Source organism: Quercus robur, chromosome 6 (genome assembly GCF_932294415.1).
Source record: "Quercus robur chromosome 6, dhQueRobu3.1, whole genome shotgun sequence".
Lineage (NCBI taxonomy): Eukaryota > Viridiplantae > Streptophyta > Magnoliopsida > Fagales > Fagaceae > Quercus > Quercus robur.
Window position 1 is genome coordinate 51,423,569 of NC_065539.1, and position 71,921 is coordinate 51,495,489.

Sequence of the window (71,921 nt, forward strand, 5' to 3'; positions counted from 1 at the left end):
TCTTCGCATTTCATACACACTCTACTATAAATACTCTTATACCCACGAAATGTAGAGAGCTTCTAGAGAGAATTTTGAGAAAGAAATCCTAAATAAAAACAAGATTAACTTATCCACAATTTTCATTCTTTGATTCTCCAAATTCCTCTACTCTCACCCTCTCCATTGATACATCATTGAGAGGTACATTAGCCAAATCCTTATCTCATCATACCCATATCTGTGAGGAGGCATTTTGGTACTTAGGAAGCAATTTGGAAGGGACCAATTCATTTTGGTTGATGCAACGGGCAATTGCGGGATTCAGTAAGCTAGAGAAGACAAAGTTCGGCATAATCCTGTTGGAGCAAGAAGCTTAGAGGGCTTAAGTGCACTTGGTAGATTAAGCTTGGAGAGTCTTTTGCTATTCATGTATCCCAACTATATTCTATAGTGGATTATTGACCACTTGGAGGGCAACAGAGAGGTTTTTCGTTGAGGACTTCGGTTTCCTCTTCGATAACACATCGTTGTGTTGTTTTTTTGTTTGCATCTCTCTTTCATTAATCTTTGCCTTTTAATTACTGCTATGCTTGTGATTAATTTCGGTTTAGATTGTTTTATCAATTCTGTTTTAACTTATTTTCATATTCCACACATATATTGGAGATCTAAACGTTCATAGGTGTTTTACACACTAATTGAACATTCAAAATTAAAACATGAGTCATGCTATTACAGATTAATAAACGTTTTTGGCCCTCCACTGCAAAGTGGGGAGGTACAGCTTTAATGGAAAGTGCTATTAGGAGAGGCTATTGAATGGGCAGCATGACTTAGTTTCTCTCAAATCAAGGGCAAAGTCTAGATTTCTATTGAGAGGCCAAAGTCTGAACTATTATTTTTTTCTAAGGGGGAATTATAGATTACCTACCTGTAATTTAGTCTGAATTTAACTTGCCCACCCGTGGTTTCATTTTTGATACTTTACCCAACTATGCTTCACTCCATTACTCCTTTGTAACCTATCTCCCTTTCAGACGTTACTCTAACACATTTTTTTTTTTTTTTTTTTATCAAAAACAAAACCTAAAACAAATCAAACACTCCTTTCTCCCAAAACACACTTCCATCTATGTGTGTTCACCAAACTAAGATCCTAGATGCTACAAGGTAGAGAGCTTCAGATAATAGACCAAGAACCATCTGTGGCCATCACAACCACCATCGGAACTTATATATTTGTCTATTTCATATAAATTTCATTTAGTTTTGTACTTATATTATTGAGGAGGAGGACAATGTGTTTGAGGTTGAGTCTAAGGTGTGCCATGGTCGAGCAGGACATCCACCATCGACGGTGCCACCACTGAAGGTGGTTGCTGTTTCTCTTACTGTTTTCTTTTTCTATTTTCTGCTATTTTTTTTCTTCTTTGTTTATTTGATTTAGGGATTGGGTTTCTTTTGGTTGTTGGGCTTTGAAAAATGGGATTTGAGGCATGGTTACTGATGGATCTGTGGGTTTGGATGTGTATGGGTGTGTTGATGTTTGTATTTTGACTTGGGTTTTGGGGTTGTATTTTGATAAATTTGTGGTTTGTACTTTGATGGTGTGGGTGTGCGACAGTGCCACCACTGAAGGTGGCTGCCGTTTCTCTTTCTGTTTCTCTTACTGTTTTCTTTTTCTATTTTCTGCTATATTTTTTTTCTTCTTTGTTTATTTGATTTAGGCATTGGGTTTCTTTTGGTTGTTGGGGTTTGAAAAATGGGATTTGAGGCATGGTTACTGATGGATCCGTGGGTTTGGATGTGTGTGGATGTGTTGATGTTTGTATTTTGACTTGGGTTTTGGGGTTGTATTTTGATAGATCTGTGGTTTGTTCTTTGATGGTGTGGGTGTGTTAGTGTTGGTGTCTATGTAAAATCAGGTTGTATGGGGATTGATTGCTAGGTTCTTATGTAGATTATAGTGGTGGGTTTGAAGCTTAAGATGTTTGAATATTGGTTGTTGGTTCGAGGTCGGGTTTATTAATTCTGTTGTTTTTTTTTTTTTTAAATATTTTTTCTGGGTTTTTGATTGCATTGTACTCCAAAGCAAGACTGGATTTTTATTTTTTATACGGTGAGAGAGAGGAGTGTTTGATTTGTTTTGGGTTTTGTTTTTGATAAAAAAATGTGTTAGAGTATCGTCTGAAATGGAGGTGAGTTACAAAGTAAAGCACATGTGGGTACAGTGTCAAAAATGAAACCACGGATGGGTAAGTTAAATTTGAGGCAAACCACAAGTGGGTAATCTGTAATTCCCCTTTTTTTTAATGACGATCCAAATTAGTAATCGTTTATTAACAAAATATCAGCAAATGAAAAAAAATACAAACTAACTATTTCTTAGTATATTGTAATAAAATTATCTATCAAAATAGAATTTTATGTCCTTTTAAATCTTGAAGATCATAGATGATTGATTTCATACTAAATGCCACAACAATTTCCACTTCAATGTTCAAAAAATCAAAAATTCGAATATCATCTTCAATTTTGTTGTGAAACCGAATTTTGATAATATTAATTCATGGTTGAAAACATCCATTTTCATAGTAGTAGTGGATATTGGAAGATTAAGTATAAGTATAATTGTACAACTACTCTATAAATAGATAGATAGGCTACTAATTTTCTAATCCTTAACTAGCCATTAACACAACTGAAAATAAATTAACAATTTTTGGGAAGTTCATATTTCAAACTACATTATGCACATAGTGGTGAAATTTTATTTTCAATAATAGTTTATCATGTTTTATGAATCTTGCTGCTATAGCTTGTTTATTAATAAACAAAATATCATCTATTTAAAAAAAAAAATTCATGTGTCTCTTGACTCTTAAGGATCATCACTGAGTTAAGAATAAGTAACTCTACAATATATTTACTAAACTAATAATTTAATTCTTGTAGTTAAGAATTTGCTACAACATACAAAAAATATCTAATTGATAATAGTGCTCAAATGGAAAGTCAATTTACTAATTATGAGAAAAGGTTGAACTACCCAATTGAATAACACCTAAATCTTAAAGACCCAAACTTTTAATATTGAGTCCCACATAAGTAAACAACCAAAGTGTCATACTAATATATTTTTCAACAAAGATTTTTTTTAAGGGGTTTGTTTTTGTTTTGTTAGAAAAAAGTAATGTTTTTATTTATTTATATATTTTTGTTAGGACATATGTGGAACTTGTTAGAGACATATGATATGTAAATTAGCTAATTCTTTGACAAAATGCATTTTACTTGTAATTGGGTAAATCTAGAATGAGTTTAGTACTTCAAGGAACAAGAGTTCAAGTTTAGTATTAAAGTCATGCAAATCTGTCCAAGAAACAAGTGAAGAAGTGTTATTCATTAAAACTCGACAAATAGCTTGACAGATAATATCTATCGAGGTTTAATGAAGAAAGCTCGACAGAAACAGTATCTATCGAGATCTATGAAATCAAAATTTCTAGATTTGATTTTCAGCCCAAGACATATATAAAGCTTATTTTAAAGGCCGTCACATATGAGAATACAATGAGAACACATGCAAAAGTGACCGAGTGCCTTATTCTCTTCGAAAGAAGCTACCATGTCTTTGCGCCTTAAGGTTTTGTAACCAAGTGCTTCTTGATCTTCATTGTTATGAAGTGAAGAACTTTACAGCCAACAATATCTTCAAGTTGCTGGAGTTAGTCACGTATTGGGAGTCATGCATTATTAGTTAGTCAGGTACTGAGATCTGTGCAAAATGGTGGCATTCATATATTGAAGAGTTCAGAGATTCTGAAGTAGAAGGTTTCTGCTGTAAGTTCATCTATGGGGATTGTAGAGTCTAGGGACAAAAGTTTTGTATTGGATCTAAAATTTCTCTTTATTATAATGGATTGCTTTTCAGAAAGGTTTCACCCCAGGTTTTTTTACTGTGAAATTAGTTTGTTTCATTGATTTTTCTAGGTCATCATATCTTGTCTTATTTACTTTTTCACTGTGCATAATATTGACATGATATTGATGTTTGTTTTAACAAGGTTTATTCATAATAAATCTAATTAACAACTTTGGTTTAAAACTTATTAATTCTATCAACCAGGGTCTAAATTTCCTAACAATTTTTAAAGGGATCACCAAATAAAAATACTGGTTAGATGAACATTTCAATTAATTTTGAATTTTTTTGGTTTAATGACTATTTTAGTTTCAATTTTGGAGGGGACCATATGAATTTTTTAACCAAAGATTTCAATAATATTTATAAAAACCATATACTAATAGTTTTTTTTTTTTTTTCAAAAATTCAGAGGGCCATGCCAAAGAATAGACCCGTCCCTATCTCGAATCATTACATTAATGGCTAGCAAAAAAGAAAAAAGAAAAAGGAAGAAGACATCTTCACTAGAAAGAAGGATCCAACCCACCCGGGCAACTAACAGTTATGGTGAAAGACCTACAAAAATTTCAGGAGAAAGAGATACAAAATTTGTTTTTTGCTGGTCACGAATGGATTATCTTAGAAGTTAGAGGCCATGACCTTAGCTAGATTGGCGTCCCAATCATTTATGAATGTATTTTGGTCATGTTCTGCTCCTAATTAGTGAAAGACAATCTACCTGAACTAGCATTAATGTGGATTCTATGCTCTAGCATTACAATCAGGCAAGCCAAATATAGTAAATTGCAGTTGGTAAAGCCAATGTACAAGTAGTTTTCTCAAAACACTTGCCTACTTTCCTTAAAAACATCTGTTAAGAATCTTCATTAGCAATCGAAGTACAAATGATCCATGGCCTAACATGGGTATGCATATAAAATGTAAAAATTATTTTCAAACTTTGAAGAACTAACATTTGGGTTTACATATAAAAGATACCAAATAACAAGACCACCAGAGAAGGATCATTTTACTTGAGGAGAAAAGAAGCCAAGCGTTTGATCAAATTATTACCATTCTCAGTCCCACAGTCCAAAATCTGAAAAGCATGGCCCTCTCCTTCAACTTCAATCAACTCTACTTCTCCTTTCCATTCACTTTCTTTCACTGTATTGTAGTACATAATACCCCTATCCCTCAGCCTATCCTTTTCAGACACAGTCACAAGCAACCGAGAACAACCAAGTCCAGCCAAGCTTGGTGCTCCTGGACTGAACGGATTGATCATTGGATTGTCTATACCACCAGGTGCCGATGGATATACAAGGTACCAAATCGAATAAGCCAGTCCCTTTTCACGTTCAGCAGTGTATTCTGATCCAACTGGCTTTAAGCCCCAGAAGAAAGGGTGTGTAAGAAAAGCTCCTGTAATTCTAACACCACCATGCAACCCTTCAACCCCAGCTCGAAGGGCTATATTGTGTACAATATTAGCTCCTGCACTATCACCGCCAAGAAAAACTCGGTTAAAGTCACCATGATTGATCAACCATGGCTCTTTGTTGACAACATTATCATCTATGAAGTGTGATGCAACCCATTGGAGAGCAGCCCAACTATCTTCATAAGCAATGGGTAGAAGGTGCTCAGGAGCTAGTCTATACTCAACTGATACAGCCACTACTTGAGCTTGAGAGACCAAACTGTTGAGGTACCGCTGGTGATCAGAGGAGAAGGCGGATTCGATGCAGAAGCCTCCGCCATGGAAGTAGATCAAGATGGTGAGCTTTTGGTGGAGGGGTTGGTTGAGTTTTGGGAGGTAGACACGAGCAGAGACGGAGGGGTCTTGTGAAATGGTGATGTCTTTTGATGAGACTCCAGTTTCTGTGTCTTGTGGCGATGGAGGCACATAGGGAGAGTTCCCTAATCTCTCAACTGAGCCGTCCTTGTAGAGACGGACGAATGGGATAAGCTCTTTCTCTACCTCTTTGGTAATGGAAGCCATATGTGAGAGAGAGAGAGAGAGAGAGAGAGAGAGAGAGGACCACTGACTTGGTTCTACTTTGTCCAAATATATATGCTGAATACTTGAAATGGACAGCTTTTATTTCCTTGATAATGTGACATTTTTCTAGTACTATATATACTTTTAAATTTTTAATTGATTGGTAAAGTTTAATATAAACTATAAAATATATTTGAAATAAAGTTGATCTTACTACTTTATAGTGTGTTTTCTTTTTGCCATGACTATTTAAATAATTGTTGTTACTGAAAACTGGAGAGAGACTTGTATGAGACATACTTGACCATTGGAGGATTATTTCATGGAAAAGCAGTTGGGTCCATTCACAGCAAGTGAGATATAGTTGAAATTCACAGCAATGGCTCATGCTCACTAGCTTCCTCACTATATATGATATTATGGAAATTCTTCACAGCAAGTGAGATGAAGTCTAATGGTCAAGTATGTCTAGCAAGTGAGAAATAGCAAGGAAGATAGAGTGGAAAAGCAGTTGGGTCCATTCACAGCAATAATTCATGGAAAAGACATTAGAGGTGCGAAGCTATGTATTATTTTCGATAGAGTAACCCCACAACATTGATTAGCTTCCCACTATGAACGAGGAAGCTCATTCCGAGAGAGTTGAGTCATGATAATCAGTCAATCACCAAGAATTCAACTCAAAATATCATTAGCTAGAGTTGGATTATTGATAATGTATAACTGACAACTTCAACATCTAACACATGCATATGTATAAAAGGATGGTTTAGATCGGCTTAATTTCTATTCATGAAGGGTTGGTACACGGTAGAAGTATATTAATTGTGGAGGTTGATTCCTTAATTTTTATTCATGAAGGGTTGGCACTAGGTAGTAGTATCTTAATTGTGTAGGTTGATTGAGTTTAATGTCTTTTACCACTCTTATTCTATGAACTCACTTTTTTTTTTATAGGTTATAGATAGTCAAATTAGTTAGTGTCCATGAGGTGCTATTATAATGCTCACAAATTAGAGTTAAAAAGAGAAGTTAACCGGGAGGACAGAGAATATGAATTGTGAATTTCTAATGAAAATCCTTTTGGAATTGTATTTCCGGGAGGGGGGAAGAGAGAGATTAGACTAGACTTAAGGGGATAGCAAGAGGCAAAGTGGTGGAGCATCCTCTTCTTTTTTATTTTGTTATTTCTGATAATCAAATCCTATGTGATGGATAGTGAAGGGCGGTCCCTTCTATATACGTGAAGGATGTTGTCGTGCATAAAGTATGTGTTATGTTATAGAAGGGAAAAAAGAGAGTAATTCACTAATTCTATTGCCATATTAAAACTTAAAAGTCACTGATTTTCACAATTACTATATACAAATGATTGTGATTGATTGTTTGTCACTTTCACATAGACTACCACTTTTCTCAATTACTTACAATATGTCACGTGAACAATTATGATAAAAATATTGTTTTTTTTTTTTTAAAAAAAATTTTGTGGTACCAAATTTTTTTTTTTAAATAAGGCAAATGTTAACAAATATGGTGCGGTGCTTGTTAAGTAGGGGTGTCCACGGGTCGGGTCGGGTCGGTTTTGGACCCAACCCGGACCCGACCCGCCGGCGTCGGGTGGAAGGCGGAGGGACCCGAAACCGACCGCCGGCGTCACTCGGTCGGGTCGGTTTTGGGTTCGGGTAGTGTTCGGGTGGGTCGGTCGGTGTTGAGAGTCGCCGGATCCTGCAAACGTCGCCGGAATCTCCTCGAATGTCGCCGGAATCTCTTCGAATGTCGTCGGAATCTGCAAAAATCCAGTAGATCTGCACCAAAAATCGCCGAAATCAGCCTGGATCTCCTCGAATCTCGCCGGATCTCACCAAATATGGTCCAAATCTCGCTTGGATCTCCTCAAATGTCGCCGGATCTCACCAAATCTCGCTCGAATTCGCCGGATCTCAACCAATCTCGCTTGAATGTCGCCGGATATTGCCAGATTTATATATAACGTCGGTCGGGTCGGGTGGCTCGGGTTTTGGAGAAGAAAACCCGCCACTCGACCCGCCGGCGTCGGGTCTTGAGGTCAGAAACCCGTCACCGACCGTCGGAGTGGTCGGTTCGGACGGTTGCCGGTTCGGGTTCGGGCGGGTTGGTCGGGTTTCGGGTTGGGTTGGACACCCCTATTGTTAAGGTTGGACTAATGTGGGTCCCACTTAAAAAATTGGATAAATGGAAGAAAAAGACAAAAAATTGGTTTTACAGCCTATGTTAATCTTTATTTCTTCTTATGAAGCTGGCACCACAACCTATAAATCTATTAAAAAAATGACATAAAACTGGCTGTTAACGGGTACTGTGTTAACATAACCCAAAAAATAATAGTAGAAGTGATTGAGGACAAAATGGGGATACACCCTTTTCGGCAAAAAGTTTTAGTAAAATGCCCAATTTCTGAAACTATTTAGGGATATGCCATTGTTTTAAAACTCGATTTTACCAAAATCGAGTTTTAGTGTGGAACTCGAGTTCCTTGAAAATTTTCAAGTGGAACCTGAGTTCCACAATTTTGTTTTTAATTTTTTTTTTTAAGTTTAGTTTGGCTAAAACTTGATTTTCTAAAAATCAAGTTTTACATTGAAACTTGATTTTTAGAAAATCGAGTTTTAAAACAGGGGTATATCTCTAAATAGTTTCAGAAATGAGATATTTTTCTGGAACTTTTCGTCGAAAGGGGTACATCCCCATTTGAAACTTTTCGCTGAAAGGGGTATATCCTTATTTTGGGCAGTGATTGATGAATCATAGAAAACAGTCAATCCCTTTCAAAACAAAATTAAAACAACCACTTTTAAAGTTAACGAAAATTTTTAGCATATTGATCTTGATGGATAGAACTTCATGTTGACTGGTTGGTGATTGTTGAAATTATTCCCGTTTCTTCGGACGTTAACCAAATGAGATAATTTCTGTGTTAGCGAGAGAGATATTTGTTGTGATCCAAGAACAGAGTGTTCCTGATGTTTTGTCAGCTTCTATACTGTTTGTTTGGTTTAAGTTTTCTAACTTCTTCTTCTTCTTTTTCTTTTTTTTAAATGTTTTTGTCGTAGTTATTTTTTTTTTTAATATAAAAAGTAGTTTTTTATTTTATTTTATTTAAAAAATTAGCTAATTTTTTAAGTTTTGTTACATATTTAACATAAAAGTTACAAAAAAAAAACTATATATTTTGTATTACACTACGCAAATAAGCCACCAAAATTTAGAAGATGCCTAAGTAAATGAACATTTTGCATGTATATTTCAGGCACAAACTATGTCGGCTGGGTATCAAACTAGCAATGTTGAGAAAACAATTGGGCTCAGAAGAGTAGTATACACTTTTATGGTCCATTTGGATTGAGAGAGAGGGAGGGAGAGTAGAGTAGAGTAGAGTGAAATTGATCCAAAATTAACCTATTTTCGGCCAACTTTACTCTATTTTATTCCTCTCCACTCCCCCTTCCTCCCCTCTCAATCCAAACAGACCCTTAGTGTTAAGTGTCTGAAGAGTCTAAAGATTTTCAGGAGCCCAAAAGTTACCATTGCCAAGCTAGGACGACCCACTTGTTTTTGGTTTGACGTAATGTGTGTGAATTATTAATAAATAACCCGTGAACGAGCTTTCAGATTAGTCAGTGATGGGGGCCAACAAAAAAAGACTAATTGCAAATCAAAACTTCAAAATTTGGGGTGATTTTGATTTTTTTTTTTCCTTTAAAGTTTAAATTTTTTAGATAGTCCCTAACATTATCTATAGTTTTGATTAGGAGCTATTCCATCCATGCCTTTGCTGATGTGTCAATTAAATGACATTTAAGCCTATCACATAGGTTTAGTCACACAAAAATCGTACGTATCTAATTTTAGCTTAAAACAAAAGAAATATCAGTTATGAATATCCTATTAAAAGATTCTCAATGTCATCAAAGAATTTGGATATATTCACTAATTTCAATTAAAACATAAGCAACATTAGGCTTCAATATTGGCAAAACAAAATAGAGAGCAATTAAGGAGGTCAAAAAAAGGCCAAGAACAAGACATTGGAGATTGGAGAATATAGTTTGTTAAAGAACATTCCTTACTGGCTGAAATAATCTTTTCAATGAATTGAAGTAGAGTAGCCCAAATCAATTATATATAAACCAGTTTTGGAACTTCACAATTCATCCTACTTTGGCAGCATGTAGTGTTGGACTTTACTTCTTACCAAATTAATTTCCCATAGAATAAATAGAAAATCTCACGTTAAACGTCCAACTATCAAATTAAGAAGATATCTCTTTTACTCCATGAAATTTCGAGTTATAAATAAATAAACACGTCTATTTAAAAGATCTCTTCTTCTTAATTTTTTTTTAATGATTAAATTCATAAAAATTGGATATTTTTGAAAAAAAAAAAAAAAAAAAAGACCTTGAGGATTGCTACAAGGAGCAATATAGTCCTGAGTTAAGACCATCCAATGGTCATTGTTGCTTTCAAAATTCTTAACTCCAGAAGGCATGCTCCATCTTTTCTCCAACCAGCTGAAAGTGAAATAAAATAATGCCAGTGATAATCTTTATGTCTCTCTCTTTTGTGTGTGTGATTTTGCTAATCCTATTCGGTCCAAATTGGTCTTATTAGGTCCTATTTCAATTCGGTCCATTTTGTCCACTTCAGTCCAATTTGGTCATATGTGGTCCACTTTGGTTCTATTCGGTCTATTCTGTCCACTTTGTTTCTATTTGGTCCACTTAGGTCTACTTTGGTCCTATTCAGTCCATATTGGTTCTACTCGGTTTATTCTATCCACTTCGGTCCTATTAGGTCCAATTTAGTCATATTCAATCCATTTGGTCTTATACGGTCCACTTTGATATTCCCGTGATACAAAATACCACCTTCGACTAAAGAGAGTGGTCCGCTTTGGTTATCAAATCAAGCATCAATACATTATAATAAAAATTAATGCTATATCCATAACATTTTTACAATAATTTCATATCAAATTCAAGGTAGCAAGTTGATATTAGTGGGTAAAAATGTAATATTAGTGGTAGTTTAGATTAGAACTAGTAACTATATGCCGTCTAGGATTTATTATGAAATTCTTATAAAAATGTTGTATACATAGCATTACTCTAAGATAATAAATAACCACAAGCTGTCTTTTAACCCAAGGACTTTGCCTCTTGATCTCAACCAAACAACATAAGTTAAATCAAAAAAAGAAAAAAGAAAAAGGAAGCAAGTGGAGCTCAACAAGATTTATTAGGAAACATATGCTACCACTATGATTATTAGGAAACTAATAGTCGATGAAAATACTTTTTTTTTTTTTTTACCAAGAAAATTCACGCACACAAAAAAGAAAAAAAAGCATTTATGGACTATAACAAACTGAAATCGCTCTCTCTGTCTCTCTCCAACAACAACCAAAAGCAAAATTAAAATAAAAAAACTAAAAAAATCAGTCAAACCTTTTAGTTACTTTGTCTTTATTTACTAGAAACTTTGTCATTCTCTTCGTGTATTTAATGAAAAATATGAATTTTTTTATCCCTTCTTGTACCTTTGTTGTCGGAATGGACCCTTATCCTTGGTTTGGCTATAAAAGACTGTCCTTCGTATTTGTTTAAACTTTAAAGCCTTCTTGTTTGTTTTTAACTTGTCCATGTAATTAAGCTATATAATGAGATTGTTTAATTCGTTTTTTTTTATTTTATCTGTGTAAATAAAAGCCATGGGGTTTGTTTTTGTTTGAGTGATGAAAGGGTGCGTGGACCACGCACCTCTTTACACGGCCGGGCATTGACAATTCAATGGTTGTAATGGTTGCGTAGCCAGTGAAGTATGAAACTTTTGATTTCTTCAGTTCTTTGGGTTTTGTTTCATTCAATAAAATATTATTTTCTTTATTTCTTTATTTATATATTAGGCTTTTAAATCAAGCCCCTACACAAGTGATTTCAGATTGTTTCAAGTATGATATTTTCTTATTGTATTGTATACTACCATAGATTATAGTTAACTGTGTATCATTCAGCGGGTAAAAAAACTTTGTAGTATAAGACACTTATCAATACTACACAAATTTTTTTTTTTTTGGTTAAATAGGCTAAATATATAAGACTACGCAACAACCAGTCTATTACAAAATAGTTCAGTTTTATCAAAAGTTAGTAGATTATCCATCACAGACGATGGTTCATACAAAATAAGAAAGTCAATTAGCTGAATCGCTTTCATTTTAACAAGTCTATCAGCACATCTATTAACCTCCCTAAAAATGTGAGTCACTGATCCGAGCGTAATGCCTTCCAGTACTACACAATTAAGTATTTTGTACCATTTCTATCAACAAAAAAAAAAAAAAAAAAAAGAGTATTTTGTACCATGCAATGCGTAATGCCTAGAGTAATAGTTTTGCCTCGTTTGAGGCTTTATTGGAAATAAATTTTGGATATCTTCATGATCCAAAAATACCAATTTTGACAAAAGAGAATGACCTGCTTCGGCTCTAAAATAATGACAATAGCCCAACAAGTGTACGCAAGAATTATTAAGAGAAAATAAAGATGTATACGCAAAGATACAAAAGGACATATATGGATCAGGCTCGAAAAACATGATCAACAAATTAAGCATCAACACAATAAAATAACTAAATAACCAACTTCACCCAAGTCTATCTTTTAACTAATATAAATTTTCTCTCGCTTTTAATATTCTACTTTATACTTCAATTAAACCTACCACATGTCCATTTTAATTTTGTTATAAAGTATTCAAAGTTCTTAAAAAAAAAAAAAAAATTCAGACATTTGACATAATATAGTTGGTGAAGTGAAGTATGAAACACTAATAATGAGACACATGATTTTTATTCGTCTTTGACATAAGGAATCCTCAATCAAACAACATAAGTTAAACTTAAACAGTGGTAGGAAGCAAGTGGGACTCGTCAAGATTCATCAGGAAGCATCTACTACCGCTATAATTATTATCCCTTGCTGTCAAGCTGCAGTCCTAGAATAATGTGCCAGAAAATAGTTTTACTCGAAGATAAAAGAAGCCAAATGTTTGACCATAGCCTTAGCATTCTGTGTCTCAATATTGCGGATATGGAAAATATGATCTTCTTCCTCCACTTCAAACAATTCTACTTCCCCTTTCCACCCACTCTTCCTTACCATTTCAAAATACCAAACACCTCTATCCTTCATCAAATCCTTCCCAGCCACACACACAAGCCCAGCCAAGCTCGGTGCACCTGGCCCTTCTGGATTAACCATTGGATTGTCAACACCACTAGTTACTGAGGGATACACAAAGTTCCAAAATAAATACGGCAAGCTTTTCTTGTGTCCTTCCTTAGGCTCTGCCCTAATTGGCTTAGAACTCCAAAAATAAGAGTCGGCAAGATAAGTGTAGGGAATTACAACAAATTCCCAACCTATGAGAAACAAAAAAAAAAATAGAGAAAACACACACCAAAGAAAAACAATCACACGCACAAGATAATATTTATGTGGTTCGGCAATTTGCCTACGTCCACGGAGTTGTAGGGATTTCACTATTATCAGGGAAGAATACAGAGTACAAAAAATTGTGGCTACAATACTTTTTCTCTCACCCTCAAGAATGCGGCAACAGCAACCTACAATCTTAAAAAACCCTAATCATGGCAAAGTCGGCTTGTCCATGAGTGCTCCGGCTTGGGCCTATCAGCCCAAGCCTCTGCTCCATGGACTAAGTCTTAGTAAATCTCCCATTAAAAACCACGCAATATTATTCGTGTTGGGTCAAGTCGTCAAACCAGATCAAACAAAACTAAGCTCCACAAAGCCCAACAAATCTCCCACTTGGAGACTAGTTCAATCACCAACATCAAACCGCTATCCTCCAAGAAACAATCCCTCATCCCTGCAACTCATCCTCCTATCCTCAAGCTAGAAGACCAATTGAAGCTGCACACAACTTCAACTTCTCAATAGTGACACCCTTAGTCAACATGTCTGCCGGGTTCTTAGATCCACAAATCTTCTCAAGTATTACCAGCTTATCTTCAACAAGGTAACGAATAGAGTGGTATTTTGTCTGTATATGCTTCGACTTTGAATGAAAAGCAGAATTTTTGGCAAGAAAGATTGCACTCTGACTGTTACTGTGTAGAATGTCCATCTTCTGCTTCTTACCCAATTCATCTAAGAAACTATGTAGCTAAATCATCTCCTTTCCAGCTTCAATTGCTGCAACATACTCAGCTTCTGTAGTAGACAAAATAACAATCTTCTGTAGATTTGAAACCCATGATATAGCTGTACCACCCAGAGTAAAAAACAAACCCAGTAGTACTCTTTCTACTATCAATATCACCAGCAAAATCAGCATCTACATAACCCTGCAGTTTCAAACTTGCACTTGTGAACCAAAGACATGTATCTGATGAACCCTTCAGATATCTCTGAATCCACTTGACTGCCTCCCAATGCTGCTTTCCAAGCCTATTCATGAATCTGCTTACAACTCCCACTGCATGTGCAATGTCTGGCCTTGTAAACACCATAACATACATCAAGCTGTCAATAGCTGAGGCATAAGGCACCTTGCTTATATGGTCCCTTTCTTCTTCTGCCTTCGGTGACTGTTCTTTGCTTAATTTGAAATGACTACCCAAGGGTGTGCTCACTGGTTTAGCTTCATTCATGTTGAACCTGCTGAGAACTTTCTTCACATACTCTGACTGTAAAAGTTTCAATGTACCATTAGCCTTGTCTCTAATGATTCTCATACTAAGGATTTGCTTTGCAGCTCCCAAATCCTTCATTGCAAACTGTTTGGACAATTGCTTTTTCAGATTATTAATCTCCTCAATGCTAGACTCTGCAATAAGCATACCATCCATATACAACAGTAATATAATGTAAGAATTGTCAAAAGACTTAACATAGTAACAGTGATCAGTTTCATATCTCTTGAACTCAATTCTATGCATAAAACTGTCAAATTTCTTGTACCACTGTCTAGGAGCTTGTTTTAGGCCATACAAGCTCTTTCTTAGTTTGCAGACTAGATTTTCTTGTCCTTGAGCAATGAAACCTTCTGGCTGAATCATGTAAAGGTCTTCCTCCAAGTCACCATGAAGGAATGCTGTCTTCACATCTAACTGCTCAAGATGTAAATTTTCTGCAGCTACTATTCCCAGTACCAGTCTGATTGTTGACATCTTCACAATTGGAGAAAATATCTCTGTATAGTCAATGCCTTCCTTCTGCTGGAACCCTTTAACAACTAATCTAGCATTGTAACATTTGCTACCGTCATGCTCATTCTTTATTCTGTATACCAACTTGTTGTGCAAAACTTTTTTTCCTACTGGCAATTCAGTCAGTTCCCATGTCTAATTCCCCAACAAGGAATCCATCTCGTCCTTCATGACTAACTCCCACTTGCTTGAATTCTCATCTTGCAAGACTTCATCATAACACTCTGGCTCACCACCATCAGTCAACAGGAGATAATTTAGAGTGGGTGGATAACGCTGTGGAGGTCTAATGTTCCTAGAAGATTTGCGGACTTCAGTTACAGGTGTACTCAGATCTACCTGTGAATTTACATTCTCCTTATCTTCTTCACCCCTTTTTTTGGACAGTACCTCCAGTCAATTCATCTAAGTTGACAAACTCAAATTTCTTTTGATCTATCTCTGTAACATCTGACACTACAATTGACCTATCCTTGTACATAACCTGTTCATTAAATATCACATTTCTACTTCTAATGATTTTCCTGTTTTGTTCATCCCAAAACCTATAGCCAAATTTCTCATCACTATAGCCAATGAAAAAACATATTTTAGACTTTGCATCAAGTTTACTACGAGCATCAGAATCAATATGAATATAAGAAACACAACCAAAAACTTTTAAGTGTGAAAACTTTACCTCTTTACCACTCCAAACCTCCTCAGGAAGTTTGAACTCCATGGGAACTGATGGTCCTCGATTTATCAGGTAAGCTGCAGTGCTAACAGCATTAGCCCAGAAAGTTTTTGGTAGTCCAGCATGCAACCTCATACTTCTAGCACGCTCATTGAGAGTTCTGTTCATGCGCTCAGCCACACCATTCTGCTGTGGTGTCCCAGGAATGGTCTTCTCCATCCTAATTCTCTGTGCAACACAATACTCACTAAACCCTCCATCTATGTACTCTCCTCCATTATCTGACTTCAAACATTTTACTTTCAAATCTGTTTCTGTCTCAACCATGGCCTTCCACTTCTTAAAAGTTTCAAATACATTAGATTTATTTTTCAGAAAATAAACTCATACCTTTCTACTTGAGTCATCAATGAAAGTGATGTAGTATCTTGAACCTCCAAGGGATGCAACTGGAGAAGGCCCCCACAAATCAGTGCGTACTAATTCCAATTTTTCAGCCTTCGGTGTCCTACCAGTTTTCAAGAAACTCACATTTTTTTGCTTTCCTAAGATGCAACTTTCACACATGTCAAAATCAATGGACTTCAATTCTGGTAGTTTTCCTTTTGACAGCAGCATCTTCATCCCTTTCTCACTCATGTGACCAAGTCTGCGATGCCATATGCTTGTATCAATACTTGCATCAGCAACTGCAATTGTATCTCTTGGACATGAGGTCATATATAGAGTACCAGTCTTCTTTTCACGAGCCAATACCCTAGCTCCCTTTGTAACCTTCCAAGTACCACCAACAAATAGTATTGCATGTCCTTCATCATTAAGTTGTCCAATAGAAATTAGATTCCTCCTCAGGTCAGGAATATGTCGAACCTTCTCCAGTAACCAAACAGACCCATTGGGCAACAATATCCGAACATCTCCCACACCCACAACATCCAAGGCTGAACCATCAGGCAAATACACCTTACCAAAATCACCTGCAACATAATTCTGTATGATTTCTCAGTGTGGAGTGGTATGAAACGAAACTCCTGAATCCAAAACTCAATCATCAAGTGGACTATTTACTGCAAGAAGTAATGCATCATATACCTCTTCTGTTACAGCATTAGCATAATCATCTCCATTCTTCTTCTTAGGACTTTTGCATTGATTCCTAAAGTGGCCTGTTTTCCCACAATTCCAGCATTGTTCTTGTTGGCCTGGTCTAGATTTGCTTCTGTTTCGATTAGAATGTCTGGATTTTGATCTGCCCCGGTTTGAATTTCTGTCATTACCTTTGCCTCTTGTCTCAAGGTTTAGGGCAGAACCAGATCCTAAGGTTTCGCCTGCATCTCTTCTGCGAATCTCCTCAGCCAGAATTAAATTTCGTATGTCATTGTACTTCAGCTTTTCTTTTCCTGTAGAATTGCTTACTGCCATCCTCATTGCCTCCCAACTGTTTGGCAAAGAAGCCAAGACGATCAGAGCACGAATCTCATCATCAAAATCAATTTCTACAGACGACAATTGATTTATGATAGTATTAAATTCATTCAGATGTTGTGCTACTGATGCATTCTCTGCCATCTTCAAATTGAACAATTTCTTCATCAGATGCACCTTGTTGTTTGCGAACGACTTTTCATACATACCGGACAAAGCCTTCATTAAATCTGTTGTGGTCTTCTCCTTTACAACATTGTGTGCAACAGACCTAGATAGAGTTAACCTAATAACTCCCAATACCTGTCTGTCAAGAAGAACCCATTCCTCAGCCTTCATAGCTTCAGGTTTTTCCCCTAGAAGCGGTAGATGCAACTTCCTCCCATAAAGGTAATCCTCAATTTACATCCTCCAAAATCCAAAGTCTGTACCATTGAACTTTTCTATTCCAGACACCTTTCCTGCTTCCTCTGCCATTGCTTCCACTCAAACCTAACCCTAGGCTCTAATACCAGTTGTAGGGAATTACAACGAATTCCCAACCTGTGAGAAACAAAAAAAATAGAGAAAATACACGCCAAAGAAAAACAATCACACGCACAAGACAATATTTACATGGTTCGGCAATTTGCCTACGTCCACGGAGTTGCAAGGATTTCACTATTATTAGGGAAGAATACAGAGTACAAAAAATTGCGGCTACAATACTTTTTCTCTCACCCTCAAGAATGCGGCAACAACAACCTACAATCTTAAAAAACCCTAATCACGGCAATGTCGGCTTGTCCATGAGCGCTCCGACTTGGGCCTATCAGCCCAAGCCTCCGCTCCATGGACTAAGTCTTAGTAAATCTCCCATCAAAAACCACGCAATATTATTCGGGTTGGATTGAGTCGTCAAACTGGATCAAACAAAACTAGGCTCCACAAAGCCCAACAATAAGCACCTAAAATTTTAACACCACAATGCAAGCTCTCAACCCCAGCTCTGATAGCCATGTTATGTACTATATTGGCACCAGCACTGTCACCGCCTATAAATATTCTTTCATAGTCACCGTTATTGATTAACCACGACTCTTTACCGTTACCAACTGAGTGAGAGGCAACCCATTGAAGTGCAGCCCAGCAGTCTTCATAAGCAGCTGGAAGAAGGTGCTCTGGTGCAAGTCTGTACTCAACCGAGATGGTGAGAACATGGACTTGGGAGACCAAGTTGTTGAGGTGGCGGTGGTAAAGGCTTGACAAGGCGGATTCTAGGAAAAACCCACCGCCGTGGAAGTAAACTAAGATGGGGAGCTTTTGGTTTTGGTTGTGAGCAGTGAGTTTTGGGAGGTAAAGGCGAGCTGAGATGGAAGGGTTCTCTGAATTAATGGTTATGTCTTTGGATGAGACTCCGGTTTCTGGGTCTTGATCAGGTGATGGTGGAACAATAGGGGTGTCTTCGAGGCGTTCCACTGAGCCGTCCTTGTAGACCCGGATAAAAGGAAGAAGCTCTATGGGTACTTCTTTGGTGGTGGAAGTCATTGCAGCCTTTGGTTGAGAAAGAGAGAAAGTGGAACTATTAACGTGAGCTTGTAAAAGGAAGATATAGAAGACTTTGTGAGCTTGTAACGTGAGCTTGTGGTGGAAGTCATTGCAGCCTTTCGTCTTTTTTTTTTTTTTTTTTTAATGTTGTCATAGCTGACAATCATACCAATAAAAGTGATAAAGAAAATCAGGTGGGTATGCACGACTTCAGCAGATTGTGTCTGGTTACAGTGGATATGGTTAGAAGAATTAGTAAAATATGAGTTCATCATTTCGTGACGTTGAAGCAATGGAATTGTTTTTTTGTAGGATCGATGGAATTGGAGGTTTATGCAGGGTAGCAACAAAAGATTCATAATTTGGGGAAGACTCCTTTCAAAAAAAAAAAAAATACTACTTTTTGTGGATCACTTATGTTGCTAAATGTAATAAAATTATTTCAATGGTACGTATCAATTTTGATACATCCAAGCTTTTTAAGGTATAGATGTATTTCTGACAAAAATTCAATAGAGTTCATATTATACATAAATTAGAGCATCTACATTGGTGGAGCCATAAATTTAACTATTTGGCATAATAAAAAGTTACTTTATTTATTTTATTTTCTTACTTTACAAAACACCCAATATCAGTAGTTTTATTTTAACTTTTAATACAATGAAATAATATATTTATTACAATAAAATAATATATCTACTACAATAAACAATAATCACAACCACCACTAGCCAGCCAGCCACCACTTCACACAGCTCACCACCACCACCGCCACTACCCATAGCCTACTCCTACCGCCAAGGGTGGTGCCATATATAATTGAGGGTGGTCATAGGTGTGACCACCCTCAAACTTGAAAAATAAATAAATTTTATACCTACAAAAAAAAAAAATTCTAAATTAATGTTGATGGTTGACCACCCTAAAAAAAAACTTGACCACCCTAAAAAAAACTTGAACATCCTAAATAAAAATTTATCTTAAAAATAAAATTTGACTTCTCCAAAATTTTGTTCCTTTGAAGATTAAACCAAAAAATTGCGAGAAGTATTATGTTCACAAAATGTCCTCAAGACTTTTATAATAAATTTTAAGTGGCAAATTGTCACTGGTAAAAAAAAAAAAATTTAATGATATGTAAATTAAAACTAGTAACAATTGCCAACTAGAATTTGTTGTGGAAATATTGTGCATGTAACATTTCTCAAAAATTATCTAAACAAACAAATTAGCCTAAAAGCCTAAATCAAATGTTTAATTGTGATATTTTAAATTATGTTTGCCAAAGACATATTTTAAAATTGCTATTTTTTATTATAAAAAAATGCATATTTTCCAATAGCTAGTCAATTCGTACTTGCTTTAATCTTTAGATGAATTTATTGGATTTATGTGATACATCTTTTACATACACATATGCACTAAAATAATACCTCAATATTTTATTATTGAATGTGATTAATGTAACAGTTTAATGCCTAAGTTGAATATGTTGAATGAACTTGTAACTTACCCTCTATTTATTTGCTATCACTATGGACAAAATTCTTATAAGTAAATCACTTTTATTACAAAATTTATCTTTTAAGCAAATTCGTATTAACTTGAATAATCTTCTTTTAGATCCTAGGCTATGAGAAAAGTTCTCATATTTTCATCCTAATAATCGAGAGAAAATAAAAAGAGCATATTTACAAAGATGTTCTTGTCAACTTCTTTGCCATGATTTCCCTAAAAAAGAAATTAGGATGTTCTTGTCAACTTCTTTGCCATGATTTCCCTAAAAAAGAAATTAGTGGAGTACTGCATTGATTTAATCTTGATTAGTTTAAAGAATACGAAATATAGGTTGGAACATATCATAGAATAGGATGATGCATTTTGTTTATATTGTTACTTATTTAGGTAAGATGTTGATAATTGAAAGGAAGATTAGTAGTTTAATGATTACTTGACTGTGTATATTGAAAAAAAAAATTAGTTGATAGCATTAATAATGAAGCTATCATGCAACAATTTCAAAATATGAAAAACTTGTAGAATGAAATTTTAAAACTTTATGTATTTGCAATTGTTTTTTTATGTCAATATATTCAAAATTTATTTTTATGAAATTTTATTTAATTTAAATTTCTTAATGACCACCCTGAATAAAATTTCTAGAGTCACCACTGCCTAACACCACCACAACCACCAAATTCAGCACACAACCACAAAATTAAAACCCATGGCAACCCAAGCCAAGAAAATCAACACACAACCACAAAAGAAAAACTCAGGCGAGATCCACCATGGCATGACCCACGAACCCCATGACACAAACCCACACCCACGGCATGACCTGAAATCGATGACCCACCACACCCACAGAATGACCATAACGCCGATGACCCACCACACCCACACCCACACCCATACGGCAAAAGAATCCTCCCTCACACAACAATGAAAAATTTGAGAAGGAAGAGAGAAAAGAATTTGAGAAGAAAAAGAAAAGAATTTGAGTGAAAAATTTGAGAAGAAAGAGAGAATATTTTGAAAAAAAAGAAAAGAGCAAAGAAATGAGCAAAGAAAATGATAGAGCAGAGAAAATGAGAGAGGGGCAAAGAACAAAGAGCAGAGAAAAGAAAAAAAAAATATTAAAATATTTAGTTGGTAGTGCTAAAAATAGCAATATAGCTTTTTAGCACCACCAATGATAATGCTCTTATATATTAGAAGGATAGAGTTTAGTTACAAAATTGGTTGTAACCTAAGACTACAATTTTATTCAATCTTTTTATTGGAGATGAATTTTAACAAATCCACCATTGAATTACATTTTCTTCTTATATCCTTCATGCTTGCAAAATTTCTAGAAAATTAAATATCAATAGCTATGTCATTAATAAATTATTTAAATTGTAAGTTTTTGTAGTTTAAATTATGCATAAAATATAAGCTTATAGATCATATAATAAATAATATTTGATTGACACAAAATTTGATATGTGTATTAAGAATGTAAAGAAAATGTAATTCAACGGTTAGATTTTCAAAATATGTAGTAATGTTTATTTTATTGAGTAAGTAGCTACAACCAATTTTGTAGTTAAATTTTGTCCATCTTAGAAATACTATTTTAGTTCTACATATCAGTTTAAATATCAAACATCCAAACGTTTTAAATTTGGATATCTCTAAGGTAAAAATCGAATATAATTCACGTTATAAAGAAATTGTGTCTTGGAAATACCATTTTAGTTCTACATATTAGTTTCGAAATCAAACATCCAAACCTTTAAGGTTTGGATATCTTTAAGGAAATTATTTGATAGAATTCATGTTATACAGAAATAATATCTTAAAAATACTATTTTAGTTCTACATATTAATTTGGATATCAGACATCCAAATCTTTAAGGTTTGGATATCTCTAATGCAAAAAGTCAAAAGAATTCATGTTATTTAGAAATTGTGTCATAGAAACACTATTTCTGTTGTACATATAAGTTTAGATATTAGACATTCAAATCTTTAAATTTTGGATATTTTAAAGGTAAAAATTCAATAGAATTCATGTTATATAGAAACCGCATCTTAGAAGCACTATTTTAGTTCTACATATCATTTTGGAAATCATACATCTTCAATATCTCTAAGGAAAAAATTCACGTTATACAGAAATTGTGTCCTAAAAACACTATTTCAATTCTACATATTAGTTTGGATATCATGCATCCAAACATTTAAGGTTTGGATATCTCTAACACAAAAATTCAATAAAATTATGTTATACAAATATTGTGTCTTAGAAACTATTTTAGTTTTATATATCAATTTGGATATTTCTAACGCAAAAATTCAGTAGTATTCATGTTATACAACATAGTACACTTTTTGTGTGTCTATAATGTAAGTCTACATTACTAGTATAATGTAAACCTAATTTACTGATACCATACATGTTTTTGGAGATTAAAAAAAAAAAAAAAAAAACTTACTATATTTTGTATATATTAGCTTATTGCTGTGTTTGTGGCATATATATAAAATACTATTTAATGAACATCCCCTATCTAGAATGGACATTTTCTTTGGTTCAAAAATACTCCTACACCTAGGATTAAGTAGAGACAAAACTGAGAGGACAATCCCGTAAAAATATATTTAAAACTCTCACCTACAATATTGCCCACATAATAGAATTACTCTCATGTTGGTTTTCAAATTCAAACTAAGGTTCAAATTTATCTATCAACAATTGTTAAAAAAAAAAAATTAGCAAAAAACTTCTCAAACTTTAGGATTTTAGACTCCTCTTCTATTAGCCCACTAATCACAAGTAACTTATCCTAAACTCAAGTTGTCTATCAATCATGGTTTTGTTTTACATTAACACATTTGCTGACTCCACCTCCTCCTCCCTAACCGTAACTACCAAATTTTTTCAATTAAAAACTTTCCTGAGCAAGCTCACAACTTCAAATTCTCTCACTTCTGGGCAAACTCCACTTCAAATTCTCCAGATTTCAATATAGAATTTTTTTTTTTCCTGGGAAAGGAAGTTAAAAAAATTATAATATACATTTTTTTTAATAGAATTTAAATTATGAATTTTACTTAAATTAAACTATTGTTAATTTTATCCCTTAATTTGAGGAAATATACCCTAATAATTAATAAAAAAATTAATTTAATAATTAATGAGAGTATTTGTTTATTAGAGAGAGAGAGAGAGAGAGAGAGAGAGAGAGAATCATATAAATTTATCAATTCCTATGAATCTATACAACATGTACATCCTTTCAATACAAATGCATATGCGTAAGTTGCAACTCGAAAAAACCAAAAAAAAAAAAAAAAAAAACAAACAAACAAACAAACAAAAACATGGGATGCAAGAGAGATTTTATGGATAAACCATCAGTAAATATATATAAGTTTTATTATTTTGATAATAGATTTTTAGTTGGAGTATGATTTAAATTTTTGAAACTTAGATGTATGTTGCATGTTTTGTTAAAACACTTATTATTACTTTATCTAAAAATATTGATAAAAACAAATAAGTTGTTGTCCCTATCAACTGAAATTTAGATGCATATTGCATGTTTTGTTAAAACATTTATTGTTTCTTTATTTAAAGAAATTAATAAGAAAAAATAAGTTGTTGTCTCTATTAACTAAAACTTAAATGCATGATACATGTTTTGTTAAAATACTTATTGTTATTTTATCTAAAATGCATGTTGCCTTTTTCTTGTTAACACTTATATATTGTTACTTTATCTAAAGTAATTGATAAGAACAAATAAGTTATTGTCTACTTGTATCCATCAACCGAAACTTAGATGCACATTGCATGTTTTATTAAAACACTTATTGTTATTTTATCTAAAGAAATTGATAATAACTAATCATGGATCCCACGCGTTGTGCATGATAATATTTTCAGGGTGGTCTCATTAAATTTATTTTTGCAGTTTGGACTAATTTAGGAAGTAGTTATCTATTTCAAAATTATATTTTCATTTGTTATAGTGACAATCACAAACGTAATATAGAATTTTTGTCATACCAAAATGAAAATAAAACAATTTTTCTCAGAAATTCAAAAGGTTGAAAAAATATTACTTTTTTAATAAAAATTATTTATAACATTTTATGTATCATTAAAAAGTAACTAATATTTGGAAATTATTTTTTAGTTTAAAAAAAAAAACTTTTCAAACCCAATTTTTTCTACCGTACAATCAAAAACACCGAGAAATGTATCAAAATTTTTTATAAAATTCAATAAAATTACAATTCAAATAAAAAAGAAAGGGAAAAATAAAACTCACATCAAAGTCAAAGTCATTCTCTTGAATATGTAAAATATTTCAAATGTGATGTGATCAAGCCAAATATTCAATGCATAATTAAATTCAAAACTTTTATCCTATTATACATAATGATTGTAATCAAGTCAAATATTGTGTTAATACTGTCATAATCTAATCTAACATCTAATCCAAAATGCGAAAAATAGATAGATAAATAAATAATTTTAAACTTGAAATTGAATTTGTTTTCTTAAAAATCTCAAAAAATACACTAATGAGATAAGGAAGATGAGCAATACAAAATATCCGTAAATGCTTAAAAACAATTACTCACGCATCTAAAAACATCATATAATGAAGATATTTACAAATGTGAAAGAAAATTGCATAGAGATCGTCTTCTTCAATTGCACTAATTATTTTTTATCATATTGTCCAAACTATCCTGTTGTTTTCCAAATAAACTAGAACCTAACAATAACACAAAATATGGACATATTATAGTATAATTTTCCCCTAAATCTAGTCAACAACATTAAAAGTATTTAGTGTTGCAAATAAAATGATTAAAACAAAATATTTGCATCAAGGAACACATATAAGTTAGTCAATAATAAGACAATGGGTGTACAAACTTTGTAAAAAATCCAACAAAGAATGAAAAAAATATATGAGAGAGAGAGAGAGAGAACCTTTTCGTGTGAGAAAATAAAATATGCATAAAATAGGAGAGAATGACAAATTTATAGTAAGAGGATGATAATAAGAAGAGACAAAATAAAGAAAGATAAAGGGTCAAAATTATATGTAAAGTTAAAACCGTCTAAGAGGAATGTGTATAGACAATACTTAGTTATAACATTAAAATTAAAGTAGCTAAATATGTAAAGTTAAAATCGTTTAAGATGAATTTGTAAAGCCAATGTATTTATATATTTAATAATGTCAAAAAAATTAAAAGTAAAAAATAAATATAAAAAAAATAATGATGTGACAATAACGTGAAGGATGAGGAGACTTATCAAGAGCGTAGCAATAAAAAATACTACGTTTCAACTTTTAGATATATATAAATAAATAAGTTGTTGTCTCTATCGATAAATTATTTTTATCCAAAATATTTTTATAATTTAGTAAAACTACTTGGCACAACCACGACTTGAAGGTGTGGTTTCCCATGGAGCAAAATATAAGGAAAGTTGAGAGAGACCAGGCCATTGTTTGGGAATGTTACATAGCACCCTTGAGAAACTATGATTCCAAAGAATCTCTCACTAAAGATAAAAGGGTAGGCAAAAAAGTGCAAAATCAATGTAAGACTGGATAATTTCTGACTATCTCTACTATGCTATCCCCTACCCCCTCTATCTCCCTTTATCCAATTAGACCATAAGAATTAAGATAGAATGAGACTAATAATAGCATACTAATCTTCATGTGAGCAAGGCTTTATACATCCCCATGATACAAAATACCATCTCTGATTAGAGAGAGTGGTCTGCATTAGCTCTAAGATAATGTCAAGAGCTCAACAAGTGTATGAATGAAATCTCGAGGGAAAATAAAATTGTATATGCATGGATATGTAAGGACATAACCAAATTAAGCATCAACACAATAAAAGTAAATAAATAACCAATTTCATCACAAGCCGTTTTTAACTAATACAAGTCTTCTTTCTCACTTTTAATGTTTCACTTTATTCTTTAAAATACAATTACAACCTACGACTTGTCCATTTTAATTTTCTTATTAAAGTATTCAAAGATTTTCTTAAAAAAAAATCAGATATTTGACAGAATACAGTTGGTGAAGTATGAAACTCTAATAAGGAAACAAATGATTTTATTCGACTTTGAAATAAGGAATTTGCCACAATCAAACGACATAATTTAAACTAAAACAATAGAAGGAAGCAAGTGGGACTCATCGATATTCATCAGGAAGCATCTACTACCACTATAATTATTACTGCTTGCTGCAGTTACAGTTCCAAGCAGCATTCCTTCTATAATGTGCCAGAAATTTTTTTTTTACTTGAAGATAAAAGAAGCCAAGCGTTTGACCATAGCCTTAGCATTCTCACTCTCAATATTGAAGATATGGAAAATATGACCTTCTTCCTCCACTTCAAACAATTCTATTTCGCCTTTCCACCCACTCTTCCTCATTATTTCAAAATACCAAACACCTCTTTCCTTTATCATCTCATCCTTCCCCGCCACACACACAAGCATCCGATCACACCCAATCCCAGTCAAGCTCGGTGCACCTGGCCCTTCAGGATTGACCATTGGATTGTCAACACCACTAGTTGCTGAGGGATACACTAAGTCCCAAACTGCATACAGCAAGCTCTTCTCGTGCCCTTCCTTGGACTCTGACCCATATGCCTGAGAACTAAAAAAATGTGGGTGGACAAGATAAACACCTAAAATTTTAACACCACAAGGCAAGCTTTCAACACCAGCTCTCATGACCATGTTATGCACTATATTGCCACCAGCACTGTCACCTCCTATAAATATTCTTCCAAAGTCACCGTTATTGATTAACCATGGCTCTTTATCGTTACCAGCTGATTGAGAGGCAACCCATTGAAGTGCAGCCCAGCTGTCTTCATAAGCAGCTGGAAGAAGGTGTTCTGGTGCAAGTCTGTACTCGACCGAGATAGCAAGAAAATGGACTTGGGAGACTAAGTTGTTGAGGTAGCGGTGGTAGATGCTTCCAAAGGCGGACTCTATGCAAAAGGCACCACCATGGAAGTAGACTAAGATGGGGAGCTTTTGGTTTTGGGTGTGGTCAGTAAGTTTTGGGAGGTAAAGGCGAGCTGAAACAGAAGGGTTCTCTGAAATGGTTATGTCTTTGGATGAGACCCCAGTTTCTGGGTCTTGATCAGGTGTTGGTGGAACAAATGGTGAGCCTTCGAGGCGTTCCACTGAACCGTCCTTGTAGACCCGGATGAAAGGAAGAATCTCTAAGTCTACTTCTTTGGTGGTGGAAGTCATTGCTGCCTTTGGTTGAGAAAGAGAGGAAGCGATTGAATGAAACTATTAGCGATAGCTTGCAAAAGTAAAAGAGTTTATGGAGTGCAAAAAGATAAGCAAGCATGACGTCAACAGATTGTGTCTAGTTACAATAAATAGTCTTGTGAAAATACATGCAAAACAATAAAATAGCAAACAATAGCCAAAATTAACGTAGTTAAACTATTCCAAGCCCACCTTCACGGTTAATGCCAACAAAAATTCATTATTAATAATAAGAATTATAATCACACAAATTGTCACAAAAGATACCTCTTACATATAAACTAACCTAAAACTCCAATACACTGAGATCGCATGCCACCATCTTTACCATTCCCGATTAGGACACAAGTAAATTCACATTCTAGTTGTGCAGAATTTCTTTAGAAGTTTTTTTTTTTTTTTTTTTTTTGATAAGTTCTTTAGAAGTAATTAATTAATTCTAAGATAATTGCTAATAGAATGAGACCACTACAAAATGGGGTGCGCAGTAGAAAACACAATTTTTGCCCAAAGAATTGGTCTTACATTCTAGAATTGTATAAAATCATACCATTATTTGGGCATAAAAGTTAGGAAAAATTTTATCAACAAACTAGACTATATATAGGCTAAGAGTACAACTCCACCTAATATCTTTTTAGTAAATTTGAATTTTAACAAATCTATTATTGGATTACATTTTCATATATCTTCATGCTTGCTAAATTTTTAAAAGATCAAAAACCAATAACTATGTCATTAATCAAATATTTAAATTTTAGATTTTTGTAGTTTAAAATTATGCATAAAAAATAAGATTATAGATTGTATAATAATTAAAATCTAATTAACATGAAATTTAATGTGTATTAAAAACATAAATAACATACAATTCAATAGTTAGATTTTTAAAATATATAATTATCAAATTATGTTAATTTTATTAGTGAGGGTTGTAGTTTTAGGCTATAACCAAATTTATAGCCAAACTTTGTCCTAAAAATTAACAATAAAAGGTATAACATGATAGAATTGTTTTGTTTTTGTACTTATTTGTTAATGAATTTCCATTGTATCCTTTTCATTTCTTGTAAATGGAAATCACTGTTTTTTTTAGGTATTGCAAACTCACCATTGAGAAATCTAAGCATCACTTCGCTCTCAAACATCAACTGATCAACTGGGTTTTCCAAAGAAGAAAATTTGAATGAGTCAGCTTAAGGGACATTTTCAAAGCTGACAGATAAGGGTACTTGTGATGACTGATGAGAATGATCCTGTTAAATAGAAAACCTCTTTCTTATCTCGCCCTTTACAAAACTAACCAAGGACAATTTTTTTTATACTAAAATTACTGTACTATTTTTTTTTGTTTAAAATTTTCATCTACTTCTGTTATGAGCCAATTTTTGCTAATAATGTGATTTATCATTCACTATTGGTACACTGGAGTAAATTATCATTGCGGTTGTGCGTAGATAATTGCTAATAGAATGAGACCACGACCAGATGGAGTGCGTAGATATTGAGAAGGATCAAACCCATATGGAAACTTCACATCCCAAATCAAATAATTCAGAGCACCCGCAGCAGATGTGCTAAATGTGCCAAATGCCAAATTTTTGGCACATTTAGCACACCAAACACAAAAATAGAGCTTTATCAGATGTTCCAAATGGTAAAAATTATACCACATATGAACAGTACCGTTTTATATTTGCCACTGTACGGACAAAAATGGTATACTGAATAATATTTTTTTATTCTCTTCTCTCTCTCCTCTCTCTTCAGTTTATTATTTTCTCTCCTCTCTCACCTCTGTTCTCTCTCACCGATTCTCTTCTCTCTCACGTCTGTCATCGCCGATCGTCATCGCCGATCGTCATCGCCGATCCTTCATCGCCAATCGTCATCGCCGATCTCTCACCGGTTGCATTTTGCATCGTCATCGCCGATCTCTCCGGGCATCGTCATCGTCATCATTGATCGGAATCGACGTGGGCATCAACGTTGAGGTGAGATCGGTGTGTTCGTCACGATCGTGGGCATCGACGTTGAGGTGAGGTGAGATCTTGATCGTGGGTCGCCGGTGCTAGTGGGTTTGAGTTGATCGGAGTGTTTTCTGGGTTTGGTTTGAGTTGATCGGGGTGTTTTCTGGGTTTGAGTTGATCGGAGTGCTAGTGGTTTGAGTTGATCTGTTTTTTGTTTTGCAATGGATTGTGGCTGCGGCAGCAGAGGCGGCGGCGGCGGCGGCGGCGACGACGACGATGGCAGTAGTGTTGTGGTTGTTAGTTATTGTGTTAGATATATTATTTTAATGTGTAGAAAATATTATTTTAATATATAAAATTGAAGAATAAAACATCTGATAAATGCGATGTTGTAAAATGATGTGGTAAAATAATAAAGTAGGTATTTGGTGTGGCAAAATAGCATTTTTTTTACAACATCTGCTGTGGATGCTCTTATTACCAAACTGATATGGAAATCTCACTGACCAACTCAGAAAATTGCATGCCTTGTAATTTGCGAAATCAGATACACTAGGAATTGAGTGTGTGTAGTGTTCCTATCCTGTCCCCAAAAGCTGTGTATATAAACAGAATAATGTTACAGAGAAACACACTGTGAAATAGAGAACTAGAGAGTACTGTGGACTTGGGCCCTTTATAGCCGAACCACGTTAAATTGCTTGTCTTCGATTAGTAGAATGAACAATCTCGCCCAAGGAATAGATCATACATTAAAGAAGAGTATAAATCATACCAGTGGTTGGTGGGTTGGGCATAAATATAGTGGTGGAGCCAGGAATTTATCTTTGGGAGGGCCATTTATAAAAAAAATTTGTGTGTGTATGAAATCTAAAATAGTAATGTGCTATAAACAATAGTTAAATGCATGTTAAATTTTTTTTTTTTTTGAAGTGCTAAATACATGTTAATATAGTGATATATACTGTATATTTTAATCAGACTAATCAAGTACATTTATAAATTATAATGTCATACGGTATATAGTATATTGATTATTATAATAACAAATAATGTATTATAAGGAATTAAAAAATAAAATAAAAAAGCAAATGAAAAGTAAAGTAACATGTAAAGAAGCACTGTACATGGGTGAGGGGCCTACGAAAGCTTCAAACTTGTCTTTCACTCTTTATTGTCTAGTTTAGTCACACAGAGCTTTTACTTTTATATTATAAACACAAAACTGCAGTAGGAGTGGGAAAATGAAAAAGTTGAATTGTATTCTATTTTGGCCAACCTTTTATTGATTTTCATCTAGACCCACCATTAATATCACTTTTTCATTTACCAATAATTACTCATCACATTAATAGTTTGTAATTTTTTTTGTAAAATAGTTTATATCTCTAACATTATTCTTCTATTTAAATGAAAGTTATGTTTATTTTTAGACTTTCTTAAATATATAGAGAGATTTGGCTTCAATGGTTTCTTCATTGGACTTATTTGTTAATGTATTTTCACGGTGTCCTTTTCACTTCTTATTATTTCTTATAAATGGAAATTAGTGAGGAAGACCCTTCAGGGGTCTCATTCAGAGAAACCCCTAATCACTAGGTTTATTTTATGTTTAGAGGTGTTATCCATGCCTCCCAAAATTAAATTACATAAAGGATAAATTGGAAACTAATGGTTGGATGAGCAAGTTATTATCCTGGGAAAATAGGGCCAATCACATTTATGTTTTCTTATAAAATCTATGATCAAATGAATTTTGTTATAAGGAGATTCTGATGGAAGCTGTGCTTGGGAGGGGGTAATGAGAAGAGACTTTTTCATCTCTAAGTTTTGGGAATTGACTCATTTGTTTCTGGGTCAATTGTCCCAAGGGTTTCCAACAATAAAGATATTAAGATTCCTCAAATTTTTTGATATATATCATTGGTGGATGGTGAAGGCCTAAAAAAAGAGTTAAAGATATTGGGGGGTTTGTGTTAGAAAATTCATGGCACAAGAGACCCAAATATATTGTGGGTCCGTGTAAAATTAGGTTAACTCCTACATAAATTTTACTTAGGCAACATAATAATGCTTAGGTTGTCAAGACCAAACCATATTAACCCCTATATCCTCTTATTCTCCATACTTCCGTCATCTTTTAATCTCTCAATCATTCAAAAACTCCCCTTGGGGAGCTCTAGACTTTGTGAAAAATCAATCCAAACCTTTCAACAAGGGTATATAAGAGAAGTTCGTGAAAAATGTAACTATGTAGCTTATTCATTATCAAATGATGCCAACTCCCTTTTCCAGTGACTCTCGTACAAAATTAATTAATTACATTATGCTGTGAAGTTCCCGAACCACTTGGCATTAAAAACTAGCTCTGAACTCAAAAGACTACTGTTTAAGTTATAACTAGTCGAGGGGCCTGCGCGATGCGCGGATAATGTTGTAAGTTGGTATATAAAAAGGTTATGTAGAATGTTTAACATATTTTAAAGTAATAACATGAAGTAACACATTTTTTCTCATTCCAAAAAATACTTGTAGTTAAATTTTCAATTAGAATTTTTTGTACCAGTGACATTAGCTAATTAGTTACATATATGAGAAGCTCACTTGATTTTGGTGATGTAGAGAGATAGAGCTGGGAGAGGGTGAGTTAGACTTATTCCATACTTAAATGATGTTATATCGGTTCCTCCTTATATTATCATGAACTACTTTTTGTTTTTTTTAGAATCACAAACATTAATAGTTATTCATGATTTGAGATAGATTAAGAAGAGAATCAAACACAAAGGCAGAATCCCTTGTGTGTGAATGTGTGTGTTTGATTCCAAAAAAAAAAAAAAAAGGAAGAGGAGAAAATTGGGAATAAAACTCCTTTCCCATGGTTCTAGATCACAATTCATGTAAAATAAATGAAATGTTAAATAGGCACCTTGACTTTCACATTGCAATTGAAACTTTCATAATTGACTCGTTCATATCCTTACAATTAATCATTAACTTTCACTTGATAGAACCATCGAAGGAAAGAAATCTCAACAATCTTCCTTGCTCATTGCTCCAATGAGCAACACGTAAAATAACTATTTTGCATTCATTTAATGGCAACATCTATTCCTCTCTATTTTCCCTTAGCTCTTCAAGATATGTGTTCTCTATGATCTGTTACCATTAATATCACAAAATGAATGTCCTACCTCAAGTTCATTACTGACCCAAATGCTGCAATCCATTAAAAAAACCCAGCATTATTACATTCTAATTAAGATAAGAATAAATATTTGTAAATTCTTGGCACTAACTAACTAATAAAACATCTCCTTAATTTGTATGTGTCACACATTTGGTGCATGTAACTCCAATATAAATTGCATGTCCATATTAACAATCTACACAAAGGTAGAAATTTTTGGATGGAGGTAGGGGAAATTTGGTTCAAGGATTTTTTTTGAATTCTGTTGGAGGAATTAAGAAAAGAAAGGAAAAAAAAAAAAAAAAAAGCCCACCAAACCTCACTTTGTCATTGCCAGTAGAGAGTATTTTGGACACAAAATTGCGTTGGCAGCTTTTGTACAGTGAACTCCATTTCAGCTTCTGTGACATTGGAATTGTAATTATACTATAGCCCTCCATAGACACAACATGCCATTAACGATCCTCAAATCCTACAAAATTAAACCATTAATCAACATGAGAAAATGAAATTTGGAAGTCGTAAGTGTATGGCATAATTATCTTTAGCTATAACGTGAGTGTTTGTGTGAAGTTGACTTAAACTAATGCAAAAGTGAGTGAGGCATTTTATCAACCACATGATTTGCATGTTCCAAATGGGAATAAGATGAATGTTTTGCAACATGAATCCACCCAAATATTACACCTAAGCAAAAGCCTATTTCTTAGGGTGTTCAAAGAGCTCCATTCCTTTCTCCATTACACCTCCTTTTTGATTTGTTTCTACATAGTTAACAATTAACAGGAATATATTGAACAACTATGGTATTTAAATAAACAATGATTATCCAACAAACATGTAGTCTAAACCCAAAAACTTCATAGCAATTTGAATCAGCAACTGCAGAAAAATATAGCTAACATAACCAAAAGAGACAAAAGAGAAAGTACCTTTAATACAAAGGCCTTTAAAAGCCTCTTCACTGCGGGCCAAAGAATTTGGGGTCGCAAGCTCCAATGATTTAACCAAACCCAAACTCCACTGATTGAAGCAAAAAGAGATGGGATTTTCAAAACAAATTAATGCCATAAAATACCAAAAGACTATACATTGAACTTGAATTGTGAATCCAAAAAGCACAAAGTTGTCAAACAAAACAGCACAAGGAAAACCAATTACGCATGGATAAATACATCTAAAGCGGATTAGCCAAATCCATTATAAAAAATTTTATATTAAAAAAAAAATCATGGGAGGAAAAGAGGAAAAACTCACCTTGAGTTCATACTGGTAAAAAACAGTGTGAGAGGAAAGAGAAATTAGAAATCTTAAAGGAATTTAATTCCGGGGGTGGTAGCTGAAGCATCTGAAGAACCGGAAGAGTCATAGACTCAGAGGTGAAAAGGGATGGCATATTATTTATTGCCCATTAACTAATTCTCATGGTTTACATAAGCTATTAAAGATGAGCTTGAGTTTTTTACGATGGATGGTGTTTTAGTCGCAACTTATGGCTACTTTAAAACGTTCTTTTGTGAAGAATGGCAAGAAAAAGTTAACATGGAAGGCTATATGCATGATTAGAGAGCCACATGGCAGAACCTCATGCTTGAGAGCATGAGGTCTCTGCTTTTTTATATATATATATATATATATATATTGATTAGGGGTTCTCATAAGCATCTATATAATGCAGTATTTTTAATAAATTGTGATTTCAAATCAGGCTTATTAATAAGTTATAAAAAGCTTTCAAACATCATAAAGCTTAAGTTTTCCATTGTCCATAAAAGTCAGGCTCTCAAAGAAGAGTAATGCTTTTTAATAAATTGTGACTTCAAGTCACAATTTCACAATTTCAATTATCAATTTTTTAACCGTATAAAAGTGTGCGCAATAATATTTATCCTAAAAAGAACATAAGAAAATCATGAAAGATGGCTTTACTTGAGAAGAAAAGAAGCCAACCATTTGATCAAATTCTTAGCGTTCTCACTCCCAAAATGCATAAAATGGAAGGCATGATCCTCTCCCTCCACTTCAACCAATTCCACTTCTTCCCATCCGCTTTCCTTCACTGCATTATAGAACCAAACACCCCTATCTATCAGCTGATCTTTTTCTGCAACAGTCACAAGCAACCGATCACACCCAAGTTTAGCCAAGCTTGGTGCTCTTGGACCCAACGGATTCATCTTTGGGTAATCAATGCCATCAGGTGCTTCTGGATATATATACTCACAAAGCCTACAGAGGAAAGACTTCTTATTTTCTACCCTACGCTCTGAACCTATTGGCTTTGAACCCCAGAAGAAAGGGTGGGTAAGAAAAGTGCCTAAAATCTTAACACCACCGTGCAAGCCCTCAATCCCAGCTCGCATGGTCATATTATAGGCAATATTAGCTCCTGCACTGTCACCACCAACAAAAACTCTTTTAAAGTCACCATGATTTGCCAGCCATGGCTCTTTATCAACATAGTTATCCAGAGAGAGTGATACAACCCATTGAATTGCAGCCCAGGAATCTTCATAAGCAATGGGAAGAGAGTGCTCAGGAGCTAGCCTATACGCAACTGTTACAGCAGCAACATGACCTTGAGAGACCAAACTATTGAGGTACTGTTGGTGGTCAGAGGAGAAGGCGGATCCTATAACAAAAGCTCCACCATGGATGTAGACCAAGATGGGCAATTTTCGATTGGGTTGAGTAAGTTTTGGGAGGTAAAGCCTAGCTGAAATGGTGGGGTTTTCAGAAATAGTGATGTCTTTTGAAGACACACCCGTTTCTGGGTCCTCAAATGAGGGTGGCACAATTGGTGAGACTATTAATCGCTCAACTGAACCATCCTTGTAGACTCGGAGGAGCGGAAGAAACTCAATAGCCACCTCCTTGTCATTGGAAGCCATATTTTGGAGTGGGAGACGCAAATATTTTGTGATATATAGCAGGGTTGTGCAAAGCTCAACTGCTATTTCCTAACTTGGTTATGTTCAGTGGCTTGAATTTAAGTACTACCTTAGCATTGCATCAGCGTATAAATCCCATCACAGTCGGTCATGTTAACCAAATGCATATATATCAAGTTTCTTTGTTTATTTTGTCGAGGCTGTCCTGGTGGAAATTAGAATAGGGAACCGAACAACTCCTCAATATATTATTTATCTGTGATATGTGATAGAGAGTCCTTTCCATATAATATTTGAGGTTTGGATTTTGTGAAAGTGCATTTATACCCGTCTTTGTAATTTCCATGCTTTTTTTTTTTTTTTTTTTTTTTTTTTTTTTTTTTGAGGAGCTAATTTCCATGCTAACTAAGGAGCCAACATGTCGCCAATTATTTGTTATATGTGAGAAGGGAAAAGGTATACCCTACATTGGTTATATATTTCTCTTAAAAAACCCACTAGTTGTGAGAGAGAGAGAAGACATATACCTGATGTAGGGTATATCTTTTTGTGAAAGAGACTTCTTTAATATATTTGAGATTTGAATGTTGGATTCTAGTGAAAATACATTTATACTACTTGGGTAATCTTCATATTTACTAGTAAACTTTTCTTGACGTAGACCTAATGTCAAATCAAATAATAATTTAATGACATAATGTCTGTTTGGCATGATTAATTTTATTAACTTATTTTACTATTCAGCTTATTTTTGTTACTATTTATGGGCTCTACTGCACTTTTTTGTACTATTAATGAGTCTTACTGTATTATTTCAGCTAACTTTTACTTTTATTTACAGTACTTTTAACAAAATAAGCGGATCCCAAATAGACTTATAGTGTAGTGAAAGCATAGCTCTAAGCTCAAACAATCAAGTGTTGTTTAATTGTGAATTTCATGAAATTGGATTTGTTTGGTTGCCAAGAAAAACAAAGAAAAAATGAGACAAAGTGAGGGGAGAGAGAAAATGGGGAAGGAGGTTAAGGGTCCATTTGGATACCGCTTATTGCTGAAAACTGAAAACTGAAAACACTGTAATAAAATAATTTTTAAATGTGTGAATAGTGTCATGGAACCCAATTTTAAAGAAAAAATTGCTGAATAAAGGTACTTGTGAGTCCCGTGAACAGTGCACGGGACCCACGAAAAACAATGCTTCCACTGGAAACATGCAAAATGCACTTCCCAAATAGAGGCTAAATAGAGGATGAGAATTTTTGTTGATTTCATTAGCCGTTAGTGCATAGCATTAGGTGAAAGTTGAGACTTTTTTTTTTTGGGTAAATTCCACAAACCTACCCTGAGGTTTGTGATAATACCAGTTAGGTCCAGAACATTTCAAAACCCACTGATTTGGTCCTAAAAAGACAACTTTGCCCCTAAACATATAAACTCTCTATTCTCTCTCGTCTCTCTCACTCCCAAACCTCTCTCTGATCGAAAATACCCAACCCAAATCTCTGAATCCATAAGAACAGTACCAAAATCCCACTAAAGGTCCCCTGAATATGCTACAAAAAAACAAATAAAAATCACTCTTTCAAAACCCATTAATCTGCTTGTAAACCCCATTAAAATCTCCAGAAAAACCTAAAAAAAATCCCCAAAAACCAAAAAAAATCCCAACCAAACACAACACAGAAAATCAATACAAAACCACCCAAGACCCCATTGTAAACATCAAAAAAAAAAAAAAAAAAAAAACACCACGAGATTGGGGTCGTCATCCCTTGAAGAACACTAACGGTGTTTGGGCTGTTGTTGGCAAGATCCAGATCGAAGCACCATCACCATTGCGTGGGTTCCAATCTAAGAGGGACGAGAGTCCGTTAAATAGCACTGATGGCGTCAAACGACTCAAACCTACGGTGGGAATCGGGAAGTCCTTTGCTGGGTGGTGTTTCCGGTGACCAAAACTCATGGGTTTCATCGGTTAGAGAGAGAGTTCTAAGAAAGAGAACTCAGAGAAGAGAGTTGAGAGAGAGGTAGAGTAACAAGACAGGAGAGAGAAAGAAGAGATAATAAAAATTAGGGACAAAATGGTCTTTTAAGATGAAATTGGTAGGTTTTAAATTATGTTGGACCTAGTTAGATATTATACCAAACCTCAGGGTAGGTTTGTGGAATTTACCCTTTTTTTTTAATTGATCTCACAACTCTAATTGGGCAAGCTAAGCCATATGACTCAAAAATATGGACATTGTTTATACAGAATGTAAATTAAAGAGCGTAAAACAATAATTTTCCTTTATTAACAGAGCCTTCAAGCATCATAAAGTTTGAGTTTTCAAGCACTCATAAAACTAAGGCCTCACACACACAAACATGAAACCTAATGAAAGATGACTTTACTTGAGGAGAAAAGAAACCAACCGTTTGTTCAAATTATTAGCATTCTCACACCCAAATTTTATAATCTGGAAAGCGTGACCCTCTCCCTCCACTTCAACCAGATCTACTTCTCCTTCCCACTCACTTTCCTTCACTGCATTATAGTACCAAACACCCCTATTTCTCAGCTCATCTTTTTCAGAAACACTCACAAGCAACCGGGAACACCCAAGTCTAGCTAAGCTTGGTGCGCTTGGACCCAATGGATTCATCTTTGGGTTATCTATGCCATCAGGTGCTCCCGGAAATATATGCTCCCAAAGCCTACATGGGAGTGACTTCTCATGTTCCACTGTACACTCTGAACCTATTGGCTTTGAACTCCAGAAGAAAGGGTGAGTTAGAAAAGTTCCTACAATCTTAACGCCACCATTCAAGCCCTCAATCCCAGCTCGCATGGTCATATTATAGGCAATATTAGCTCCTGCACTGTCACCGCCGACAAAAACTCGTTTAAAGTCACCATGATTTTCCAGCCATGGCTCTTTATCAGCATAGTTATCCATAGAGTGTGATGCAACCCATTGAAAAGCAGCCCAGCTATCTTCATATGCAATGGGAAGCGAGTGCTCAGGAGCTAGCCTATACTCCACTGATACAGCAACAACTTGACCTTGAGAGACCAAATCATTGAGGTACCTATGGTGGTCAGAGGAGAAAGCAGATTCAACAATAAAGGCTCCGCCATGGAAGTAGACCAAGATGGGCAATTTTTGGTTTGGTTGTGTGAGTTTTGGGAGGTAAAGCCTAGCTGAGATGGTGGGGATTTCAGAAATGGTGATATCTTTTGATGACACTCCTGTTTCTGGGTCCTCATGTGAGGGTGGCACAATTGGTGAGCCTAGATATCGCTCAACTGAACCGTCCTTGTAGACTCGGAGGAAGGGAAGAAGCTCAATAGCCACCTCTTTGTCAATGGAAGCCATACTTTGGAGTTAAGGATGGTTCAAGCTTTGCACAATTGAGCTCCAAATACTTTGTGATATATAGCAATGTCGTGCGCGTGCAAAGCTCAACTGGTATTCCTTACCTATCAGTCTGCTTGGATCATTGACTTTGGTTCTTTTGATTAATGGCTTGAATTTAAGTATTATTTGAGGATTCTACCGACTTCACATGACTCACATGGCAATATAAAAATCCCATAATGTACTGTCAATCATCTTAACCAAACCACATTTGTATTAGCTAGATTATATGCTGTGGACATTATTAGCCAATCATGCAAATTGGAATAGGAAGTTGTTATACGTGAGAGAGAGAGAGAGAGAGAGAGAGAGAGAGAGAGAGTTATTTAAAAATATATTTCAGGTTGTGCTTAATTTTGTATAGGAATCTTTTCAATCCAATTACTCTTTTGAATGTTTACTATATACTCTGGCCTTATTATTGCACAAAAATGGAAGGCGAAGTATGAGAGACGCTTGTGCATTTAGAAATCTCAAGTACTATGGCGCAAAAGCGCTAGGACGAATGGTGTGTGTACTAAAGGGGAAATAAGCCAATAATTCTTTCTAGCGATTGAATTATGAAATGATGTAACGTACCGCAAATTAAAAGGTCAAATTGTCCATATCATGAAAGGGACTTTTATTTTGCTAAAAAAAGGGACTTTTATCTGTCAAACAATTATGCATTCAAATATTTTTTTTGCAATACAGTCAAGCTCAAGCCTTAGTTAGCAGTGTTCGGACCAAAAGGGACAGAATGACAAAAAGAAAGTGACTATTATTTGTTAGGACATATGTGATTCACTTGTTAGAAACATTTGTCACTATTTTATGTAATTGGCTTATCCTTTGACAAAACACACTTTACTTGTATTTTGGTAGATTTAGAATGTGTTTAAATACTTCAAGAAACTATGTTTAAAGATCAAGTATTGAAACCTTCAAGTCTGTCCAAGAAAACAAGTTGAAAGTGCAGAATTACTGAAGCTCGACAACTAGCATGTGTTGAGGTTTAAGAAGCTATTTCAGCCCCGTGACTCGACAACTAGCTCGATAGATACTTGACAGCTTCTATCGTCGAGGTTTACAAAAACAGAATTTCTGATCTGTTTTTCTTGGGATCCATAGATGTGTCTTTGGGCCTTCTTTTCTCCTACCCTAGACATATAAAAGAATCGTTTTAAAGGCCGTCAAATAGTTCACAAGTTGCACAAGTATTGAGCAAACTCTGTTCAAGCAAATTGTGACCGGAGACGAAGTTCTTGCCCTAGTTCATCTTTTTCTCTTGAAGAAGTTGCTGTGTATGTGCATCGTAGGGTTTTGTAACCAAGTATTTTCTTGATCTTCATATCGTGTGGATGAACTGAAGAATTTTGCAGCCAACAACCTTCTTAGTTGGTGATTAAAGTCGCGTACTGAGATCCGCGCAATTGGTTAGTCACATACTTGGGAGCCGTGCATCGAAAGGAGGAACTGTCACTACAAAACAAGTTCAATTGGGTATTGGAGTAAGGGTTCAACTGTAGGTTGGTAAGGTACTTGGGATTCCTTTACTTGTAACCGGTTATTGTGATAATAGTGAAGTTTCGGGAGTGGTGACTTGAAAATCGCCTGGTGGGGTTTTTTGTCGTTAGGTTTTCCCTATTCATAAACAAATCGCTGTGTCATTTATTTTCCGCTGCATATTTAGTTATTTGGTGATTTATTTGTGTTACCACGCGTTTGCATGTTAATTAACTTAATTAATTCACTTGACTAAATTAATTGGTTAATTTATCACAATGGGTCAATTCGTTTTTGGCCTATCATTATTGTTTACTAACAAATTAGCACCATGTAGATAAATTCTTGAAAAATAGTATACTGAAGGTACTATAAATTAATATCCTTGATATGACTCCAAATTTTATAAAATAGAACTTGAGATCGACAAAGGAATGAGATGCGTGTGGTAAAAAAAAATTAACACTGCGTGTATAAATTTTAATAAACTAGAAGCCAGTAAAGAAGTGAGACACATGACTTGATATTATAGGTTAGAAAAATGACACTATAGGCTTTTAGAAATTTGTAAAGTTGATAATTTGGAATACAATATATTTATATATTATGACCTACTCTAATATTAAAATATTAAATTTATATATGTGTGTATAAGTGTTTATGTATGTGTATCATAGTTTATCTTAATTCTTGAGTCTTGACTAATATATTAATTAGTATCACAAAATTGATCCTGTACCTGCTAAATTGAGCCTTCTCTAAGGATGGCTCCTTTTCTCTCAAGTCTGCTTATTTAATGGGTAAAGGTTTAAACCTTTTGATCCTTGACACTTCCTCTTTTATGTGGGTTTGGCATGACATATCTATACATCTCCTAGAATCCTTTTCTTTGTCACCATAGTGTTCCAACTTGCGAGGTTTTGGATTCAAGGGGAATTACCCTTGATACTAATTTTCTTATTTGTGTAATAGTTGTCCAAAGACTACTATACACATTTTTCGTAACTAGAGGTATGCAAATTATTTTTGGCCCATGCTTCTGATACCTCCAAGTAAAGGAATCCTTTTCCTTTAACCCCCATAATGTATTGTCAGTCATGTTAACAAAGCATGTATTGTCGGTCATCTTAACCAAAATTAGTATCTTTATATAATTATATGCCAGCGACTTTAGCCAATCATTCAAAAGCGTACATGTTATATGTTTCTTTATTTGTTTTGTCATGCTGCAAATTAGAATAGGAACCAACAACTCCTCAATTATTTAGATATATATATATATATATATATTTCAGGCTTGGATTTTGGACTTTGTAAGAGTACCTTAATTTTCTGTATGGGAATCTTTTCAGCCCTTTCGACAGGTTCCAATATTGAATGTTGGTTATACTCTGACCTTGCACAAAAAATGGGTGGCAAAGTAGTAGCTAGAAATCTATAGTACCATGGCGCAGAAGCAGATTCTTTTTTATCCGGTCTAAAGTAGATTGAATAATCTGCACTAGGAGTGGAATTTTGAAATGGTGTAACTGCGACAAGGTAGAATGCCCACATCATGAAATGAAAACAATTATCCATTCAAAGATTTATTCTGGAATACAAACAAGCTCAAGCCTCTAGTAGTGATCGAACCAAAAGGGATAGAATGACCAAAAAGGAAGTGACTGTTCTTGTTTACTGACAAAGTAGCACCATGTGTACACATTTTTGAAAAATAGTATATGTGGGGGGTTTGGGCCCAGAAAATCAGTACCGACCCGTTCAACTAAGGCCCAAGATCGGCCTAAGTAGCCAAAACCAACCCATAAGAGGGAAGTGGACCTCAAACTCAGTTGGAGTGGGCTTAGTCCGATAACATGTGTATTGGGACATAGAAATCATCATTTGGGAGAATCCTTTAGCGTTCGGCCTACCACCAATTGATGAGATGGTGGAAAATCGATGAAGAATTGACTAAACTAATATCAATTGCTGAGAGTTGTTAGTACCTTTAGGGAACTCGCTACCAAATGCTATTTGGCATCTAGAACAAGTTTCAAGAGAATCCTCAAAAGACATGATGATTTTTTGGGATTCTGGTGAAAGTGGAAATGCATGTGAATTGATGAAATGATAATGATTAGTACCCCACTAAAGAGAGACTATGTAAGGGGTGGGAAGGCAGACAAGAGGGATTGGTTGGAAAACACTGGAAAAAGAGTGAAAACACAGAGAGAAGGGAGTGTGAGCAAAGAGGAAGGAAGGAGAACTACCAGAGGGTGAAGTTTGTAGGTCTAAAAGTTCATAGAAAAGATACAACCTAGACTATCTAGTTGGTGCTTGGAGCCCAACTTGTAGGATTGCTAGAAAGCCCACAAATAAATAAATTGGGGGCCCAAATCCTTCGTCCAGTACCACAGTCCTAGTAGGTTTGGAGAACACAGTATACTAAAGGTATTATAAATTTTATAATAAAAAATTACAAATTGATGCGTCAAGAATGTGATTGGTAATACTTGAACAATATAATAAATGAATATTTGTAATATCCTTAAAATAACTCTAAACTTTATAAAAATAAAACTCGACAAAGGAATGAGAAGCGTGGAATAAAAAAAATATCATCTTTATTATATATGTTGTAGAGTTGAAATAATACTATAGAATCACACTTCAATGCCAACTCGTAGACACTGCAACAACATATTCGTAAATCATTGCATATAAATTATAATTGTATACTTTAAAATTATGACAGATATTTTAAGCCCAACTGACTATTGAAATGATAGATGAATCCAAATCAACAGACATTAGACATGCATGCACACACAGCACCTCCAGGGTGCAACTGATTAAAGAATATAAGTATATAACCTCTTCAGCGAATCACGGGAAAATTTCCACTACAAAAATGAAATCCATTGGAAAAGGTTATGGAAAAAATAAAACATATACAATATCAAAAATCATATTATTAAAACATCAAACCTTTTATAGAACTGATAAAATAAAACAAGAGGAAACAGATCATAGGTTTATTCTGTGATTCAGTACAGTTTCTGATAATAAAATAAAATAAGTATAGTAGAGTATTTTTAGGAAACATGCATCTGATAATAGGTTTATTTTTGATTCAGTACAGTTTTTCTAAGTGCTCTCTCAAATAGACCATCTCTCTGCCTGCAATTTGGAAGAGATCGACTCTAGTAGTCTCTTCCCAGGACAAAACCAGCGATGTAAAGATTGTGAGTAGTTTGTAAAACAAATTAACAAACACATTGATCCAACAAATGCATAATCCATTCTAAAAGGTACACGTTGAATTAGAAAAAAATATAGTATTACAAAAAAATTATATAACTTCTTTGCCACAACTGTAATGTGGTAGAATATGATTGATAAGGAAAAAATTGTGAATTCATGCGTAAGTGATAGAGACAATTACTTACAGTTTGCCACATCAAAATTGTAATAAAAAGTTATAGAATATTTTATGATCTATAACCCTTTGGTGGAATTATAGCATTTCAAGTACAGACACATATTATTAACCGTTATCATTTCAATTACAAACATCTAATTCCAAGAACCAAAAAGAAAACTCTTTTTTCTTTTTTTTTCTCTTTTTTGGCTGAATAACCTCATTTTATTGTGAAGAAGGCCGAAACCGACCAGTTATAAACAAAAAGCAAAACTAGGCCCGACCCATCTCTTTCCAAAGCTTGAACTACAATAGCAAGAGGGCAAGAGAGGGGAACAGACTCAAATCTATGCCAGAAGGCGGCCCAAAGGGCTAAGAGATAGGCTGAAGAATTGCCCTCTCTTCTAACAAAAAAGAAAGATACATCCTCAAAAAAAATTACAACAGAAAGGATATCATTCACAATTACATACATCATGGTACGTAAGTGGGCTTCGGATATGGCCTTACATTCATCGAGGTATGTGGAATTATGGCATTTCAAGTACAGACACATATCATTAACCGTGGTTATTTCAAGTACAAACAGCCAAGTTCAAGAACCAAAAAGAAAGTGCATGGGCTTTGAATATGCCCTTACATTCATCGAAAGCTCCTCTAGCCTCAAAGCAGCCAAAAAGTGGAGCTATTTTCCCAACAGTACACAAGAATATTACTTCTTGAGGAGAAAGGAAGCCAAGCGTTTGATCAAAGTCTTTGCATTCTCAGTCTCAAAATGCAAGATATGGAAAGGGTGCTCCTCTTCTTCAACTTGAACCAACTCAGCCTCTCCTTCCCACTTGCTTTTTATCAATTCCTCATAGTAACAAATACCTCTATCCCGCGTCTCATCCTTCTCGGACACAGTCACAAGCACTCGACAATATCCAAGTCCAGCCAAGCAAGGTGCTCCAGCTACACCAATCGGATTGATCATTGGATTATCAAGACCACCTGGTGCATTTGGATACGCAAAGTTCCAACACTGGTATGGCAAAGCCTTTTCATGTCCTTCAATAGGCTCTGACCGTATTGGTTTTGAACCCCAGAAGTAAGGATGTGTAAGAAAAGCTCCTACAAGTTTAACACCACCATGCAAGCTCTCAACGCCAGCTCTCATTGCTATATTAATTATGCACAACAGCACTATCACCACCAAGAAAAACTCGGCTAAAGTCACCATGATTCATCAACCATGGCTCTTTGTTGACAGCATTAGTATCATCTATGACGTGTGATGCAACCCATTGAAGAACAGCCCAGCAATCTTCATAAGCAATGGGGAAAATGTGCTCAGGAGCTTGCCTATATATACTCTACTGATACAGCAACAACTTGACCTTGAGCGACGTTGCACATGAATTCCTTTTATCTTCCATAGAGGAATTATGAACCCAATATAGTTCACAAATTATATATTAAAAAAGCAGCTAAGTTTTTTTCCATTGCTCCAAGCTAGCTAGTTTGAAAACCAACCAGACTAGAAGTCTAGAATCCTTGTCCCAGTCTTCTAAAGCAAACCACCTGCTGGCTGGTATAAGCTCAACACTAATGGTTCACCTTTTGGAAATCAAAGTCGATCAGGAAAAGGAGGTCGCCATAATAGTGATGGAACTAAGGCTTTGCTAGAAAATCTAGTCTTTTGACTAGTGCTATGGTGAAGCTAATGGAAACTTATAGATGGGCTCTTATACTATCTTTGCAATCTTCATGTTAATTGAGGAACAAACAACTCCTCAATTTTTTTTTGATAAATAAGGAATTATATTAAAAACTAAGAAAGCGAAACAAGGCAAGAGCTAGTCATCGCCAAATTATCCATTACAAAACACCCCGAAACAAAACCGGGGGAGAGGAAAAAACAACGAAATCCAGGTCTTGGTATCTTCCCAGCCTTGCAAGGGCGTCGGCAGTCCTATTCGCCTCCCTGAAAGCATGTTGAACTAGATTGTTGGGAATCCCCCGCAACAAAGACTTCAGTCATCCATTACCAAAGGCAAAAGATAGGGGTGAACTTTTGAGGAACAAGTTAGGAAGGAGACCAAAACCCGAGCATCAAGAGTTGTTTGATATCTTTGAGCTTTGGATTTTGGATTTTATGAGAATGCATTTATACTATAATTTTATAATCTCCATATTTCTAAGTGAAATTTTCTTCTTGCAATTGCTGGTCATCACTCATAAAACTAAGGCCTTACAAACAAAACAAATCAAAGCAAGAAATCATGAAACCTCATGAAAGATAACTTTACTTGAGGAGAAAAGAAGCCAACCGTTTGTTCAAATTCTTAGCATTCTCACACCTAAAATGCAGAATTTGGAAAGCGTGATCCTCTCCCTCCACTTCAACCAGCTCTACTTCTCCATCCCACCCGCTTTCCTTTACTGCAGTATAGAACCAAACACCCCTATCTCTCAGTTCATCTTTTTCAGCAACAGTCACAAGCAACCGATCACACCCAAATCTAGCTAAGCTAGGTGCACTTGGACCCAACGGATTCAGCTTTGGGTTATCAATACCATCAGGTGCTCCCGGATATATATACTCCCAATACCTACATGTGAGTGACTGCTCAAGTTCCTCAGTACATTCTGACCCTATTGGCTTTGAACCGGAGAAGAAAGCGTGAGTTGGAAAAGTTCCTAAAATCTTGACACCACCATGCAACCTGTTAATCGCTCAACTGAACCGTCCTTGTAGACTCGGAGGAATGGAAGAAGCTCAGTAGCTATGAAGCACGGGTGCGTTTCGGGACTCGGGTGTGGGTGCGGGTGCGGGTGCGAGACTCGGCAATTTTTGAAAAAGTAGGGTGCGAGTGCGGCGGGACTCGACGATTAAAAAATTATTAAAAATATTTTTATTTATATTTTCTATATATTTTTACTATTAAAATATTCTTAAAAAACACATTAATATACTTGATTCACAAAACAAAGAAAGAATAAGGCAAGAAATGCATCTGAGGCCAGAATTTCGGCCTCTCCGGCGATTTTCACGGCCGATTGCGGCCTGTTTCGGCCGATTTCGGCATGTTTCGGCCGATTCCGGCCTGTTTCGGCCGTATCGACCATATCGGTCGCCGGCCGATATGGCCGATAAGGCCGATACGGACCGATTCGGCCCGATTTGGGCCGCGTCGGCACCGATTTTGCCCGCGTCGGCCCGAGTCGGATCCACCACGTGGCGCGACGCGGCACGACGCGGGACGGACGCGCGGTCTGCGGCGTCCCTCCCGCGTCGCCGCGTCCCGCCGCGTCGGACGCGGGTGCGCCGGCCTGGGAGCCGCGTCCGTGCATCCTTGCTCAGTAGCCACCTCTTTGTCAATGGGAGCCATATTTTGGAGTTGGGGATGGTTCAAGCTTTGCACCTTGAGCTGCAAATACTTTGTGATATATAGCAAGGTCGTGCAAAGCTCATCGGTATTTCCTACCCATCAGTCTGCTTCGATCACTGACTTGGTTCTGTTGATTAGTGGCTTGAATTTAAATATTACTGAGCATTGCACCCACATCACATGGGAATATATAAATCCTATAATGTATTGTCAGTCATGTTAACCAAAGAACATGTGTATTAGATTATATATTTGCCAGGGACTTTAGCCAATCATCCAAAAGCGCACGTGTTATTGGTTTCTCTGTTTGTTTTGTAGAGGTTGCCATGCTGCAAATTAGAATAGGAACCAACAACTCAGTTTTTTAGATATATTTCAGGTTTGGATTTTGGATTTTGGATTTTGTAAGTGCCTAATTTTCTGTATGCATGGGAATCTTTTCAGCCCTTTCGACAGGTTCCAACTCCTCTATTGAATGTTGTTTATACTCTGACCTTGCACAAAAAATGGGAGGCAAAGTAGTAGAAATCTAAAGTACCATTGCGCAGAAGTGCTAGATCGAATAATCTGTACTTGGAGACTTTGGAGTGGAACTGCAACAAGGTAGAATGCCCATATCATGAAATGAAAACAATTATCCATTTTAAGATTTATTTTGGAATCCAGACAAGCTCAAGCCTCTAGTAGTGGTCGAACCAAAAGGGACAGAATGTATTAACAAATTAACGCCATGTGTACACATTTTTGGAAAATAGTATACTAAGGTAACGATTGGATACAACGTTTCAAAGCAACGTTTGCGTTTGGCGTTCACAGTCCGTGGGCCTCATGGCTATAGTAGCCAAAAATTACGCCCAAAGACTGAATAATGTGTCTGTCAGTGGGTTCCGTGCACTGTTCATAGAACCCAAAAACCTTTTTTTGTTTAGCAAAATTTTCGTTAAAAATGGATCCTACGGCACTATTCATACATTTAAAAATTATTTTGTTACAATATTTTCAGTTTTCAGTTTTTAGCAATAAGCGGTATCCAAACAGACTTTAAGGTTGACTTTGGATTGTACTGAAAAACTGTGGAGTCTACATTTGGCGTTTTTTCTGTGGATCCCATGCACTGTTTACGAGACCCATAAGTATGGAAAAATGCAAATGTTAAGTTAAAACTGGGTCCCATGACACTATTCATATATTTAAAAATTATTTTGCTACAGTGTTTTCAGTTTTCAGCAATAAGCAGTATCCAAACATACCCTAAAGATATTATATATTTTACTATAAAAAATTACAAATTGATGCGCCAAGAATGTGACTAGTGCCACTTAAACAATATAATAAATGAATATTTAAAATTTTTTTTGTCATTAGTGATATGGCATTTTATAAGATTCGTGAAGTAAATTTTTTTGTAATATCTTTAACATTATTCTAAACTTTATAAAATAAAACTCGACACAAGAATGAGATGCATGGGATAAAATAAATAAAAGAACCTTTTTTTTTTTTTTTTGAGAAAGAATAAATAAAAGAACTTAACTCCACATGGTGGAGCCAGGAAAGGAATTAGTGGTAGGGGGATGGAAATAAAAGATGTGATGATTTTTATTTTTTTTTAAATATCATCTTTATTTTATATGTTGAAGAGTTGAAATAATACTGTAAACACACTTCAATGCCAAGTTGTCCACACTATAGCAACATATTTGTAAATCATTGCATATAATTGTCTAAATTTTCATCACACCTAGCATGACAGCAAACCTTAAGCTAATTTTAATGCAATAAAAGATAAAAATCATATAATGCGTAGTATATTTAAAAATATTAATATAATTTTGCTGAAACTTAAGAAACATAAACACACAAAATTATTTGGATTTATAAAATTTCTATCTTTTTTACCATCAAACATACAAAAAGAAATAAAATTTTTATATTTACCAATGCCTTGAAATGAGAAAATTTTCAATATTTTCCTCTCAAGCAAAGGTGGATATGAAAATCAAATAAATATGGATTTTTTTTTTTTTGCACTAAGATATAAAATTTCTACTACTACTAGTTTGATAAATTGGTTTGGCTTTGTCATTGTTAGAGCTTATATTTACAAGATACTATGGGTGGTCTCTTTTCTTTTCATTAATTGGGGTATAAAAAATAGGTACGATTTCTTAGGTACAGTACATTAGACTCTTCAATTAAATTTAATGTTGTTTTGTCATCAAATTTAATTGTTTTTTTAAAATATAAAATTATTTGTATTTTATTAATCAATACAACCATATATTTTAATTTAATTGAAAATTTCACAAAGGCTAGAATAGTACTACCGTTAATTTTTTTCATAAGTTAGTTGGGTGGAAGTCCAAATTTCCGTCACCAGTGGGTAGACTTGTTTCTCATCATTCCAGAATTTTTTATGCAATGTTGTTCTCTCCCTGTCAAAGTTTGCAATGCTATTAATAAATGGAGATTTTTTTGTGGGCTCCACCCAAGAAAAAAAAGAAAAAGAAAAAGAAAACTTCATCTTGTTAATTGGCGCACTATATATTACGCTTCCAAAGAAAACCGTTTTCAATTCAAAGCTAGAAATGAAGCTCCCGTTGCTAAGTTGTGTTCGAATCTTACTAACGAGCATGAGGCACCATAGGAAAATCTTTTCATTTGTAAATACTTTTCTGCCCCTAGACTCACAGAGAGTGGTAGGAAACTTCCTTGTTCAAAATTATGATCTGCTTGCAAAAGAGGAGGCCCAATCTTCAACAAAGGCTTTGCCAGGAAATTTGTAAATTTTCCTATTTGTAATAGTTCTCCAGAATAGTGATAGAAACTAAGGCTTTGCCACAAAATTTGGTCGTTTAAGAGCATTCCCACTAAGGGTTTTAAAAATTTTAGTATACACCATTTGAAAAACTAACTTTATAACATTTGACATATCACTTTACAATAAACTCAACATCAAAACTTCTATTTTTTTACCATTTTATTTAAATATTTTTTATTTTTTATTCATTCTTTATTCTGTCTCTCTCTCCTTCTGTCAAAAACCAATAGATCTAGAACCTTCTCCCTCTCTCTGATCTTCTGCTCTCAAACTCGTGCTCCAGGCTGACCACCAAGCTCCATCTCTAAACATCAATGCCACCACTCCACGGTGGTTCGACCCTAAGTCTCACCCTCTCCATCGGCCTAAAACACTTCTCACCCTTTCGAGCTCTCTCTCTAAAACTGAGCTCTCCTTCTAAACCTCCATGGCCAGTGCTTTTCAAGCTCATCACCTCCAACCACAACACTCAACAACCTCATTCTCTGCTCTATCTCTGAATTCAAACTCAATCCGAGCCTATCTAGACTTCGATCCAAATGAAGCAAAGCCTCCCCATTCCACCACTGAACCCAACCAACGCCAACGCCAACCACCACACACGATCTCAGCAGTGGATTTGCAATGAGATTTTGAGGGTTTTTAATGGTTTTGTTGCAAGGTTTTGGGGCTATTTTTGGTGGTGTGTACAGAGGGAGTTTTAGGATTGATTTTTTTTTCTAGGTATTTTCAGTGAGGTTTTGGGTATTTTTCTGTGCTGATTTTCTGATTTTTTTTTTTTTTTTTTTTTGTTGGGTTGCTGTGTGATTGCAGTGGGGCTCTTTCTAGTATTTCCTGGGTAATTTCTGGATTGCAATGGTGAAAGAGTTGGTTGAGATGGTGAGAGGGAGAGGAAGAAGCTTGGGTGAGATGGTGTGACAGAGGAGAAGTGAGAGAGTAGAGAGAAGAGACTTGGGAAGGAGACAAGCACGGAAGAGAGAGAGAGAAAGAAATTAATAAAAAATGATAGCATGTTGCTACAGTGCGCTCTCAAAAATAAGAGCTCACAGTAGCAAGATGGCAATTTTTTTAGTATATGGCATCTTTGATGGAGTAGGCTTTTTGGGTTATAAATGCTAAAAATAGCATTTTAGCATTTATAACACCTTTGATAAGAATGCTCTAACTAGTGTTATAGTGGAGCCAACGGGCTCTTATAGATGAGCTTTTATTATAGCTAAGAGCATTCATATTGAGTCTTCTATATGCCATATGTTGGTATATTTTAGCATCAAGATACAAAAATGGCCCATTACCTGATCTTGCAATTGCAAAAAAATTTGCAATTGTGCTACAGTGCCATCCTAAACCTACATTTTAGATGGCACTATAACACAATTGTAAACCAAAATATTGATATTTTATTCCTTTTTCATTTTTTTTTACGGACTTTTTTGTCTTTCAACTCCTCTCTCTCTCTCTCTCTCTCTCTCTCTCTCTCTCTCTCTCTCTTTTCTTTTTCAGTTCTAATTCTCTCATTCAATCCCTCCCTCTCTCTCGTCCCTCTCTGTGTGGATCAATGCCCATGCATTGGTGTATCTCAGAGCATACGACGTGGGTCAAGTGGTGCGGTGGTGTGGGTCTGGTGGCGTGGGCAGGTGGTGCGGCGACATGGGCAGGTGGTTACAGCGATGTGGCCAGATGGTTGCAACGGCGTGGGTCTGGTGGCTTAGGCAGATCTCTTTCCTTTCTTTCTTTTTTTCTCTCTATTTTCCCTTGAATCAAGCCTCCATGGGTCTCATAGTTTGGTGGAGCTCATGGTTTGATGTGGTAGATCGGGGTGGTGCCGTGGTGGTGGATCGATGGGTGGCAATTGTGTTGTTGATGGTGGATCGAGGTGGTGTCATGGTTTGTGGATCAGGGTGATGTCATGGTTGGCCTAGTCAAATGCCAAGCTAATCTCAAAGATTTTATATTCTAAATTGTAAGTTTAAACTATGCTTAAATTGGGAGGTTGTTGTGTTGATGATGGTTGGGTTGAGATTTTGTGCTGGGGGTTTGTTTGGGATTTGGGATGAGTTTCCGTATTGGTGATTTTGGGTCTAGGTTTTAGGTGGTGATGAGTGGTTGAGATGGAGAGGAAGAGAAAAATGAGATTGAGAGAAAAAAAAAATTATTGTATAGATATATTATTTTAATATGTTGTATAGGAAAATAAAATATGAGATGTTGGGTGTGTTGTAAATGATATGGTATAATAGATAAATTAGTTTTTAAGATGGTAAAATGGGATATAATTTACATATCGGATATGAATGCTCTAAGGATCTTAGTATCACATTTAAAACGGAGAAAATGGGCAAATGCCCCTTTCAAAAAAAAATCCAGCATTTTGCCCCCTTTCCCAAACTAATTAGGGAAATTCCCCTCTTTTGAAACTTGATTTTCTCAAAATCGAGTTATAAAAAAAAATTTAAAAAAAAAATCCGAAACCCTATAGTGGCGTTTTAAGGAGCCTATAGTGACGTTTTAAGGACCTATAGTGGCGTTTTGTAACTCGATCTCCATGAAGTTGAGTTACATGCAATTTTTTTTTTTTTAACCTATAACTCGAGTTCAAGGAGCTCGAGTTACAAAATGCCACTATATATCCTTAAAACTTATATGCTCATTAAAAACGCCACTATAGGGCTTAACTCAATTTTGAGAAAATCGAGTTTCAAAAGAGAGACATTTTCTTAATTAGTTTGAAAAATTGGACAAAATGATGGATTGTTTTTTTAAAAAGGACAAAAACCAATTTTTTTCCCATATAAAACAACTAACCTTAAAAAATAAAAATAAAAACCGATGCATACATATATAAATGAAGTACATGTTCATCAAAAAACATATATATAACATGAAGTACATATTAGCAGTCATTTCAAGCACAAACAGGCAAGTGCAAGAACCAAAAAGAAAACTCATGGTGGGATTCGGCTTATTGGATAGGGTAATAGCTAGTACACACTTCACAACGTACACTCTCTTTAAATTTTGCACTATGCCCTTATACTCTAGTCTTAAAGCAGTCTAAAAGTGGAGCTACTTTCCTAGAAAGTACACAATAATATTACTTGAGGAGAAAAGAAGCCAAGCGTTTGATCAAAGTCTTTGCATTCTCAGTCTCAAAATTCAAGACATGGAAAGCATGATCCTCTCCTTCAACTTGAACCAACTCAGCCTCTCCTTCCCACTTGCTTTTTATCAATTCCTCATAGTAATAAACGCCTCTATCCCTCAGCTCATCCTTCTCAGCCACAGCCACAAGCACTCGAGAACACCCAAGTACAGCCAAGCTGTGTGCTCCAGTTTCAACAAATGGATTGATCATTGGGTTATCAATACCACCAGGAGCATTTGGATATACAAAGTTCCAAACCAAGCATGGCAAAGCCTTGTCATGTCCTTCACTAGCCTCTGACCGTACTGGTTTTGAACCCCAGAAGTAAGGGTGCGTAAGAAAAGCTCCTACAAGTTTAACACCATCATGCAAGCTCTCAACACCAGCTCTCATTGCCGTATTATGCACAATATTAGCACCAGCACTATCACCTCCAAGAAAAACTCGGCTAAAGTCACCATGATTCATCAACCATGGCTCTTTGTTGACAACATTATCATCTTTGACGTGTGATGCAACCCATTGAAGTGCAGCCCAGCAATCTTCATAAGCATTGGGGAGAAAGTGCTCAGGAACTAGCCTATACTCAACTGACACAGCAACAACTTGACCTTGAGCGACCAAACTGTTGAGGAAGCGATGGTGATCAGATGAGAAGGCGGATTCAATGCAGAAGCCTCCGCCATGGTAGTAGACCAAGATGGGAAGCTTTTGGTGGTGGGTTTGATTGAGTTTTGGGAGGTAGAGACGAGCAGAGATGGAGGGGTCTAGTGAAATTGTGATGTCTTTTGATGAGACTCCAGTTTCTGGGTCTAGAGGCGATGGGGGCACATAGGGAGTGCCTAAAAGTCGCTCAACTGTACCATCCTTGTACATACGGAGGAATGGAAGAAACTCTTTCTCTAGCTCCTTGGCATCTATCTCCTTGGCAATGGAACCCATTTGTAAGAGAGAATATCACTACCAAATAATTTTTTGCCAGTGTGAAGAGAGTGAGTGAGCTAAGGATGAACTGAAAGGGATAGAAGTATACATAGGATTCCATAAGGCTCAAATATCATAGTCTGTCTGGCTGGCTTTTCCTACCTACCTTCTAGTCTTGTTTAGTTGACTAAGACACATGTACCAAATTATAATTAAAACATTGACCAAAACAAAGTCCTCTCAATAATTTGCTATGTGATGCATAGGGGTGTCCACGGGTCGGGTCGGGTCGGTTTTGGACCCAACCCGGACCCGACCCGCCGGCGTCGGGTGGAAGGCGGAGGGACCCGAAACCGACCGCCGGCGTCACTCGGTCGGGTCGGTTTTGGGTTCGGGTAGTGTTCGGGTGGGTCGGTCGGTGTTGAGAGTCGCCGGATCCTGCAAACGTCGCCGGAATCTCCTCGAATGTCGCCGGAATCTCTTCGAATGTCGTCGGAATCTGCAAAAATCCAGTAGATCTGCACCAAAAATCGCCGAAATCAGCCTGGATCTCCTCGAATCTCGCCGGATCTCACCAAATATGGTCCAAATCTCGCTTGGATCTCCTCAAATGTCGCCGGATCTCACCAAATCTCGCTCGAATTCGCCGGATCTCAACCAATCTCGCTTGAATGTCGCCGGATATTGCCAGATTTATATATAACGTCGGTCGGGTCGGGTGGCTCGGGTTTTGGAGAAGAAAACCCGCCACTCGACCCGCCGGCGTCGGGTCTTGAGGTCAGAAACCCGTCACCGACCGTCGGAGTGGTCGGTTCGGACGGTTGCCGGTTCGGGTTCGGGCGGGTTGGTCGGGTTGGTCGGGTTTCGGGTTGGGTTGGACACCCCTAGATGCAGCCTATCCTTTTTGAATTCTTATTTTTGAAAAGTCTATCTTGGAAAGTTAGACGCCCTAAAAAAACTTTTTGAAAGTTTGTTCTACTAAATTATCTGAAAGATGAAACTTTGTTATACTAATCCTTCAATTGAAAAGAGATTTGGGACAAGTTGGTGGACCGAATTCCTTCATTTAATAGCTAATTGATCGCCCCAAAAATGCCGCATAGACTTTAATTTTGGCATGGATTCTTATACACTTTTTAATATACCATAATATTTTTAAACTACATAAAAATCAAAAAAAGAGAAATTCTCGTATATAATATAGATAATGACTATATTCACATTATTTATTTCACATTCTAAATATGTCCGTAAAAAAGGAAATCATAGGCGTGGTGTATATGAAATAGAAAATTGTGAGAGAATAAAATATTGCAACCAAGGACTAAACATGTTATTCACAGATCTAGAAGTAAGAACAATTAATGTTATTCACACTTCTTTTGATAGCAATGTTTTTTTTTTGAAGGATCTTTTGATAGCAATGTTATTCACACTTGCTACCAAAAATGTTATTCACACTTCACAGTCCAACTAGGCAACTTCAATATTATCTTTATTTCAGCATAGAAAGCATATATTATTACTAGATTAGGTGTCGCAAACTGCCAGGGTCTCCTTTTTTGGAAAGGACGATAATATATTAAACAAAATGATAAAAGACTAAAGAGTACAGACCAGACTTGTCCATAGCAAATCTTTCTTCCACCACATTAATTAATTTGCGTGGATTATCAAAAACTTTCCACTAGCTAATTTGTGAATTAAATTATCAAGGTTTGGTGTCATGCATTATCAACGGACAAAGACTTTTTTTTTTGGGTAAAGACAGACAAAGACTTCACTTGGAAGAATATGTTAAGTTATTTAACAACCATTTCTAACTTTATTCTCAAAAAGTCATATAACTACCAGAGTGCATGAAAGGGATTGTTTTTGTTGTTAGGTTTTGGAATTCACAAATTCCACGTGACAAATTAACCATATGTGTAAAAATTTATTGTATGAAAGTTAGGTTATGTTATGCAAATTTGTGTCAAGAAGCTATAATTGAAGAATCTGAAGAACGGAGATTTCGGAACAAAAGGTTTACTCATGTACTCACTCCGCTAAATCAGAAAATTTTTACACATAGTTCCGCCCTTGGACAGTTGGAAGAAAGAAGAGTATGTTTTGTTGGGATTATAAAGAAGAAGAACAAAAACTAGTAATATATATTAGTGTTTTAAACTAAGTTTATAATACATTATATAATCAGTGTATAACTACTAATAAGTATTACTGTTTACTCAAAAAAAAATAAGAATGTTTATTCCATATTGGTTGTGTGTGTCTAATGTCTATTGTTTATAACATTAGTCCACAACTATAAAGGTTAGGTCATTTTGTAGTTGTACTTTGATTATGTAATGTATTATAAATCCGGTTTAAAACACTAGTATCACTAATTTTAGCAAGTAAGCCAAAAAAAAAACTAAATGAGGAGAGAAGTAAAACCCTTTTTTTTTCCTTTTTTTCTTTTTTTACTTTTGACCTCTTCTCTAAAAATTAGAATTTGGAAAATGCATTTGGCAAAAATTGGGGCCATTTGGTATAAGAGTTTAAATACATGTTTTCAGTTTTTAAACAACATTACACACATTTTCACACATTTTTTTTTACCCACACGTATTTTTAAAAAATTCAAACAACGTTATTAAAACAATGTTACTAAACGCCCTGACTTTGCACATCCTAAAAATGTCAACCAAACATTTCAAATTGGTTTTTTAACTGCATTATATGCCTCAAAAACTATAAAAGGCATTCTCAGTAGAGATGTCAAACTCAGCCTGAAGCAGGTAGAAAAACTTCGCTCTACTCTTGCTCGAGCAAGATTATAAAACCTAATTTTAAGTTTTATTAGAGGTTTTAATTTTACTAAATCCTTAATATAAACCCTGTTAAGCATGATTTTCAAGTAGTGAAAGCAGTCATATTGCACATCAAGAAAGCCTTTCTCCTCGTTACAAAACATATCACCTTTGTATGAGTTATTCACCCTCGAGCCACATAGTTGTTCTTGAAACCACAAAATTAGTAATTTGACAGTGGGTTGCTATTATATCTTTCTACAATTTTGGTGTTAGGCAAGGTTTGTTAATGGAGAAAGTTCATGTAGAAGAATTCTAGAGTTTTGGTGTCACTGCAATGGGAAGTGAGGCGTTTGCTAAGGCTACATAGAGATTCTAGGATTAATTGCAAAGATTTTGTACGTACATTCGACAAGGTTAGATGCTACATAGTGGTTTTTTTTCCTTTGAAGAAGTTCTTCATATTTTCGTAAGTTTTTAACTTCATTACCAAATATATGTGTCAGTGTGTGCACGCGCCCACCCCTGCCTTTTGCTGCTTTGATTAATATTACTTTTAGATTTATTAACTATTAGTGTGATTAAATTACTGTGTTGTGTTGGATTATTTGTTTGAAATACACATAACGTGTTCAATTAATTCAATTAATCCGATGATTAATTAATAAGTTATGAAGGTCATATATACGCCAGAAACGTCAGAAAATGGCATTACAAAAGAGACTCACAAAATATCTTTCAACAAGAAGTCAACAACACTCTAAAACTTTTACACCCTCCAATCCCAACATACCACATCATCTTATCACATATTAAAGAATAAATACAACTACACTCAATCAATTCTATAAAAATATGGTGCAAGATCCAAGTTTTATACCCTAAACTCAGCATTGTCACATTATCATATCATATATTAAAAAATAGGCACAACCAAATCAAATCATTTTTTTTTATGAATACATCAAATCAATTTTAATACCCATATAAAAATCCAACTAAACTGAGAGTTTATTAAGATGTTATTAAGTGTGGTAAAATATATTGAGTTTTAAAGAAGAAGTTGATATAACAATTTCTTATTGGATGGTGTAAATTATAGGTTTTATACCCCACCATTACCAAATTTAGACTCGAAAAAAATCCCACATTTTTTAAAAAAATTTAAAAATAAACACATCAATTTTAAAAAGGTATCAATTCAAATCACATACTCATTTAAGGTGACGTCATTAATAATAATACTTAAATAAAATGAATGTTGTATGGATACTTCACTGCATGTTACTATTTATTATATTTAAGTATCATTTCATTCAAAGTCACACTATGCTATTTTTTAAATATATTTTACTCTACACATCGTGAGTTCATATTTTGAATTGAAAAGTTTTTGAAAATTTAAGATTTTAATTGAATAATTTAAAAGTATGAAGCTTAATTTGAAATCATAAATATAATTAAATTTTTTTATGGAATTGGCGGGTTAAACACGGTTGACTGGGAGAGCACTATCGAGGGGAGTGACTTAGTCTAACACTATAATTTAAGTTGACTGGGAGAGCACTATCGAGGGGAGTGACTTAGTCTAACACTATAATTTAAGTTAACTAAGAGTCCGTTTAGATATCGTTTATTTTGCTGAAAACTGAAAACACTGTAGTAAAATTAATTTTAAATGTGTAAATAATACCGTGAGACCCATTTTTAATGAAAGTTTTGTTGAAAAAAGAGGTTTGTGGGTCCCGTGCACAATGTACGAGACCCACTGACAGACAACATTTCACTTGAAAACACTGTTCTCAATAAATAAATAAAAGGAAAAAGTTTGGATACTATTCATATGACATATGAATAGTACCAAAAAGTTTGGATACTATTCATATGACATATTCTACTATTCATATGTCATATTCTTCCATTTTCTATTCTTTTCTTATTATTTCATTTCTCTCCCTCTCCCCGCTTCTTCACTTTCACTGTCTCTCAGATAAATCCACCCACCACCGCACATAACATAAGTCAATCTAAAAGTGTGTAAGCTAACATTGTTGTTACACTAACCAAATATATATACATGACTATTGTAACTTTATATCTGAATATTTCATTGATTTCTTCAATTTTCTATTCTTTTCTCATTTTTATAAGTTCTCATTTAAGTTCATCACTAAAATCATTTTCTTTTTACTTACTACTATCAATTTGTCATATCAATAGGTGTGAAAATTTGTCAATTTTTTTGTGTCTATAGACTTTCTAAAAAAATAAAAAATTACATAGTTAATTAGAAATTTTGTATCTAAAAAAAGATAACAAAATTTAAGTAATATTTAATTTTTTTTTTTTAAGTCACATTTAAATATATAAAAAGCCTCATTTTAGTTTTTGCCTAAGGCCTCCAAATGCTTCAAGCCACCCTTGGGGGGCTAGGTGTTGTTGGGTTGCGGTAGTGGATGGATTTATCTAAGAGATAGTGAGAGTGAAGAAGAGGGGAGAGGGAGAGAGATGGAATAAAGTTTTCCAACTTAACTGTTGTGAAAATATTGTGAAATTTTTTTGTCTTGCTCTTTTTTTTTTAATTTTTTTTAAGAAGTACTACATTCACAACATTTTCATAACAAATTATAGATGTTAAGTTGTTACTAATTATAATTTGAACCAACCACAGAAATTACGTTTTTACTCACCAATAACAGCTAGTAACAATCTACCACTTAGGATTTGTTGTGAAAAATGTTGTAGACGCATTTCTCTCTCTCTCTCTCTCTCTCTCTCTCTCATTTGATAAAAAAAATTATTTATTGGCTAATATTTGTGCTTAATTAATACTATTACAATAAAAGAAATAACTCTATTAGTTAAAATTTGGGGGCTTTTTTTACTTGGGCGCCTTGGGCAACTGCATCATTCGCCTATACTATTGAGCCGCCCCTATAGCCACCACCACCACAAGTCACAACCCATTAGAAAATTTGATCATCCTATCACAAACCTCGATCGACCCATCAACCGTGAAACCCAAATCAAACCTAAACCCAAAATCAAATTTGATCAGCAACCATACAATGTTAATCCAAAATCAATCCCACCAATGGAAATTTGGTGATGTGGGCCTCACATTGAGAGAAGACATACAATGAGAGAGACCTGAGGTCTTGCTCATTTTGGTGATGTGGGTGTTCAGTCTTGCCATGGCCGAAGTCACTGAGGGTGGCATCAAAGAGAGAGAGAGAGAGAGAGACGATGGAATATAAAGAAAAGAAAATAATAATAATAATAATAATAATAATAATAATAATAATAAATGAAAAAAAGTTATTTAAATAAAATAGAATGTAGAATAAATAATTTGATATAAGTATTTTTGTAAAGTAGTTGTGTAAAATAGAAGAAAAAAAATGTAAATTCTTATGCTAAAATGGACATAAATTTTTACATGAGCTGATATGAATGTTCTAATGACTACAAAAATGAAAATATAGAACTATTCTATCCCTTGTAATAGCAAGCTAATTGTTTCTTGTCCATGGGAATATTAAATATGATTTGCGAAAAAAATTGACTTGAACTGTACTCAAACAAACCCGAATCATGTTGTGTTCGGGTATAGATGTGGGACAGGGATGAGCCTCTTCTGATTAGACCCGACCTGCATTGTATTTGTTGCTATCCCAAAGTAACTGTGAAGACAATCGAATTCTACGTCTACGCTTTCTAGTCTTGATGGTGTTGTAATGTAAGAGACAGCCGGAGAATTAACAGTGTCACATGATTAGTTCTTCACCCCAAGTAAAAGTCTAGAAGGATTACTTGGGTTGGCTCCCTAAAAAATAAAATAAAAAAAAGTTGTTGGCTGACTTGGGTCTTTTTTTTTTCCTTTTAAGTATACGTTTGGAATCAGTCTGCGTGCGCGTTTCCTTTTCTTTTTTTCTTTTTTTTTTTAAAATAATATACATGTACAAACACCATGCTCCTTCAGTATATATAGTGAAGTGAACCAAGATTTCAGCACCTCTCAATTCAATAGTCATAGCTCCTTTTAAGCTCTCCCCAAGAGTTTCCTTTTCTCCACACGCCAAAAAAAAAAAAAAAAAAAGCTCTTAAATTTTGTTGTGATCATAAAGATCATGGATAACGTCCCGTCCCAGCATCCATACATCCAAGCTGCAAGTCAGTTCAGCCAATTGGCCCAATTCTGCTACTATCACAACAAAGCCATTAGACTCTTACTCTCAGTCTCAGCCTTATCTATCTTATTTTCTAGCTTTTCATTACTCCTTTTCCTTCTCCTCTCCTTTCATGCCCACCACATTTCGACTTTACCCATGAAACTCTTCGGCTACACAATTGACAAGAACTACATGTTCCTACTTTGCAATGGACTCATAATTTTTATAGTCAAGAATTCCGGTCTGGTTGGGAATTCTCATTCTCAATCAGGGGATAATCTTTATCTTAATGAAGAACATGGCATCAAAAATGGACATAGGCAGCAATCAGTACCTGAACTATCAGAGAATAAGGCATTGGATTTGGATGAAAGTAAAATTGTAGTTATGGAGTTTGAAGAGGAACAAGTAATAGCAAATAGGTCTTTGTCATTGATTACAGTAGTAGGAGGAGGAGAAAATGAGCTTTTGACTATGCTAGATGAAGAAGAAGAAGATGGATTTGGGCTACTGAGTACAGAAGAGCTAAACAAAAGATGTGATGATTTTATAAGAAAGATGAAAGAAGAAATCAAATTTGGAGCCAAACAATTGGTCGTAGTTTAGTTTTGGCAATCAAAAGCCACACTGTGCTAGTCAATCACCCTGTTGGTGTAAGATGTCTGTGACTTGTAATTTAGTTTTCCTTTTTCTGGAGGGTCTCTCTATGACTTGTAATTTCTTCTTTACATGACTCTAGATTATGAGTAGAGTTTTACTCTGCCAAGTCCCAGCCCTCTATTGTTCTAATTCTAATTTAGTTTAAGCCTGTGTAATAGTAATAATCTTAAGTTTTTTTAATTCTTGGTCATGTAATAGTAATAATAGTCTTGTAATAGTAATAATCTTTCATAAGCACAGCATGAGGTGGGTTTTTGCTTGTAATCAACATCATTAAATGTTTAAATATAAAGACCAAGACAGTCTTTTTAAGTAAATTTCAACTATCGACTAAGGGCTGTGCGTAAGACTTTGAAGGTGTATAATATATGTGAATAGATTAAAAAATATATATTATCAATCATTAAATTAATTAATTAAGTAACTTGTGAACAAATTCGAATTTATTTTGACAAAAAAATAAATGAAACTTGAACATGTAGAGTGAACAGTGCACGGGCCCATTTTTAAATGTATGAATAGTGCCGTGGGGTCCATTTTTAATGAAAGTTTTGTTGAAAAAAGAGGTTTGTAGATCCCATGAATAGTGCACGGGACCCACTGGAAAAGCCAACACAACCACTGATGATGCCAAAACTAGTCAGTAAGTCACACAGTCCTCACATGCTCAAGACAACACCTACACAACACAGAACAATAAGACTTTAGGAGAGTACTGGTGTGGTACCAGCCAAAGACCCTCCAAAGGTTAAGTTAGAGAGCTTCTCACAATTTTAGAGTGTCAGAACTGGGGTAAATTATGCGTACCTTGATTTCTGAGAGCTTTGGGTTTTTATTGTAGTGTAGAACCAACCTTTATTTCTTGGCGAAGAAGGTGTTTCCTTGTGGGGAAGATCCTCATAAACATGCGTATATTGTAGGATTCTTTCCATGTTAGGATTCCCTCAACTAGGGTTAATCGTAGGGCGCAAGACATTTCCATGTGGGGTTTACCCAAGTCATGTGAGTGCCACATGGCCTTGGTATTCGTCGGCCTTTAGCCCAAGAACCCAAAATCCGTCCATAAGGACAATCCATCTACCTTGTTAGCTTTGCCTTCCATCTACTTTATTAACTCTGCCTTCCGTCTACTTGGCGTTATCGTTAGCCACACCTTCCTTGCTATTTTCTTCAACTAGTAAGTATTTTTTATGTCGAATTCCCTTGCAACTTATTTAAATTTTGTACATCCATCATCTATGTGAACCGTCAGAGTCTTAGGGCTTATTCATCACATGTAGGTGACATGTCTAGTGCATCGAGTGAGCAATCGTGTGTCCACAAAGGAGCGGGCTACAATGAGGTGTTTTCGTCAGGTCGGGACGACCCCAGCACCTCAAGCGATGAAAGGAATCCATCAGCCTCCTCACCTTCCACAAAGGATGAGGATTTGGACACGGATGGGTCAGAGAATGACTCTAATGACGATCAAGTTGGTGCTGAACCCCCCACTCAATCCATAATAGGTCCTAATGGACTTGGGAGTTCATCATGCTTCCATTATGGATGGTCAATGATTTCATTTCCTCCATCAAACAAACACATTTTGATACGCTTAGGGAGAAGTATCAGACACCCATCCACGTACCCATCCATCTACCCTACAAGTCCGAGAAGTGTTACTATAGGGGTGTTGATGATGTCGAGGTGTACGAGCAAATGCTGAAAGCAAGACTCAGATTCCCATTGAGTGCTCTTCACCGTCGTCTCCTTTAATACTTAGGGTTGGTCGTCACCTAAATCTCCCCGAATGCCTAGAGGGTTTTCCTAGGCATGGAAGTTTTATATGGGGTGATGTCTGACGGGGCACGTAGGTTGACGGTGGAAGAGCTTTTCCATTGTTACCGTCCTTTTGAGATCACCCAGTCTAGGGGTATGTACAGTTTCTTACCGAGGAGTCCGTTACTTAGGTTAGTGTGCAAGACACCAGATTCCAACAAAAACTGGAAAAGTTGTTACTTTTTCATCCAAGAAGATGACCGGATGTGTCATCCCGACGACCAAGAATACCACTTTCCGTTGGCTTTCTTGACCATCACCACATTGGCCAGCCAGTCAGGGTAGTACACTTCTCGTATGATGTCTACTTCCTGTAATTTGCGAACCTCATTGGCTATAGCTTTGTCTCGCTCCTACGCGAACACCCGTTTTTCTACCGAATGTGAAGGAAAGAGGACGATACGTTCAATTTATGGACTATGATGGATGGATTAATTCCAAGCATGTCTTCATGGCTCCAAGCGAACACGTGTTGGTTTTCCCTTAAGAGTGTTGTGAGCACCTAACGGATTGGTGGGCTAGCTAGAGTGCTGATCTTGGTTGTTCGTTTAGGCCTGGAATCATCAAGAAGGACTTCTTCCAGTCCTTCCACCGGTTCTGCCACCGTCCGCTCTTCCTCTATACATATAGTCTGCAAATGATCATCCATTTCCAGTATGACAATGTAGCATTCACACGCCGCCACTTGATCTCCTTTTACTTCTCCCACTCCATACTCGGTGGGGAACTTGATCATCAAATGGTAAGTCGAATTTACGGCCTTCCATGAATTCAAAGTGGGGCGACCCAATATAGCATTGTAAGGGGATGAACAGTCAACAACCAGGAACGTAACATCCTTGGTGATCTACTATGGGTAATCTCCAATTGTTACAGGCAGAGTGATTGCTCCTAAGGGGTGTACCATTGTCCCTCCGAATCCAACAAATGGCGCGTTAACTGGAATCAATCGTTCTCTATCAATCCTCATCTGCTAAAACGCTAGGTAGTAGAGGATGTCAACAAAGCTCCCATTATCCACAAGAACTCGATGGGTGTTGTAGTCCCCTACCCTTATACTAATCACGAGCGCATCGTCGTGTGGGTGGTGGAGATGCCTAGCATCTTCCTCTGTGAATCCAATTACAGGGTTGTCGGTCTGTGCCATCTTCAAGACGAAGCTCGTCAACTGGATGTTCTGAACCATCCATAGGTAGGTTTTGTGGGCCTTCTTGGACGAGCCAAATGCTAAGGTTCCCCCTACGATCATCCTTATGTCTCCCAATAGGGGTCTGGGATGCTCGTTTTCTCTCCAAGCAGGCTTCTCTTGAGGTTAATCCGTCCCTTCTTTACCAATGAACCTCTGCAACTTCCTTTGCCTGATAAGAGCTTCTATATATTACTTTAAGTCATAGCAATCGGATGTATCATGACCGTGATAGCGGTGGAAACGACAGTATTTGTCTCTAAACCTCTTGCTAGGGTCTCCCTTAAACTTGTCAGGGAATGTCAAGGCTCCTTTGTCCTTGATCTACATTAGGACTTGATCAATTGGGGTGTTCAAAGGGGTGAAGCTTGTGAATCTTCCCGTGGGAGGCTAGGAGCGTCTATCTTCCCTTCTATCTCCTATCCTAGCTATCTTTTGCCCCATTTCCTGCCGTGCTTCCTCCTGTCTTTCTCTCTTCTTAGGTTTCTCTTCGCGAGCTAGTAGGGCGTCCTCCGCGTTCATGTACTTAGTAGCCCTGTAGAGTACATCTAACATAGTTTTTGGGTCGTTTTTGTATAAAGAGAATAAAAACTTACCCTTCCGTAGCCCATTCGTAAATACGGCCACAAGTATCTTGTTGTCAGCTTCATCGATTAAGAGGGCCTCTTTGTTAAAGCAGGCTATGTAAGACCTCAGTGTCTCATCCTCCCGTTGCTTGATACTCATCAGGCATGCAATTGACTTATTATACCTGTGTCCCTCGATAAAGTGAAAGGCAAACTAGGCGCTCAACTCCTTAAAGGTACTAATGGAGTTGGGTGTCAACCTGCTGAACCAAACTCTTGCAGGACTCTTCAGCATAGTGGGGAAGGCCATGCACATAATCTCGTCTGCCACTCCTTACAAGTGCATCAAGGTCTTGAAAGACTCTAGGTGATCTAAGGGATCCTTAGATCCGTTGTAGCTCTCCACCTACGGCATACGGAACTTTGGTGGAAGGGGGAACGAAGTGCCGAATGCGGTGAATGATGAATCAGTTCGATGGACCAAGTCATTAAAGTCGCTAGACACCTGTCCTCTGAGGGCGCTCATCATGAAGTCCATCTATTCCTTCATCATCTGCATCTCCGTGACTATGTGAGGTGGAGCTATATCCGCGGTGGATGGACGGCTTGTGTCCTGTCGCTCTGGTCTGCTTGGGGCGTTGCTACATTCCAGCCCCTCTTGGTCCCTCCACTCAACGTTGGTGCCTTTTTGGTCCTCTTTTTAAGTGTTAAGCCTCGTGTTCTTTTGGCACAACTACTCTTCTAGATCATGGTTATGCTTGGTATGGCATTCCACTGCTGCAGCGAGAATCTGAACCTATCTCTCAAGGGTCGTGGTGCGTGGTTCGTCACCTTGATGGTTAGAGGTGGTTGCCATCGAACGAGTAAGTATCATGCAACTTTTTGTCTGAGAAGTGTTAAGTATGGCTTACTTCCTATCTTCCTTTCCCACAGACGGCACCAACTAATGATGCCAAAACTCGTGAGTAAGTCACACAGTCCTCACATGCTCAAGACAACACTTGCACAATACAGAACAAGAAGACCTTAGGAGAGTACTGATATGGTACCGGCCAAAGACCCTTCGAAGGTTAAGTTAAAGAGCTTTTCACAAATCTATAGTGCCAAAGCTAGGGTAAATTATGCGTACCTTGATTTCTAAAAGTTTTGGGTTTTTATAGTAGTATAGAACCGACCTTTATTTCTTGGCAAAAAAGGCATTTCCTTGTGGGGAAGATCCCCATAAACGTGCATATATTGCGAGATTCTTTCCATGTTGGGATTCCCTTAACTAGGGTTAATCGTGAGGCGCAAGATATTTCCATGTGGGGTTTACCCAAGTCATGTGAGTGCCACATGGCCTTGGTATCCGTCAGCATTGGGCCCAAGAACTCAGAATCCGTCCATAGGGACTATTTGTCTATTGGAGAGGGGTCCATCTGTCATGTGGTCTATCCGTCCATTGCTCCATTTGCTACCTTATTCCCAACGGCTCACTAATTCAGTACCGTCAAGTTTATTTAAACGGATCCGTCATCCTTGATTTTCATCCACTTCAGCCACAGAACGCGCTTTTCAAAAAAATAAATAAATAAATAAAAACGCAGACGCAGATGCTTATAATCAATATCCAAATGGGTACGTAGTCTAACTTGAAAATAAACTCAAATATGGCTCATATTTAAAATAAAATTAAAAGAATCAAATCAACCCCAATTTTTAATACAAACCTAGTTGAAGGTGAGATAGTCCTGTAAATTAAGCCCTATTTTTGTTATTTGTTTCCAAGGATAAGGATTAGGAATTAAATAAATAAATAAATAAAACTTTGATTTCATATAGTCCAAGTCTTGATTTGAATATTATTCATTCTTTCATGCGATTGACAAAAGAAGCTACCAAGCAAAGTCCCCACTTGACTTGAGACTTGAGAGACCGGGTCATTTGGAAACAAACAAATGCAAATGAGTCTCAATCATTCATTCACACCAGAGACAGAGAGACAAAAGATCGAAATTAATGCATCTCTAATCTCTAATCTCTAAAATAGATAAAGCCAAATTTGCAAAAATTAGTATTATTTTTAATGAATGAATCTGCAGACGAGGAAGGATAGTCCCTTCCCCATTTCATTGTCGTAAATTTTAGATGATGTGAAGCTCACAAGTAACAAATGGCACCAAAAGGATTGCATTTTGATTTTGAACGTTTAAGCAAGTTGTTGCCTTGTGGCCGTGGCTGTGGAGACATTGATGTTTACATCAAGAACCTCATCATATCTTACCCATTAACTTGCGTTTTAGGATGTATAATATCTTAATTAGTATGATATTTACCATTTTCATCAAACTAATTTTTTACTAATGAATAGTTTGAAGATTGTGGAAACACAAAATTATTTGGAAAAAATAAAAATAAATTATACAAATATAACATGGCACATGTCTCCTTTTATTTACTTAAAAGGGTCAAAATGGGCATTTGTCTCTTTCCCCAAAACTTTCCAGCAAAATGCCCTCTGTCTGACAGTATTTAGAGAAATGCCCCTATTTTGAAACTCGATTTTCTAAAAATCGGGTTTCAATGTAAAACTCGATTTTTGGACAATCGAGTTTCAAAACAGGGGCATATCTTTAAATAGTTTCAGATAGAGGGTATTTTACTGTAAAGTTTGGCTGAAATAGGTAAAACCCAATTTTGGCCTACTTAAAAGATAAAAATTCAGCAAAAAAACATTAATAAAAATGCTTAATTCATGTTGATCAAGATCAAAATATCATAATTATATTGACGTAGGTTTCTAAAAGAATGAAAATTATATCTTAAATCCTTACCCTGTAAAAAAATCCTTAACTTTAGACAAAGTTTGGCTATAACTCTCACTAAAAAAATTAACATGATCATATATTTTGAAAATCTAACCGTTGGATAGCATATTATTTATATTCTTAATAAATGTCAAATTTTGCATCAGTCATATGTTATTTGCTATTTCGATACATATACTTATCTTTTATGAATAATTTTAGACTACAAAAATTGAAAATTAAACATTTTAATTAATAACATAGCTATTAATCTTTTATTTTTTGGAAATTTTGCAAGAATGGAAAATGTAACAAGAAATTGTAATTGAATGGACTGAAATAGACCGAATGGGCCGAATTGGACCAAACCGGACTAAGGTGGTCCAAAATGGACCAAAGTAGACTTAATGGACCGGAGTTGAGTAGTTGACCGAATTGACCGAATAGACCGAACTTGACTGAATGTATAGAAGTAGACCATATTTGACCGAAATAGACTGAAATTAACCAAAGCATCAACCACATCACCATTTTTTTTAATTGATTTTTTTTCCTATAAATTTTTAATAATATTAAATACATTAACCGAACCACCGCACACCCTTGGTGTGATGGTTACTCCACAAGTATAAATGCTTGTGGAGTGTGGGGAAGGCAAAGATCAGAGTTCAAGTCTCTAAGAGAGAGCTTCACATACATGTACACTTAGATTTATAGTAGAATTTCTATCTTGTATAAAAACAATTAAATAAAGAAAAATACATTAACCGATTAACTTTACACATTTATCTTGGAGCTCTTTAACTTTACATATAATTTACCTTTATACATTCATCTATTTTTTGGGAAAAAAAAAAAAAAACACTCCTTCCACACACTTTTCTTTTTCTTCATTACTCTTAATTTTTTTTAATATTATCAAAAATTTAGAGGAACAAAAAAAATGGTGATGAGACCAATGTTGTGGCTCAACAAAAGCATAACGATATTAAATGTTACACTTCGACTTTCAGATATTATTATATAAACATAGATTGGTTTAGGTTCATTGTATTAGTCCTATTGGTATTGCAAACCTAACTTATACTACATCCTAGAATTGGTATGTGGATAACCTAGTGTTAGTCTCTCTATACATCAATTCTATTACAAAAACCGTTTTTGTTTTTACATTTTACTCACAGAACATTTGAGATAGTGCTCGATTGAGCCTGCACAACACAAAAATACTTGGATGGTGTGAAAAAGTCAATAAAACTCTTGACGTTGAGAGACTTTTCTCTCTCTATGTATAACCTCAACTGGTTCATTGTATAATACATTTTTTAATACTAAAGATGTAGCCTCTCAAAAGTTTTCTATAGTGCTCTTTATCTCTCTCTCTCTCACTCCCAATCCCAACATAAATTCCAACTTGGTATTTATAGCATCCCATCCTCATTGAGCTCCCTACTTGCAGCATCTTCCTCTACATATAAGCACTCTTTCAAGTCACAAATCATGCCACTCAAATGGTCAGTAGTCGATTTACACAACGCCATCAAAACATTTCCAATCCCTCACGCACCACTAGAAGATTATGCCAGTTATCCAAGTACCCCACATTCTCACACGTGCCACTAGAAGATTATTCCAGTTATCCAAGTACCCCACATTCTCACACGTGCCAAAAACATTAACGTACCGCATGTGCTAGCATCACGCCCAGCCATGTTAATTTTGCTCCCATTCTCTATTTATCTCTGTTCTCACTTATATTTTTAATCATGCCAAACCATGATAATCATGCCAAACCCTTGCCTAGTTCCCTAAAAAGTTACCAACTCGTTCGTGTGCCTTGCCATTTTTAGTATTCTATTTTATAATTCACCAACTACAATATTCTATGTGTTTGTTTTAATTTTTAAATTTTTTTAACTTTAATTACTTTATAATTAAAAAAAATATTTGGTAGGTTATGATTAACAAAGCATAAAATAAAACACTCGAAATGATACATAGGATTTTTATTCTATTAGATAGTAGAGAGATTTTTTATTGATCCTTACAATTAAGAAAATTTTCTACTCTTTGAATCAATCATAAAGTTGACCGGACTTTCAAATAAGCTATTAAACTCCAAAATAAGAAGAAAAAAAATTACTTGAGCAGAAAAGAAGCCATATGTTTAATCAAATGCTTAGCATTCTCTGACTCAAAATGCAAGATATGGAAACCGTGATCGTACTCGCATGGCAATATTATGCACAATGTTAGCTCCTGCACTTTCACCACCAATAAAAACTCGGTTAAAGTCACCATGATTCATCAACCATGGCTCCTTGTTGAGACCATTATTTATAGAGTGGAGTGCAACCCATTGGAATGCAGCCCAGCAATCTTCATAAGCAATGGGAAGAAGATGCTCAGGAGCTAGCCCATACTCAACTGATACAGCAACAACTTGAGCTTGAGCAACCAAACTATTGAGGTACCATTGATGATTGAAGGAGAAGGCAGACTCGAGGCAAAAGCCTCCGCCATGGAAGTAGACCAAGATGGGGAGTTTTGGAAGGTGGGTTTGGTTGAGACTTGGGAGGTAGAGGCGAGCAGAGATGGAGGGGTCCTGTGAGATGGTGATTTCCTTTGATGTGACTCCAGTTTCCGGGTCGTTAGGCGATGGGGGCACATAGGGAGAGCCAACTAGTCGCTCAACTGAGCCATCCTTGTACATACGGATGAATGGGAGAAACTCTTTCTCTACCTCCTTGATGATGGAAGCCATATGTGAGAGAGGGAGAAGACTTTGAGAGGGAGGAAATGACCTGATGAATATGGAATGAAACAGATAGTCCTGCTGAAGGTTCTGGTTACAACTTAGGAAGGTAATGGAAGTAACGTTTTTACTTAAAGAAAGATGGCAGCAAAGTCTAGCTACCATAGGAGACTTGGGTCATCTTTAGAGAAATAATAATAATAATGGATATAAGATTAAAGCATAACGCTTCTTTGACTCCTCATTATAAAAAATAAAGAAATACTTTGAAAGTTGACGCCCTAGAAAATACCTTCAAAGTCTGTTCTTCTAATTAACCAAACCAAAAGATCAAACTTTGTTTAATTAAGAGTCGTGCCTAAAACAAACGCCGAAAATACAACACGTTTGAGGTATCCTTCAAAAAAGGCTCCTGCCTTTAATATTTTATAGCATAAGCGAAATAAACTAAAATATTACACAAACATTCCATGGGTATAGGTTCAAGTCGATTCATCTTCACATCATAGGACGCTGTATATTGATGAAATGCATTCTTGTATGCTTCGGTTTATATATAGATGCAATTCCATTGACTAATTTCAACCAGGAAAATTGAATTATATAAATCATTGAAAACAATGAACTACTGGAGACAACAATCCCCACTTTTTTTTTTTTTTTTTTGAGGGGGGAGGGGGGCAGTTGTTCATACTATATAGGAACTCAGTCATCAATTTTAAAAAATAAAACAAAAATCCTAAGGTTGTCGCAGCGTCCAATTTCAGGGGCACTAAGTTTGGGGCCCAGGATTGATCTGCTCTCAAGGTTTGACGGAATACTATTTCTTTTTTCTTTTTTTCTTTTTTCTTTTTTTTATGGGAGACGGAATACTATTTCTAGCATTGAAGAACCTGGTAATTTCAGTGGCCCGGTTGATAATTTTTTCCAATCAATTTCTG

The 71,921-nt window shown here is 35.6% G+C and overlaps 7 protein-coding genes and 1 pseudogene across 7 annotated transcripts; 1 reads left to right on the forward strand and 7 right to left on the reverse strand.

The window, feature by feature from the left end:
* Window positions 1-4,745: 4,745 nt before the first annotated feature.
* On the reverse strand, window positions 4,746-5,958 carry LOC126689355 (2-hydroxyisoflavanone dehydratase-like). The gene has a single exon (XM_050384528.1). It carries the CDS (start codon window positions 5,892-5,894, stop codon window positions 4,920-4,922), a length of 975 nt encoding a protein of 324 aa, XP_050240485.1. The 5' UTR covers window positions 5,895-5,958; the 3' UTR covers window positions 4,746-4,919.
* Window positions 5,959-12,771: 6,813 nt separating this feature from the next.
* On the reverse strand, window positions 12,772-27,617 carry LOC126690350 (uncharacterized). Its single transcript, XM_050385454.1, has 5 exons — window positions 26,647-27,617; window positions 25,820-25,883; window positions 18,211-18,922; window positions 17,386-17,394; window positions 12,772-13,317 (listed from the first exon to the last, which is right to left on the reverse strand). The coding sequence occupies exons 1-5, from the start codon at window positions 27,615-27,617 to the stop codon at window positions 12,959-12,961; spliced, it is 2,115 nt and encodes a 704-aa protein (XP_050241411.1). The 3' UTR covers window positions 12,772-12,958.
* Window positions 27,618-32,483: 4,866 nt separating this feature from the next.
* On the reverse strand, window positions 32,484-36,030 carry LOC126689356 (2-hydroxyisoflavanone dehydratase-like). Its single transcript, XM_050384529.1, has 4 exons — window positions 34,752-36,030; window positions 33,734-33,824; window positions 33,125-33,273; window positions 32,484-32,830 (listed from the first exon to the last, which is right to left on the reverse strand). The coding sequence occupies exons 1-3, from the start codon at window positions 35,690-35,692 to the stop codon at window positions 33,223-33,225; spliced, it is 1,083 nt and encodes a 360-aa protein (XP_050240486.1). The 5' UTR covers window positions 35,693-36,030; the 3' UTR covers window positions 32,484-32,830; window positions 33,125-33,222.
* Window positions 36,031-37,954: 1,924 nt separating this feature from the next.
* On the reverse strand, window positions 37,955-39,097 carry LOC126689357 (2-hydroxyisoflavanone dehydratase-like). The gene has a single exon (XM_050384530.1). The coding sequence runs from the start codon at window positions 39,049-39,051 to the stop codon at window positions 38,083-38,085; it is 969 nt and encodes a 322-aa protein (XP_050240487.1). The 5' UTR covers window positions 39,052-39,097; the 3' UTR covers window positions 37,955-38,082.
* Window positions 39,098-44,519: 5,422 nt separating this feature from the next.
* On the reverse strand, window positions 44,520-46,692 carry LOC126689358 (2-hydroxyisoflavanone dehydratase-like; annotated as a pseudogene).
* Window positions 46,693-53,033: 6,341 nt separating this feature from the next.
* Window positions 53,034-54,349, reverse strand: LOC126689361 (2-hydroxyisoflavanone dehydratase-like). Its single transcript, XM_050384533.1, has one exon. It carries the CDS (start codon window positions 54,261-54,263, stop codon window positions 53,271-53,273), a length of 993 nt encoding a protein of 330 aa, XP_050240490.1. The 5' UTR covers window positions 54,264-54,349; the 3' UTR covers window positions 53,034-53,270.
* Window positions 54,350-61,072: 6,723 nt separating this feature from the next.
* LOC126689363 (uncharacterized) lies at window positions 61,073-62,049 on the forward strand. The gene has a single exon (XM_050384536.1). The coding sequence runs from the start codon at window positions 61,168-61,170 to the stop codon at window positions 61,813-61,815; it is 648 nt and encodes a 215-aa protein (XP_050240493.1). The 5' UTR covers window positions 61,073-61,167; the 3' UTR covers window positions 61,816-62,049.
* An 8,245-nt stretch (window positions 62,050-70,294) lies between these two features.
* On the reverse strand, window positions 70,295-71,821 carry LOC126689362 (2-hydroxyisoflavanone dehydratase-like). Its single transcript, XM_050384534.1, has one exon. The coding sequence runs from the start codon at window positions 71,143-71,145 to the stop codon at window positions 70,420-70,422; it is 726 nt and encodes a 241-aa protein (XP_050240491.1). The 5' UTR covers window positions 71,146-71,821; the 3' UTR covers window positions 70,295-70,419.
* Window positions 71,822-71,921: the final 100 nt, after the last annotated feature.

Bases quoted from the DNA above. Each gene is read 5' to 3' on its own strand.
- LOC126689355 (XM_050384528.1), bottom strand. From the start codon at position 5,894: ATGGCTTCCATTACCAAAGAGGTAGAGAAAGAGCTTATCCCATTCGTC.
- LOC126690350 (XM_050385454.1), bottom strand. From the start codon at position 27,617: ATGACTTCCACCACCAAAGAAGTAGACTTAGAGATTCTTCCTTTCATC. The intron at 25,884-26,646 runs GTAAAAAAAAAA...TTTTATCTTTAG, and splicing joins TTGGCTTCTTTTATCTTCAA to TGAGAGATTCTTTGGAATCA. The intron at 18,923-25,819 runs GTCTCTCTCAAC...AAAAAAAAAAAG, and splicing joins CATTCCCAAACAATGGCCTG to ACGAAAGGCTGCAATGACTT.
- LOC126689356 (XM_050384529.1), bottom strand. From the start codon at position 35,692: ATGGCTTCCAATGACAAGGAGGTGGCTATTGAGTTTCTTCCGCTCCTC. The intron at 33,825-34,751 runs GTTGGCTTCTTT...TGCTTCAATCAG, and splicing joins GCTAAGAATTTGATCAAATG to TGGAGTTTGGGTTTGGTTAA. The intron at 33,274-33,733 runs GTACTTTCTCTT...TTAATTTTGTAG, and splicing joins TAAAGGCCTTTGTATTAAAG to GATTTGAGGATCGTTAATGG.
- LOC126689357 (XM_050384530.1), bottom strand. From the start codon at position 39,051: ATGGCTTCCATTGACAAAGAGGTGGCTATTGAGCTTCTTCCCTTCCTC.
- LOC126689361 (XM_050384533.1), bottom strand. From the start codon at position 54,263: ATGGGTTCCATTGCCAAGGAGATAGATGCCAAGGAGCTAGAGAAAGAG.
- LOC126689363 (XM_050384536.1), top strand. From the start codon at position 61,168: ATGGATAACGTCCCGTCCCAGCATCCATACATCCAAGCTGCAAGTCAG.
- LOC126689362 (XM_050384534.1), bottom strand. From the start codon at position 71,145: ATGGTAGCTAGACTTTGCTGCCATCTTTCTTTAAGTAAAAACGTTACT.